The sequence below is a fragment of the Coregonus clupeaformis genome, chromosome 12 (genome assembly GCF_020615455.1).
Source record: "Coregonus clupeaformis isolate EN_2021a chromosome 12, ASM2061545v1, whole genome shotgun sequence".
Lineage (NCBI taxonomy): Eukaryota > Metazoa > Chordata > Actinopteri > Salmoniformes > Salmonidae > Coregonus > Coregonus clupeaformis.
Window position 1 is genome coordinate 13,164,983 of NC_059203.1, and position 72,089 is coordinate 13,237,071.

The following is a 72,089-nucleotide window of genomic DNA, read 5'->3' on the forward strand; positions in this document are numbered from 1 at the left end:
GTACAGTAACCTCAGGATGTTAGAGTAACCTCAGTATGTTACAGTAACCTCAGTATGTTACAGTAACCTCAGTATGTACAGTAACCTCAGTATGTACAGTAACCTCAGTATGTTACAGTAACCTCAGTATGTTACAGTAACCTCAGTATGTACAGTAACCTCAGTATGTACAGTAACCTCAGGATGTTAGAGTAACCTCAGTATGTTACAGTAACCTCAGTATGTACAGTAACCTCAGTATGTACAGTAACCTCAGTATGTACAGTAAACTCAGTATGTACAGTAACCTCAGGATGTACAGTAACCTCAGTATGTACAGTAACCTCAGTATGTACAGTAACCTCAGGATGTTACAGTAATCTCAGTATGTACAGTAACCTCAGTATGTACAGTAACCTCAGTATGTTACAGTAACCTCAGTATGTACAGTAAACTCAGTATGTACAGTAACCTCAGTATGTACAGTAACCTCAGTATGTACAGTAACCTCAGTATGTACAGTAACCTCAGTATGTACAGTAACCTCAGGATGTTAGAGTAACCTCAGTATGTTACAGTAACCTCAGTATGTTACAGTAACCTCAGTATGTACAGTAACCTCAGTATGTACAGTAACCTCAGTATGTTACAGTAACCTCAGTATGTTACAGTAACCTCAGTATGTACAGTAACCTCAGTATGTACAGTAACCTCAGTATGTACAGTAACCTCAGTATGTACAGTAAACTCAGTATGTACAGTAACCTCAGTATGTTACAGTAACCTCAGTATGTACAGTAACCTCAGTATGTACAGTAACCTCAGTATGTTACAGTAACCTCAGTATGTACAGTAACCTCAGTATGTTACAGTAACCTCAGTATGTTACAGTAACCTCAGGATGTACAGTAACCTCAGTATGTACAGTAACCTCAGTATGTTACAGTAACCTCAGTATGTACAGTAACCTCAGTATGTTACAGTAACCTCAGTATGTTACAGTAACCTCAGTATGTTACAGTAACCTCAGTATGTACAGTAACCTCAGGATGTTAGAGTAACCTCAGTATGTTACAGTAACCTCAGTATGTACAGTAACCTCAGTATGTTACAGTAACCTCAGTATGTTACAGTAACCTCAGGATGTACAGTAACCTCAGTATGTACAGTAACCTCAGTATGTTACAGTAACCTCAGTATGTACAGTAACCTCAGTATGTACAGTAACCTCAGTATGTACAGTAACCTCAGTATGTACAGTAACCTCAGTATGTACTGTATAATCTCTTACTTCCTACCTTATCACAGACAGGAAAAGTTCAGAAATGAATTGCTACTCACTTTGTCTTCCCCCTTCTCTTACCTGGAGATAGGCGTCTGAAGATGTTTCTTCCTCACTCTCACCAGCTCAGCCATCCTGCCCTCAGTAAGGCAAAACCTTTACAACCCTGCACAGCCCACAGCTAGACACTGCCTGCACAGCACACAGCTAGGCACTGCCTGCACAGCCCAAAGGTACTGTCCCTTACAGCCCTAAGCACATAACTCAGGCGCGGTGACACAGAGAACCGAGAGAGAGAGTAGACTCTCCAGAAAATACTAGAAAGCAGAAAGTTCTCTCAGATAGCCTACTGTTCAACTGAACCACCCAAAGTTCTCTGTCCTGAGAAAGTCTTCTGGTACACCCCAGCCTGCGTAGCCTGCACCCACTTCTGAGGGGACCTGGCTGAACTGTGATTGGTCCACGCCAAAGTGTGTCAGTTCTGTCAGTTCTGTGAAAGGAAGCAGGGCTGGAGAGAGAGAGAGAGAGAGAGAGAGAGAGAGAGAGAGAGAGAGAGAGAGAGAGAGAGAGAGAGAGAGAGAGAGAGAGAGAGAGAGAGAGAGAGAGATGGGGGCCGAGAATTGCATTGGCAAATCACAGACCACAGCCTTGTTCACTACAGGGCCTGTGTGATAGAATGACCAAAACTAAATAAACCAATCAAAACTGTCCTCGAAAGTCACCCACAACAATTCTCCGCAGGCTAACTACTACTTGACTACCCAGAAAAACAACAACCTTACAGGCCATATCAAATGAAAACATACAACCATAACCTGAGTCAATAACCAAGGGTTATGTTAAAAATGACATCTCAAGGTTACATTCTCCAACACATTACAACAACACAGTATGGCAATTTGTTTGAATTCTGCACATTTCTCAAAACAACAACAACAACATGGCAGATGTGGTCCTCTGTAGCTCAGCTGGTAGAGCACGGCGCTTGTAACGCCAAGGTAGTGGGTTCGATCCCCGGGACCACCCATACACAAAAATGTATGCACGCACGACTGTAAGTCGCTTTGGATAAAAGCGTCTGCTAAATGGCATATTATATTATATTATTATATTATATTATTATATTATTATAGATGTGGAGGCTGAAACTACAGTGCTATCTAGTTTGGTGTAGTCTTCTCTGTCTACCTTCATCTCCTTCTCTTTCATAGCTTTCATGCAAAAATCTAAGAGATTCTAGTCACTTATAAGATCAGAGATGACATTCAATTCATTTTTTACTTGAGCACTGCAGGGGCGTACATATGTCATGTATATCTTCAATTAATTTAATCCTCATTTTATAACTGCGGGGCTGTGAGAGCTGTCTGGCGACGTCATTGGGGAAATGCAGCAGAGTGACTTTCCCGGGTTGCTTGTCTTGCTTGGTGGCTGGGTCACTCCCATGCTCCCAAGCTCTTTGACTTGCCTCTTCAATTCAGAGTGCATGACTGCATTTCATTCAGAGGATTGTCAAAATGTTTCAATAATCCTCAACTCAATCACTTTAAAAAGGGGTGTGGGGGGGGGGGTTCTGCTAATCGAACAAATATAATTGTTTTAAGATGGTCATACCATGGATCATTTAGCTATTTGGTTTTTAATTGTATGACCCCTTTAGGTATAAACAAATATAGATAAAAACATTATTTGATAAAATATTGAATTTGGCCTTCAGAAACACCATTGAATAACACATTCATATATGCCAAAAAAGACAGTCAAAACATTTATCAGAAGGAATAAGGTTTTGAAGTATCTGTCCTTTACCTATGAGATGTAAGAAAGCTCAGGAAATAATTATGTTTTTTGGGACACATATTTAACCCCTTATTTTTGTTGACACAAAACTACCTCCATACTTCCATTCATTTGTATGGGTTACCTTCAGACGAGTCCCGTGACACTTGTGGGGAGCAAAATGGAGAACAACCAACGGAGAACACCAAATGGTACGTTTTCGTGAGAAGACATATTTTCGGTCTGACAAACACCGCTCATGGTCTGACAAACAGCACTGTAGCTCGGCCACCTTCCACTTCAGATGCGGAAGGCCAATATCGCTTAAACTAACAGATTTTGATAGGGATTTTTTATTGTGTTCCTGAGATTGACGCACAACCAACTGAGATAAGTTGTTTTTTATAAATGTTTGACATGTTGCCAAAAATTACGTTTACGCTTTGGCATCAGGGTGGTAGGGGAAAATCTTTACCATCGCAAGGGGAAAAAGTGCTAAAAAATGATAATTAATCTTTACCAGATATAATTACTTAGTTGAAGTATTAGCCCACTGGCCAAAAACGGGTTGAATCAACGTTGTTTCCACGTCATTTCAACAACAACAACAAAATCTATGTGGTGATGACGTTGAATCAACGTGGATTTTCGTATTTTCAACATTTAACCTAAATCCAAAGATATGGTTACATTTTTTGTTGATTTCACGTTAGTTAAAAACTAAACCAAATGTAAATCAAAACTAGAAGTTGAACTGACCTCTGTGCCCAGTGGGAGAATTAAAAACCGAAAACCAATCAAACAGCAGAGTGGAAGGAGTCTTCCAGTGTTCATTAGCCAAGGATTCTCAGTGTCTTTTGATTCCATTTAGAATTATTGATCTGATTTCATAATGACTGCTTGACATCCTCTTCATCTAGTCTGGATTAAACATGCTAGTCTGGCCCTGTCCACTCCTCTCCTCCCCCAGAGTATCTCTCTCCCTCTCTCCTCTCTCTCCCTCTTTCTCTCTCTATCTCTCTCTCCTTATTCACTCCTCTCTCTCTCCCCATTAACTATGTCAACTACCACCTCTGGTCTCTCTCTGCCCAGGAACTGACCTCAGAGCAGACGTAATTCGCTGACTATTTACTTTTATTGCAGAGACTTGAATTCATACAGTATCTCTATAAATCCCAGAGACATGGGAACCTTTAGTCCCAGTTCAAAAACGTTGTGAGGATTCAGCCTTATCAGGAGCAGTTTGAAGATCCAAAAGTAACTCTATGTGCAAACTGCAAACAGAAAATGCATTGTCTCATCTTGCATTTAAAAATGATTCACCAACAGATAATATAATTGTAATTTAACATTCTCTTATCTAACATTATCCATTACGAACCACTACCTACCACTTTGTCTACCATTATGAAACTATAACGTAGTTCTATTATGGCTTTGGTTCTTACTGTTTGAACTGTGTCTTCCATGTCTCCAGGCGGATGTCAGAGTTCAATATTCTAGGCTGCATAGCGTGGTTCCTGGCTGTTGGTTGGTGCTGCAGAGGCTGGAGTGTGTGTGGGATTGTGTGTGTCAGAGTATGTGTGTCAGAGGTCCTGCGCCTTGGAGATCTCCAGCTTTCAGCAGGTGAGCATCTCTACCAACTCTGTCACCAACACTACAAGCTGTGGCCCTTTATATAAAGCCCATTTTTCCACCAGTACCCGTCATCAGTGCCTCTGGACAGAGCAGAGCAGCCACTGTGGAGTACAATGGGAGGAGGAAGTTTCCTGAACAAGGCCTCACGGGGAGCTAGGCACAAGGCCCCACGGGGAGGATACACTGTGATAAGAGGGTTCAAGCAAGGTCATCCACCAAATGATCAAAAGCCTTGTTTACGCCTTGCGCTAATATGTGAGTTCTGTGATATGATCAACATGATCCAAACACTGTGTTAAAATGTGTCTCATATCCATCCACTGTGTCCACATTGTGACCAGATTATTTGGTTCCTCCCTGTATGCAAATTATTTGACAGATTTTCTTTCAAAATAATATGGATTTATGTATTTACCGATGCCATAAATCAATGGTGCCACCTGTCAAGGATTATAGAGGTCGGGTTAACGATGATTAAAATCCTTTGACCATCCAGTTCTGTTTACAGTTGATATCCAGAAACAATGCATGCCTGACTACCTCCGGAGGTGGTCAGAAAAATCACAACCAGATCACAGTGTGTCTTTTAATCGTCTACACCTGTCAAAAAATGTGGGCTTAATCAGAATATGGCAAAGATCAGGACAAAGGATGCATGTTAGCACCAGGTATAAACAGGGCTTTAGATTTGGAATATACACCCTTATATATAACAATAAATGGACCATCAGAGCTAAACCCAAATATCTGCTTTGTAGCATTTTCATTTTTCAAGAGCCACCCTATTCTTATTTTGTCATTATCACCCTAACCCCCATTTACACTCCCTCCCCTTCCACCCCCACCCCCCCATTTACACCCCCTCCCCTTCCACCCCCCAAAATGTACACCCCCCTCCCCATTTACACCCCCCCATGTACACCCCTCCCCTCCACCCCCCTCCCCTTCCACCCCACCCCCCTTCCACCCCCCCCCCTTCTAGGTATAAACAGGTCTAGTACTATGGGGAAGTAAAATAGTGATCAATAGTGATGTTCTGGAACCTGTGGGGTGTTCCTGTCCACTGGGATGTGAGGTGTCTTGGTTTGAGGCTACATTTGGCCCACCAACTCTCCAGCCAGTAGACTGTGTCCTTCCACTGAGTACCGTACATAGAGGCACTACCTAGAATTTCTAATCTAGACCATTGGGAGGCACAGTACAAATACACACACACACACACACACACACACACACACACACACACACACACACACACACACACACACACACACACACACACACACACACACACACACACACACACACACACACACACACACACCAGGATGTGAGCATCCACCTCTCCCCAGCCTAACAACAGAACACAGGGGAAGGTAGATACAGGATAGTGAGGTTCCAGTGGGCTGGAAATACACTCATATTACATTAATTTGCATGTTGTTGTTCTCCTTTACTGTAAACACATAATTTAATAAATGTTAGTCATCTTTATTCATAGAAAATTGAAGTACGAATTATTAGTCTGCATTTGGTCAAATCCTCTCCAAAAACTCTTAATTTCCTTTAATATACCCTTCAAAGACTAAATAAAGCTTAGATCATTTCTGAAAGGTTACAAAGCTAGATATCTTCCGTTAGCTGTGCATAGTATCAAATCAATTACCAATCAAATCAATCAATTCATGTTATTTATAAATCCCTTGTTACATCAGTAGTTGTCACAAAGTGCTTTTACAGGTACAGAAACAGGTACATGGCCTGGACCCCAAAGAGCAGAGACAGGTACATGGCCTGGACCCCAAAGAGCAGAGACAGGTACATGGCCTGGACCCCAAAGAGCAGAGACAGGTACATTGCCTGGACCCCAAAGAGCAGAGACAGGTACATTGCCTGGACCCCAAAGAGCAGAGACAGGTACATTGCCTGGACCCCAAAGAGCAGAGACAGGTACATTGCCTGGACCCCAAAGAGCAGAGACAGGTACATGGCCTGGACCCCAAAGAGCAGAGACAGGTACATTGCCTGGACCCCAAAGAGCAGAGACAGGTACATGGCCTAGACCCCAAAGAGCAGAGACAGGTACATGGCCTGGACCCCAAAGAGCAGAGACAGGTACATGGCCTGGACCCCAAAGAGCAGAGACAGGTACATGGCCTGGACCCCAAAGAGCAGAGACAGGTACATTGCCTGGACCCCAAAGAGCAGAGACAGGTACATTGCCTGGACCCAAAGAGCAGAGACAGGTACATGGCCTGGACCCCAAATAGCAGAGACAGGTACATGGCCTGGACCCCAAAGAGCAGAGACAGGTACATTGCCTGGACCCCAAAGAGCAGAGACAGGTACATTGCCTGGACCCCAAAGAGCAGAGACAGGTACTTTGCCTGGACCCCAAAGAGCAGAGACAGGTACATGGCCTGGACCCCAAAGAGCAGAGACAGGTACATTGCCTGGACCCCAAAGAGCAGAGACAGGTACATGGCCTGGACCCCAAAGAGCAGAGACAGGTACATTGCCTGGACCCCAAAGAGCAGAGACAGGTACATGGCCTGGACCCCAAAGAGCAGGTAGAGATGAGTCGAGAATTATCCAAAAGGTGTCTTGTTACAAAAACAAGACATTTTGAAGACCAATGTATCCTTTCAACTACAACAACATTCCCAGTAACGGTTACAGATACCTTTCACTTGCTGTGACTGTGATATGTGTTTTTTTAATCAACCTTGGACGATTACACTGACTCTAAGTCGCTCTGGACAAGATTGCCCTCAAACTATTTTGTATTTTGATCAAATTTGGCCTTGTTTGGGGGCGGAGCTCATTAGAATAATACCCAGCAGTGTGCTTTGCAAATGTTCATTTTTAACATTGACATTTTGGTCATTTAGCAGACAATCTTGTCCAGAGCGACTTACAGTCAGTACATTCAAGGGTGCCCCGTGGTGCCCTGCAATCAATCAACCAATCAATACATTAATTAATTTAATCAATTAATCAGCTGGTTGACTGCTGTAGCCAGACAGTGGATGTTGTTGTGGTGAACTGCATATTGAAGACACAACCACACAAATATAGAGAAACCAAATGGGAGATCTTTGTTCTATTGACAAAGATCTCCCAGAAGACTACAGGAGACATTGGTGGATAGCATCAGCCACGGGCATCACAAGGAGGACCTTGCAGCTTCCATGAAGAACAAAACGTTATTGGATGCATTCAGTGCCACCTAAAGCAAGTAAGCAAATTAAACACAACACTTTGTGGTGCAGCAGGAAACAGTGCATTTCCTAGAACTCAGGTGTCCTTTAACTCCTTTGAATAGCAGCCATGACAAAAACAACCAGAAAACAAATGCTTTGATGCATATTTTGTTATTTGATACTCTTGGAGTTTTTACTTCCGGCTCTGTGCCAAGTCACTCAGGTCAACAGGCTGTTGGCCAAGACTAACTTTATGAAAGCACGTCAGCGTTTATCTGTCTGTAAACAAAGTCTGCTATTCCCTACACAGTGCACTACCTTTGACCAGAGCCTTATGGGGTGTGCTACCTCAAAGGTACTGCACTATTGGGGATTGGGTGTCATTAGGGACTATGGTAGAGACAATTACAAGATGATGTTTAATACTGTTTCATGCATCGAACGGCTGTTTCATGCATCGAACGGCTGTTTTAGGCATCGAACGGCTGTTTTAGGCATCGAACGGCTGTTTCATGCATCGAACGGCTGTTTTATGCATCGAACGGCTGTTTTATGCATCGAACGGCTGTTTCATGCATCGAACGGCTGTTTTAGGCATCGAACGGCTGTTTCATGCATCGAACGGTTGTTTTATGCAATAGAACAGGGTTCTTAGAACTCATCTTTGTCTGTGTGAACTGAGAGGAGCCTCTGGACCTTGGGCCGGCAACTGATTTAGGAATTGACTAGGTGATAAAACCAACAGCCACATTTCATTTCATGATTAGTGGTGTGTGAAAGGGTGATGTCTCCGGTCTGACTGAGCATGCATTTTCATAGACTGAATTGGTGTCTGCGTGTGTAAGGTACCAGGGACGAGATCTGTTATGAATAGTTGATAAGAACCTCGTCTTAGGGGCCAAACTCTGGGTTTCATACAATAAGAACTGTCTTCACAGCAGATACTGTCTGCTGTGAATTATTCATTTCTTTCATACAAATCCTAACCTTTTGACCCATTCCACACATCTTCTGTTTGTCATGAAGACTAAGTGGGGGGTATCGTGCTATATAAGATCTTTGTATTCTTTGTATGTCAGAGCTCTCGACCAGCCTCACTTACTTCCTTATTAGTACGTTTTGAATAAAGTACTATCCTGATTGGTGATTAACCTTGTCTCTCCTCATTATTGATTAGGAATTTCTACGACAGGACACAGACAGAGTCCCTGGTAAAAACATGTCTCTTTGATGTGCGTCAGTTAAAGTCAGTGGGGAATTAATAGTATTCAAAGATGTCACTGTGCTACTGCGCTGATGTCACTGTGCTACTGCGCTGATGTCACTGTGCTACTGCGCTGATGTCACTGTGCTACTGCGCTGATGTCACTGTGCTACTGCGCTGATGTCACTGTGCTACTGCGCTGATGTCACTGTGCTACTGCGCTGATGTCACTGTGCTACTGCGCTGATGTCACTGTGCTACTGCGCTGATGTCACTGTGCTCATAGATTCCGGTAAACTGGTGTGGAATGTCAACCAGATTGAATCAGTTAGCATGATGGAGTCCAGACACATGGGCAATGCAATATTGGAGCAGATTTTGATATCCCAGAGTTTTTTTTGGAGTGAACAACATGTATCAAGGTAAGGTAAACATATGGCCCTCCAAGAAGAATTTCCCCAGGGGATAGTAAAGCCCTTACCTCACTACTGTCTGCTATAGTAAGAGCAGCAGGTGGTGTAGCGGTTAACAGTGTTGAGCCAGTAACCGAAAGGTCTCTGGTTCGAATCCCCAAGCCAAGTAGGTGAGAAATCTGTTGTTGTGCCCTTGATCAATGCATTTAACCCTAATTGCTCCTGTAAGTCGATTTGGATAACAGCGTCTGCTAAATGACAAAGATGTGAGAGTTGGACTTACCTGTCTACTGTCTACTATAGTAAGAGTTGGACTTACCTGTCTACTATAGTAAGAGTTGGACTTACCTGTCTACTGTAGTAAGAGTTGGACTTACCTGTCTACTATAGTTAGAGTTGGACTTAACTCCCTACTTTCTACTATAGTAAGAGTTGGACTTACCTGTCTACTATAGTAAGAGTTGGACTTACCTGTCTACTATAGTTAGAGTTGGACTTACCTGTCTACTATAGTAAGAGTTGGACTTACCTGTCTACTATAGTTAGAATTGGACTTACCTGTCTACTATAGTAAGAGTTGGACTTACCTGTCTACTGTAGTAAGAGTTGGACTTACCTGTCTACTATAGTTAGAATTGGACTTACCTGTCTACTATAGTAAGAGTTGGACTTACCTGTCTACTATAGTAAGAGTTGGACTTACCTGTCTACTGTAGTAAGAGTTGGACTTACCTGTCTACTATAGTAAGAGTTGGACTTACCTGTCTACTATAGTAAGAGTTGGACTTACCTGTCTACTGTAGTAAGAGTTGGACTTACCTGTCTACTATAGTAAGAGTTGGACTTACCTGTCTACTATAGTAAGAGTTGGACTTACCTGTCTACTATAGTTAGAATTGGACTTACCTGTCTACTATAGTAAGAGTTGGACTTACCTGTCTACTATAGTAAGAGTTGGACTTACCTGTCTACTGTAGTAAGAGTTGGACTTACCTGTCTACTGTAGTAAGAGTTGGACTTACCTGTCTACTATAGTAAGAGTTGGACTTACCTGTCTACTATAGTAAGAGTTGGACTTACCTGTCTACTATAGTTAGAATTGGACTTACCTGTCTACTATAGTAAGAGTTGGACTTACCTGTCTACTATAGTAAGAGTTGGACTTACCTGTCTACTGTAGTAAGAGTTGGACTTACCTGTCTACTATAGTAAGAGTTGGACTTACCTGTCTACTATAGTAAGAGTTGGACTTACCTGTCTACTGTAGTAAGAGTTGGACTTACCTGTCTACTATAGTAAGAGTTGGACTTACCTGTCTACTGTAGTAAGAGTTGGACTTAACTCCCTACTTTCTACTATAGTCAATACAGGTAGCCCGGGTGGCTATTTGAATAACTACACTGAACTAAAATATAAACACAACGTGTTGGTCCAAAGTTTCATGAGCTAAAATGAAAGATCCCAGAAATGATCCATATGCATAAAAAAACGTATTTCTCTGAAATGTTGTGCACAAATTTGTTTACATCAATGTTAGTGAACATTTCTCCTTTGCCAAGATACTCCATCCACCTGACAGGTGTGGCATATCAAGAAGCTGATTAAATGGCATGATCATGACACAGGTGCACCTTGTGCTGGGGACAATAAAAAGCCACTCTAAAATGTGCAGTTTTGTCACACAATGCAACAGATGTCTCAAGTTTTGAGGGAGTGTGCAATTGGCATGCTGACTGCAGGACTGTCCACCAGAGCTGTTACCAGATAATTGAATGTTCATTTCTCTACCATAAGCCGCCTCCAATGTCATTTTAGAGAATTTGGCAGTACGTCCACCTGGCCTCACAACTGCAGACCATGTATAACCATGTCATCCCAGGACCTCCACATCCGGCTTCTTCACCTGTGGGATTGTCTGAGACCAGCCACCAGGACAGCTGATGAAACTGTGGACAACCGAATAATTTCTGCACAGTCAGAAACCATCTCAGGGAAACTCATCTGCGTGCTTGTCATCCTCAACAGGATCTTGACTTGACTGCAGTTCGGCGTCGTAACAGATGTCGATGTCCACTGGCACGCTGCAGAAGTGTGCCCTTCACGGATGAATCCCGGTTTCAACTGTACCGGGCAGATGGCAGACTTGTGAGTGAGCGGTTTGCCGATGTCAACTTTGTGAACAAAGTGCCCCATGGTGGCGATGGGGTTATGGTATGGGTAGGCAAAGCTATGGACAACCAACACAATTGCATTTTACCGATGGCAAGCTGAATGCACAAAAATATCGTGACGAGATCCTGAGGCCCATTGTCGTGCCATTCATCGCCGCCATCACCTCATGTTTCAGCATGATAATGCACAGCCCCATGTCGCAAGGATCTGTACACAATTCCTGGAAGCTGAAAATGTCCCATTTCTTTCATGGCCTGCATACTAACCAGACATGTCACCCATTGAGCATGTTTGGGTATCCAGCAACTTCGCACAGCCATTGAAGAGGAGTGGGACAACATTCCACAGGCCACAATCAACAGCCTGATCAACTCTATGCGAAGGAGATGTGTCACGCTGCATGAGGCAAATGGTGGTCACACCAGATACTGACTGGCTTTCTGATCCACGGCCCTACCATTCTTTTTGTTAGGCCTACTGCTGCTAGGTAGCTCTCTCTCTGCTCTCCCCCTCCCCTCTGTCTGTCCTTGATTGCAGGAGTGAAGTCTGGTGTGCGGGAGTCAGGGTTCCAGCTGCAGCTCATTCACCATAATCACCTCAGCCTTTAAGACCCGGTCAAACTTTCCACTCATCGTCCGATCATAGTCAAGACGACCATGTTAGTCTCGCTGCCGACTCAACCTGTTTGTTTTCGCTCTTTGTGTTTTTGGCCTGTTCTATTTACTTTTCTCCTGTGCCACAGATTATGGGAACCTGACTTCTGCCTCCGCTTCACTCCTGCCACCACCATCCTGCTCCCCACTACCGGACCTCCCTTTTGGACTCACCACGGACACTAGGACATTACGGTACCACACCTGCCCTGACCTGGATCTGTTACCCTCCCTGTAACCTGGACTTGCTCTTCCCCTATTATTGGAAACCTGGATTTTTGGAACATTGTAAATAAACCTGTTAAACCTTCTCTGGCTTGGTGTACTTGTCTGCATTTGGGTTCTAATCCAGTTACATCATGACAGTATGATCTGGCCAACATTATACCCTGTTTAAGACTATTGCTGAGAACAGTCAGGTGCTGTTTTAATCAGGTTCAATTACTCACCAATCAGGTGTCTGTCCTTACTACCCAAGTTAATAATGCAACCCTCGGGCATGGCATACAAACTGCCCCTTCTCCTGCTCCACCTGTTTTTCCTGGCCCTCCAGCTCAGATCAGAGAGCCTTTTGTTCCTGCTCCAGAGCGCTATGATGGGAACATGGGAACCTGTGGTGAATTTTTGACTCAATGCTCGTTAGTGTTTGAACAACAGCCCCTCACCTACGCCTCAGAAAGAGCCCGTATTGCCTACCTTATCAACTCTACTAGCGGTTCCGCTCGTGCCTGGGGATCCGCGGTCTGGGAGAGTCAGTCGGACATTTGCAACGCTTACGTGGCCTTCTCCACTGAGATGAGGAAGGTTTTTGACCACCCCGTACGGGGCAAGGAGGCTGCGAAACGGTTGTTGTCTCTTCGGCAGGGGGTTCGCAGTGTGGCGGAGATGGCAGTGGAGTTTCGGACGTTAGCGGCAGTGAGCGGTTGGAATGACGAGGCATTACAAGGAGTGTTCATCAATGCTTTGTCTGAGACTTTAAAAGATGAGTTGGTGTCATATGATGTATCGCCTACGCTGGATAATCTTATTTCACTCACAATCAGGTTGGATAATCGGATTCGGGAGCGCCGCCGGGAGAGGAGTGTTAGTTCCAAGCAACTGGTCTGTCGTCAACAAACCCCTCCCCGCATCTTCCCTACGGAGAAAGCCGAGTCTTCCCGAGTCGATACGAGGAGCACTGAACCCGAAGCCATGGAGGTGGTTCGTGCACGGTTGTCCTCAGAGGAGCGTGCACGTCGTATTCAGGCTCGGGTCTGCCTGTATTGTGGAGAAGCTGGTCATTTCGTTCCTTCCTGCCCAGTTTGTCCGGGAAAAGGGCCGGCTCATCATTATTGGGAGAAGTTTTGGTGAGCCGAGCAGCGGATTCTTCCTCTTCTCCCCGCATTCTGCTCCAGGCATCCCTCCAGTGGCAGTCCCAGAATTTCTCTGTTAGTGCGCTGGTTGACTCTGGTGCCGATGAAAGCTTTTTGATCGAGAGTTGGCTCAACAAATGGAGTTAGAGACTGTTCCTATGGACTGTCCGCTGCAGGCTAAGGGTCTAAATGGACAATTGTTGACCCGTATTACTCATCAGACTGTTCCTGTTTGTCTCAGAGTGTCGGGTAATCATCAGGAGAACATTCAACTCCATATAATTGACTGCCCACAGACGCCCCTGGTCCTTGGTATCCCCTGGCTCATAAGACACAATCCACACATTGATTGGGTGACCGGTAGAATTGTTTCATGGAGCACATTTTGTCATGTGAATTGTTTGTGTTCTGCTCAGACCCCTGCCAGCACTGTGCCTCAACCTCCACTGGAGTCCATGGATCTTTCTGCTGTCCCTGACGTGTATCATGACCTGGCATCCGTTTTCTGCAAACACAGAGCTACTTCTCTTCCTCCTCACCGGCCTTACGACTGCGCCATTGACCTCCAGCCAGGAGCCCCTCTCCCCAGCAGTCGCCTGTACAATCTCTCCCGCCCGGAGACGGAGGCTATGGAGAACTACATTCGGGACTCCTTGGCGACAGGTATTATTCGTCCTTCCTCGTCACCTGTAGGAGCGGGATTCTTTTTTGCTGCTAAGAAGGATAAGACCCTCAGACCCTGTGTTGATTTCCGTGGACTTAACAACATCACCATTAAGAACAAATATTCTCTGCCTTTAATTAACTCTGCTTTTCCCCTCCTTCATGGTGCAACTATCTTCACTAAACTGGATCTACGAAATGCGTATCACCTGGTGCGCATTCGTAAAGGTGATGAATGGAAGACTGCCTTCAACACACCTTTGGGACATTTTGAGTACCTGGTTATGCCTTTTGGGTTGTCCAATGCCCCTGCCGTTTTTCAGGCACTAGTCAATGATGTCCTTCGGGACATGTTGAATCGGTTTGTTTTTGTCTATCTGGATGATATCCTGATTTTTCAGAGTCCTCCCAGGAACACGAACTGCATGTGCGCCAGGTGTTGCAAAGGTTGTTGGAGAACAAACTGTTTGTGAAGATGGAGAAATGTGAATTTCATGTGTCTGAGACCTCTTTTTTGGGTTACATAATAGCTCAGGGGGAGTTGCGGATGGACCCAGCTAAGATCTCTGCTGTCACGGACTGGCCAGCCCCCTCCACCCGCAAACAACTTCAACGATTCCTGGGGTTTGCGAACTTCTACAGGAGGTTCATCAAGGACTACAGCCGCATTGCGGCGCCAGTCACCGCTCTCACCTCCATCGCACGACCGTTCGCTTGGAATGAAGGGGCCGAAGCAGCGTTTGAAGAACTGAAACATCGCTTCGCCTCGGCTCCCATTCTGATGCAGCCGGATCCCGACCGCCAGTTCGTCGTGGAGGTGGATGCATCCGACACTGGGGTAGGTGCGGTGTTGTCACAACGTTCACCGGAAGATAACAAACTGCATCCCTGTGCTTTCCTTTCACGGAAACTTTCTCAGGCAGAGAGGAATTATGATGTTGGCAATCGTGAACTGCTCGCCGTGAAGCTGGCTCTCGAAGAGTGGCGGCATTGGCTGGAGGGGGCGGAACAACCCTTCATCGTTTGGACGGATCATAAGAATCTGGCATACATCCAGTCAGCGAAGCAGCTCAACCCCGTCAAGCCAGGTGGGCACAATTTTTTGGTAGATTCAATTTTTGTCTGTCTTACCGTCCTGGGTCACGCAACGTCAAGCCTGACGCCCTGTCTCGTGTTTTTTCTGCTGTTGATACTGGTAGTAACCCTGAACCCATCTTGCCTCCTACCTGCAGTATTGCGGCCATTACATGTGACATCGAAGGGATTGTTAGACAGGCTCAACATCATCAAGCTGACCCTGGGAGCGGTCCTCCTAACCGGTTGTTTGTCCCTGAGTCTGTTCGCTCCCAGGTACTTCAGTGGGCTCACTCGTCTCCCCTTACCTGTCACCCTGGAGTTACTCGGACCCTTGACTTTGTGCGACGGAAGTTCTGGTGGCCCAGGATGGAGGCGGACACTCGAGCCTTCATTGCTGCTTGTACGGTATGTGCACGTAGTAAGAACTCCACCCAGGCCAGCGCTGGTCATCTAAGACCTCTGCCTATACCCAGCCGGCCCTGGTCCCACATTGCCTTGGATTTTGTCACTGGACTTCCCCCCCCTCGTCTGGAAAGACGGTCATTCTTACTGTGATTGATCGTTTTTCTAAGTTTGCTCATTTTTTGGCCCTACCTAAACTGCCCACTGCCAGAGAAACGGCTGATATTTTGGTTGAACATGTGTTCCGCTCTCATGGTCTACCCACGGATATTGTCTCTGACAGGGGTCCCCAGTTTGTCTCCCAGGTTTGGAAGGCTTTCTGTAAAGCTTTGGGCATTACATCCAGCCTGTCCTCTGGATATCACCCCCAGACCAACGGGCAAGCCGAGAGAGCGAACCAGGAGATGGAGACTGCTCTCCACTGTGTCACAGGGTCTAACCCTGGGTCATGGAGCTCCATGCTCCCCTGGGTGGAATATGCTCATAACACCTTGACTAACGCTTCCTCTGGGTTGTCTCCCTTTCTGTGTGCTCTGGGTTATCAACCTCCCCTGTTCCCTTCTCAAGAGAGGGAACCGGCGGTACCCTCGGTGCAGTCCCACATGCTCCGCTGCTTCAAGGTCTGGAGGAAGGCCAGGGTAGCTCTGTCCCGAGCTTCGGCGTACATGCAGAGGCAAGCCAACCGTCACCGGTCCCAGGCTCCCGGTTACTCTCCTGGTCAAGAGGTATGGCTTAAATCACGTGACCTTCCATTGAAAGTGGAGTCTAAGAAGATGGCGCCTCGTTTTATAGGACCGTTGAAGATACTGTCTATTGTTAACCCCTGCGCGGTTAAGCTACAGCTTCCTGCCTCCCTACGGGTTCATTCCACCTTTCATGTTTCCCAGATTAAGCCTATGTCGGTTAGCCCTCTGTGCCCGCCCTCTCGTCCCCCTCCTCCGCCCAGGATCGTGGGTGGGGTCCGGTCTACACTGTCCGGCGACTTCTGGATGTTCGCCGCCGGGGTCGTGGTTTCCAGTACCTGGTGGATTGGGAGGGTTATGGTCCTGAGGAACGTTCCTGGGTGCCCAGGAGCTTCATTGTGGATCCTGCTCTGGTCCGTGAGTTTCATAGGTTACATCCTGATAAACCCTGTCGGTCGCCAGGTGGCGTCCGTAGAGGGGGGGGGTACTGTTAGGCCTACTGCTGCTAGGTAGCTCTCTCTCTGCTCTCCCCCTCCCCTCTGTCTGTCCTTGATTGCAGGAGTGAAGTCTGGTGTGCGGGAGTCAGGGTTCCAGCTGCAGCTCATTCACCATAATCACCTCAGCCTTTAAAGACCCGGTCAAACTTTCCACTCATCGTCAGATCATAGTCAAGACGACCATGTTAGTCTCGCTGCCGACTCAACCTGTTTGTTTTCGCTCTTTGTGTTTTTGGCCTGTTCTATTTACTTTTCTCCTGTGCCACAGATTATGGGAACCTGACTTCTGCCTCCGCTTCACTCCTGCCACCACCATCCTGCTCCCCACTACCGGACCTCCCTTTTGGACTCACCACGGACACTAGGACATTACGGTACCACACCTGCCCTGACCTGGATCTGTTACCCTCCCTGTAACCTGGACTTGCTCTTCCCCTATTATTGGAAACCTGGATTTTTGGAACATTGTAAATAAACCTGTTAAACCTTCTCTGGCTTGGTGTACTTGTCTGCATTTGGGTTCTAATCCAGTTACATCATGACACTTTTAAGGTATCTGTGACCAACAGATGCATATCTGTATTCCCAGTCGTGAAATTCATAGATTAGGGCCTAATGAATTTATTTCCATTGACTGATTTCCTTATATGTATTGTAACTCAGCAAAATCTTTGAAATTGTTGCATGTTGCGTTTATATTTTTGTTCAGTGTATTTAACGAACTATTTAGCAGTCTTATGGCTTGGGGGTAGAAGCTGTTCAGGGTCCTTTTGGTTCCAGACTTGGTCCATCGGTGCCGCATGCCGTGCAGTAGCAGAGAGAACAGTCTATGACTTGGGTGGCTGGAGTCTTTCACAATTTTTAGGGCCTTCCTCTGACACCCCCTGTTATAGAGGTCCTGAATTGCAGGGAGCTCGGCCCCAGAGATGTACTCGGCCGTACGCACTACCCTCTGTAGCACCTTGTGGTCTAATGTTGACAAGCAGTTGCCATAGCAAGCGGTGATGCTGCCAGTCAAGATGCTCTCAATGGTGCAGCTATATCACTTTTTGAGGATCTGAGGACCCATGCCAAATCTTTTCAGCCTCATGAGGGGGAAGAGGCATCATAAGACATTATGTCATTTTATCATAAAGCTGTATTGTACAGAGTCCAACTTTAAAGGGGAATAGGTTGCGTAATCCTCCCATCTTGTCATAAAGCTGTATTGGACTGAACGCATACAGTGGTCCTTCGAGCCGGATAGGATCAATTGTCTTGGACCATGACCAGTATGAACATTGACATTCCACCAGAGGCCATTGTATTTACCTATTGACATACTAGCGATGGCTGCCACCAGACCAGGGGCAATGTCACAAGTCAGACCTGCCGCAGCTGCCAACTCAAACACCCTTAAGGGTACCTGTATCATTTAATCAAGATAACCATTAGATGTCTTTAAAAATATACACTGCTCAAAAAAATTAAGCGAACACTTAAACAACACAATGTAACTCCAAGTCAATCACACTTCTGTGAAATCAAACGGTCCACTTAGGAAGCAACACTGATTGACAATACATTTCACATGCTGTTGTGCAAATGGAATAGACAACAGGTGGAAATTATAGGCAATTAGCAAGACACCCCCAATAAAGAAGTGGTTCTGCAGGTGGTGACCACAGACCACTTCTCAGTTTCTATGCTTCCTGGCTGATGTTTTGGTCACTTTTGAATGCTGGCGGTGCTTTCACTCTAGTGGTAGCATGAGACGGAGTCTACAACCCACACAAGTGGCTCAGGTAGTGCAGCTCATCCAGGATGGCACATCAATGCGAGCTGTGGCAAGAAGGTTTGCTGTGTCTGTCAGCGTAGTGTCCAGAGCATGGAGGCGCTACCAGGAGACAGGCCAGTACATCATGAGACGTGGAGGAGGCCGTAGGAGGGCAACAACCTAGCAGCAGGACCGCTACCTCCGCCTTTGTGCAAGGAGGAGCAGGAGGAGCACTGCCAGAGCCCTGCAAAATGACCTCCAGCAGGCCACAAATGTGCATGTGTCTGCTCAAACGGTCAGAAACAGACTCCATGAGGGTGGTATGAGGGCCGACGTCCACAGGTGGGGGTTGTGCTTACAGCCCAACACCGTGCAGGACGTTTGGCATTTGCCAGAGAACACCAAGATTGGCAAATTTGCCACTGGCGCCCTGTGCTCTTCACAGATGAAAGCAGGTTCACACTGAGCACATGTGACAGACGTGACAGAGTCTGGAGACGCCGTGGAGAACGTTCTGCTGCCTGCAACATCCTGCAGCATGACCGGTTTGGCGTTGGGTCAGTCATGGTGTGAGGTGGCATTTCTTGGGGGGGCCGCACAGCGCTCCATGTGCTCGCCAGAGGTAGCCTGACTGCCATTAGGTACCGAGATGAGATCCTCAGACCCCTTGTGAGACCATATGCTGGTGCGGTTGGCCCTGGGTTCCTCCTAATGTAAGACCATGCTAGACCTCATGTGGAGGAAGGCATTGATGCTATGGACTGGCCCGCCCGTTCCCCAGACCTGAATCCAATTGAGCACATCTGGGACATCATGTCTCGCTCCATCCACCAACGCCACGTTGCACCACAGACTGTCCAGGAGTTGGCGGATGCTTTAGTCCAGGTCTGGGAGGAGATCCCTCAGGAGACCATCCGCCACCTCATCAGGAGCATGCCCAGGCGTTGTAGGGAGGTCATACAGGCACGTGGAGGCCACACACACACTACTGAGCCTAATTTTGACTTGTTTTAAGGACATAACATCAAAGTTGGATCAGCCTGTAGTGTGGTTTTCCACTTTAATTTTGAGGGTGACTCCAAATCCAGACCTCCATGGGTTGATAAATTTGATTTCCATTGATCATTTTTGTGTGATTTTGTTGTCAGCACATTCAACTATGTAAAGAAAAAAGTATTTAATAAGATTATTTCATTCATTCAGATCTAGGATGTGTTGTTTAAGTGTTCCCTTTATTTTTTTGAGCAGTGTATATTTTACACTTTAGTAGACGCTCTTATCCAGAGCTACTTACAGTTAGTAAGTGCATACATTTTCCATACTGGCCCCGCGTGGGAATCGAACCCACAACCCTGGCGTTGCAAGCGCCATGCTCTACCAACTGAGCTACATTTACTTACTTGACTTACTCCTTTTAGCCTCTGATGGAGAAAATAGACTCCATTTAAGTTAATATTTTTCCTAAACTGAGACAATAAATCATTGGTTAACTACCATGCCCTCTTTCTGGAGCACTCAGTGGTGGAAGCAGGGGATTTTGAGGGGCAGAATGACTCCGTTAAAGTTGTTATTTTAGCGGAGAGGTTTCAGAGCAGACAGACATGATATGTGTCTCTCTCAGGGAGGTCAGCATGATTCTGCTTGGTGCCTGGTGATGCTGACATCTTAGGGGTTATCCTCGACCAGGCTGTGGCATGTTATGTTTGCGCTGCAGACCTGGGTTGAAATACTATTTGAAATCTGTCAAATACTTTGAGCGTTTGCTTTAGCCTGCCTGGAGTGCCAGGTGGGCGAGGTTTGCACTTTTGGGACTTTTCTAGTGGTTCCATTCTGCCAGACAAGCTCAATCAAGCACAGCTACCATTTTTTTAATGATTTCCAATAGTATTTGAACCCAAGTCTGGCATGTCTGCTCGGTCTGTCCCACACTCAATCTCAGGGGAGTGACGTAAGTGGACCAGGGGGCATTTCAACGTCTGAGACAACTATTAAAATAAGTGTTCTCCTGCTCTGACTGCCTCTCAAATTAGAGAACATGCTGATGCTAAAAATGCTAATGCTGTGGCTATAAATCATACGTAAGTTCCATATACAAGTTAGCAATAATTTTATTCTATGTTCTATTCTGTTCTGTTCTATTATGTTCTATTCTGTTCTATTCTGTTCTATTCTATTCTGTTCTATTCTGTTCTATTCTATTCTGTTCTATTCTGTTATGAAGAACAGCGCCGGGAAGATGGCTGCCGTTTTACAGCCCTCTAACCAATTGTACTATTATGTGTGTTTTTCCGCGTTATTTATAATTTATTTTGTACATAATGTTTCTGCCATCGTCTCTTATAACCAAAAAGAGCTTCTGGATATCAGGACAGCGATTACTCACCTCGCATTGGACGAAGATTTTTTCTTCAACGAGGCGGTCGCGAAGGATATCCTACAGACACCCGACAAGGCCCAGATCCCCGTCATTCGCGTGAGGAAGAGACGGAGATATCGCGGACGCAGATCCGGGTGCCTTGTAGGGATCCGACGGCGGCGAGTAAACTGCCTCTCCCATCGATCCTACTAGCCAACGTTCAATCTTTTGAGAATAAAATGGACGAGTTAAGATTACGGTTATCCTACCAACGGGACATTAAAAACTGTAATATCTTATGTTTCACGGAGTCGTGGCTGAACGACAACAATGATAACATTCAGCTAGCAGGCTATACGCTACATCGGCAGGACAGAACGTCTGACTCTGGTAAGACAAGGGGCGGCGGTCTGTGTATATTTGTAAACAACAGCTGGTGCACAAAATCAAATACTAAGGGAAGTCTCGAGGTTTTGCTCGCCTGAGGTAGAGTATCTTATGATAAGCTGTAGACCACACTATTTACCAAGAGAGTTTTCATCTATATTTTTCATAGCTGTCTATTTACCACCACAAACCAATGCTGGCATTAAGATTGCTCTGAATGAGTTGTACAAGGCCATTAATCAACAGGAAAATGCTCATCCAGATGCAGCGCTCCTAGTGGCCGGGGACTTTAATGCAGGGAAACTTAAATCCGTTCTACCTAATTTCTACCAGCATGTTAAATGTGCAACCAGAGGGAAAAAAACTCTAGACCACCTTTACTCCACACACAGAGACGCATACAAAGCTCTCCCTCGCCCTCCATTTGGCAAATCTGACCATAACTCTATCCTCCTGATTCCTGCTTATAAGCAAAAACTGAAGCAGGAAGCACCAGTGATTCGGTTAATAAAAAGTGGTCAGATGACGCAGATGCTAAGCTACAGGACTGTTTTGCTAGCACAGACTGGAACATGTTCCGGGATTCTTCAGACAGCATTGAGGAGTACACCACATCAGTCACTGGCTTCATCAATAAGTGCATCGATGATGTCGTCCCCACAGTGACCATACGTACATACCCCAACCAGAAGCCATGGATTACAGGAAACATCCGCACTGAGCTAAAGGGGTAGAGCTGCCGCTTTCAAGGAACGGGACTCTAACCCCGGACGCTTATAAGAAATCCCGCTATGACCTCCGACGAACCATCAAACAGGCAAAGAGTCAATACAGGTCTAAGATTGAATCATACTACACTGGCTCTGACGCTCGTCGGATGTGGCAGGGCTTGAAAACTATTACAGACTACAAAGGGAAGCACAGCCGCGAGCTGCCCAGTGACACAAGCCTACCAGACGAGGCTAAACCACTTCTATGCTCGCTTCGAGGCAAGCAACACTGAAGCATGCATGAGAGCACCAGCTGTTCCGGATGACTATGTGATCACGCTCTCCGTAGCCGATGTGAGTAAGACTTTTAAGCAGGTCAACATTCACAAGGCCGCAGGGCCAGACGGATTACCAGGACGTGTACTCCGAGCATGTGCTGACCAACTGGCAAGTGTCTTCACTGACATTTTCAACATGTCCCTGACTGAGTCTGTAATACCAACATGTTTCAAGCAGACCACCATAGTCCCCGTGCCCAAGAACTCTAAGATAACCTGCCTAAATGACTACCGACCCGTAGCACTGACGTCTGTAGCCATGAAGTGCTTTGAAAGACTGGTCATGGCTCACATCAACAGCATAATCCCAGAAACCCTAGACCCACTCCAATTTGCATACCGCCCCCAACAGATCCACAGATAATGCAATCTCTATCGCACTCCACACTGCCCTTTCCCACCTGGACAAGAGGAACACCTACGTGAGAATGCTATTCATTGACTACAGCTCAGCATTCAACACCATAGTGCCCTCTAAGCTCATCACTAAGCTAAGGATCCTGGGACTAAACACCTCCCTCTGCAACTGGATCCTGGACTTCCTGACGGGCCGCCCCCAGGTGGTAAGGGTAGGTAACAACACATCTGCCACACTGATCCTCAACACGGGGGCCCCTCAGGGGTGCGTGCTCAGTCCCCCTCCTGTACTCTCTGTTCACCCATGACTGCATGGCCAGGCACGACTCCAACACCATCATTAAGTTTGCCGACGACACAACAGTGGTAGGCCTGATCACCGACAACGATGAGACAGCCTATAGGGAGGAGGTCAGAGATCTGGCCGTGTGGTGCCAGGACAACAACCTCTCCCCTCAACGTGACCAAGACAAAGGAGATGATTGTGGACTACAGGAAAAAAAAGAGGACTGAGCACGCCCCCATTCTCATCGGCCGGGGCTGTAGTGGAACAGGTTGAGAGCTTCAAGTTCCTTGGTGTCCACATCACCAACGAACTATCATGGTCCAAACACACCAAGACAGTCGTGAAGAGGGCACGACAAAGCCTATTCCCCCTCAGGAGACTAAAAAGATTTGGCATGGGTCCTCAGATCCTCAAAAAATTCTACAGCTGCACCATCGAGAGCATCCTGACTGGTTGCATCACCGCCTGGTATGGCAACTGCTTGGCCTCTGACCGCAAGGCACTACAGAGGGTAGTGCGTACAGCCCAGTACATCACTGGGGCAAAGCTCCCTGCCATTCAGGACCTCTATACCAGGCGGTGTCAGAGGAAGGCCCTCAAAATTGTCAAAGACTCCAGCCACCCTAGTCATAGACTGTTCTCTCTGCTACCGCACGGCAAGCGGTACCGGAGTGCCAAGTCTAGGTCCAAAAGACTTCTCAACAGCTTCTACCCCCAAGCCATAAGACTCCTGAACAGCTAATCATGGCTACCCGGACTATTTGCACTGCCCCCCCCACCCCATCCTTTTTACGCTGCTGCTACTCTGTTAAGTATTTATGCATAGTCACTTTAACTCTACCCACATGTACATATTACCTCAACTACCTCAACTAGCCGGTGCCCCCGCACATTGACTCTGCAACGGTACCCCCCTGTATATATAGCCTCCCTACTGTCACTTTATTTTACTGTATATATAGCCTCCCTACTGTCACTTTATTTTACTTCTGCTCTTTTTTTCTCAACACTTTTTTTGTTGTTGTTTTATTCTTACTTTTTTTGTTTAAAATAAATGCACTGTTGGTTAAGGGCTGTAAGTAAGCATTTCACTGTAATGTCTGCACCTGTTGTATTCGGCGCATGTGACCAATAAAATTTGATTTGATTTGTTCTATTCTATTCTATTCTGTTCTGTTCTATTCTATTCTATTATATTCTATTCTGTTCTATTCTGTTCTATTATGTTCTATTCTGTTCTGTTCTATTCTGTTCTATTCTGTTCTGTTCTGTTCTATTCTGTTCTATTCTGTTCTATTCTGTTCTATTCTATTCTATTCTATTCTATTCTATTCTATTCTATTATGTTCTATTCTATTCTGTTCTATTATGTTCTATTATATTCTATTCTGTTCTGTTCTATTCTATTCTGTTCTATTCTGTTCTATTCTATTCTGTTCTATTCTGTTCTATTCTGTTCGGTTCTATTGTGTTCTATTGTGTTCTGTTCTATTCTGTTCTATTCTGTTCTATTCGGTTCTATTGTGTTCTGTTCTATTCTGTTCTATTCTGTTCTATTCTATTCTGTTCTATTCTATTATTTTATATTCTGTTCTATTCTATTCTGTTCTATTCTGTTCGGTTCTATTCTGTTATATTCTGTTCAATTCTATTCTGTTCAGTTCTGTTCGGTTCTGTTCTATTCTGTTCTATTCTGTTCTATTGTATTCTGTTCTATTCTATCTATTATGTTCTATAGACCAGGTTCTCAGACTCTCAATGGGCCCCATCAGGGAGGGACAATGCTTGTGCATGATCTGAAGACAGAGAACAGAGAGATTAGATTGGTCATACCTTGGGCCAGGAGATTTTCCTGACTAAGAAAAAAAAAAACGGTAGCACATACAAAAAATATGTAATGGCAGCTGGTGTCACCTTATGACAACTGACTTTACACTGTTATAACATGACTCAAACAATACACACAACAACCCTATACCCGAAAGAGGGGACTGAAATTAACAAACAACTACTGGTAAGTAATGGTAATTACCTAATAATAACATGGTTATTACCATGTTATTACCCTGTTATTACCGAGCTGTAATGTAAAGCACTACCAAATTCTCCATTCAGTATATCATAAGTGGTAGTTTGTCTCACGTCTTCCAGTGTGACAGGGTCACTCCGATGATGGTCATCCTCTTCAGGACGTTCTCACCGGCTGGAAGAGGAGACAAGGAAAATCTCCATTACATAACTCTACAGTAAATCATGCAGTGATGTCAATGGGAGATTTCCACCAAAGCTCCAGTTACACATGCAGATCTCAAGCTAGTATTGATTCAATAATGTTTTAAGTTTAGATTCAGGTTATTATAATTTTTTTGATCAGTGTTCTTTAAATCAACTTATAAGGCATTCTGTTTGGAGTGATAGGTACGTCCTAACAGGACATGGATCTCAAGACAGGAATCAACCCTATTGGAGCCTGAGGAGTTTCACGTCATATTTCTCCTTGCAACTGTTAAAGCATTCCGTTTGGAGTGAGTGATACGTTTTGACTGTTTCCTCATCTTCACCCTGTTTCTCCTCCTGAGCTGGCAGTCTCTTTGGGAGGTTAGTGTGTCTCTCTCTCTCTCTCTCTCTCTCTCTCGCTCTCTCTCTCTCTCGCTCTCGCGCTCGCTCTCTTACCAGGCAGTCTCTTCTGGAGGTTAGCCATGGCCTCAGGCTTGTCAAAGTTAGCTCTCATCTGAACCAGCACGTCCATGTTCTCTATCACCAGTTTCTGACAGGAAGAGGAGAGGAGAGGAAGAGGAGAGGAGAGGAATAGGATAGGGGAGGAGAAAGATAATAAGATGAGAGGGAGAGGGAGAGGAGAGGAGAGGAGAGGAAAGAGAGGATAAGAAGAGTTAGATACTGTCAACCAGGTTAAGAGTGCAATCACAGCATTGATGTCAAGTCCAATCTTATTGTCAACTTTCTATCATGTACTGCATGAGTTCTAACACATTGATCAAGAGGTCAGACTGTATGTGGATGGAGGATGTAACACTCTGTCACGATCGTTTACGAAGGAGAAGGACCAAGGCGCAGCGTGATATGCATTCATATTTATTTCACGACTAAAACAACAAACGAAACGTCCAAGGTAGACAAATAACATACCTCACACGGAACAAGATCCCACACCCCACTAGTGCCAACAGGCTACCTAAGTATGGGCCCCAATCAGAGACAACGAGCTACAGCTGCCTCTGATTGGGAACCACCCTGGCCAACATAGATCTAAACGATCTAGAAACTAACATAGACAAACCCAACACAGAAAATACACACCCTGACTCAACAAATACAAGTCCCTGGAGTCAGGGCGTGACACACTCCACTAAAAAGGGGATGTTTGGGTCACAATTACATAATTTTTTTTGACTAGGTGAGGAGAGTAGGACTGACTTCAATTACCTTCTCTTTTGGACTGTGTGAGGAGAGTAGGACTGACTTCAATTACCTTCTCTTTTGGACTGGGTGAGGAGAGTAGGACTGACTTCATTGTTCCACATCATAGATATTTATGAGCCATCTATAATTGTTTGAAACTTAATCCTACCGTGAGTTCTCCAATTTGTGAGGTGATATGCCACATCAGGTTCTCACTGAGGAATTAGAGACCGACTGTACGGACCAATCAGCTCGGCCAGGGCCTGCATCTCTGGGCAGATTAGGGATGAAGAGGAGAATATGGATGTTTAGTTTTAGACTGTAATTTATTCTGTAGTTTAGACTGTAGTTTAGACTGTGGCTTAATTCAATCCAACCTACATTTAGCTATTTATTTACCAAGTAAAGCTCTTGACTTACTGAACCACAGCTATTATAAAGGACTACCACCAGGGAGGCTATACTTAGGGTGACTACATGTGCCGGATTGTGCCGGAAAGTCCCACCTTTTGACCCTTTGTACCGCAACGAAACAATAATGTCCCGCATTTTACCAACAAATTCAATCACCACTTAAAAAAAAAAAGGTTAAAAACCTTTTTTCTGTTGTTTATTTTTTGACTTTATGGTTTTTTACCCCATATGTAACTCTTGTGTTGTTGTTTTTATCGCACTGCTTTGCTTTATCTTGGCCAGGTCGCAGTTGTAAATGAGAACTTGTTCTCAACTGGCTTACCTGGTTAAATAAAGGTGAAATAAAAAAATAAATAAAAAAATTCAACATACAGTATTTGCTCCTACTTCGCTCAATCCCGTTTTATAAGTCTCCCTTCCTGTTTTACATTCCCTGAGACTAACCAGAAATATTTCCTTGGCCCAACATTCCCACATTTTCATAAAACGGCCACACACGTGGTCTCAATCGTTTCTGTATCACCAAATTTTGCGCGAAGCAAAAAAACGCAGGCTAGGTGCGCTTCAATTGATTATTCGGTGCTGCGGACAGCACGGGTCCGTAGCACACAGAACATCGCTCCTTCACTTCTCACAATGGTGCTTGTTTAGTTAAGTAAGATCAAAGCTGAAGCAATGTCTTGGAAGATCACATAATGATTAATTAGTATTCTACATAACATAATCAAATGTAATAGCATAGTATAACGTTACTGTCACACCCCCCCCCCCAAACTTCTTTTATTTATTATGAGATTTTATGATTTTTTTTTTTTTTAAAGCTAGTGGGGCTAAAACTCAACAGCGAGCACCACTAGGTCATTTGGGTATTTTAAATGTGGTCACCTTAGGTATACTCCCCTGGATATTTAGAAGTAATGTGTGTACATGGACAGCAGCTTGTAAACAAAGACACTGATTGAACAAATACTACTATGACAGTTCAATAGAACTCCAACCTTGGGGCGGCAGGTAGCTTAGTGGGTAAGAGCGTTGTGCCAGTAACCGAAAGGTCGCTGGTTCTAATCCCCGAGCCGACTAGGTGAAAAATCTGTCGATGTGCCCTTGAGCAAGGCACTTAACCCTAATTGCTCCTGTAAGTCGCTCTGGATAAGAGCGTCTGCTAAATGACTAAAAAATATATATATATATATATATATTACAGTGAGCAGATAAATGACTTGCAAAATGTCAAAGAGTCCCACACAGAGAAGGAACACCGTACAGTACAGTATGGTGCATCCTAAATGGCACTGTTCCCTATAGTGTCCTATTTATGATGCATCCAGTATATCTCATCATCAGTGAGGTACATATGCATTGTGATGATGAGTCTGTAGGTGTCTCGGTAGGAGAGAGGATCTCCAAGTTCTCTCTGTGTCTGGTGAATGGAGAGAGGATATCCTAGGCCTCTCTGTGTCTGGTGAATGGAGAGAGGATCTCCTAGGCCTCTCTGTGTCTGGTGAATGGAGAGAGGATCTCCTAGGCCTCTCTGTGTCTGGTGAATGGAGAGAGGATCTCCTAGGCCTCTCTGTGTCTGGTGAATGGAGAGAGGATCTCCTAGGCCTCTCTGTGTCTGGTGAATGGAGAGAGGATCTCCTAGGCCTCTCTGTGTCTGGTGAATGGAGAGAGGATCTCCTAGTTCTCTCTGTGTCTGGTGAATGGAGAGAGGATCTCCTATGCCTCTCTGTGTCTGGTGTATCGAGAGAGGATCTCCTAGGCCTCTCTGTGTCAGGTGAATGGAGAGAGGATCTCCTAGGTTACCTTGCCTTTCTTGCCAACTCATAACCCAACAATGCAATAATCAATAACAATGTAATACTAGATGGAAGTGATGGAAGTAGATATGTATAGGGGTAAGGTGACTATATACAGGGTCTGTTCAATACCATATTTACAATGTGCAGGGATTCTGGAGTGATAGATGTAGATATGTATATAGGGGTAAGGTGAATATATATACAGGGTAAGTTCCAATACCATATTAACAATGTGCAGGGATACTGGAGTGATGGAGGTAGACATGTATAGGGGTAAGGTGACTAGGCATCAGGATATAAGATAAACAGAGTAGTAGCAGCTTGTATGTGAGTTGGTGTGTGGGTGATGGAGTGACAGTGTGTGTGAGTGTTGGAGTGAGTGTGTGTGTGTGAGTGTTGGAGTGAGTGAGTGTGAGTGTATAGGGCCCTGTGAGTGTGCATAGAAACAGTGCAAAACTCAAAATAAAAGGTCAATAAAGATAGAAGGTAAACTCAAATAGTCTGTGTAGCCATTTTCAGTCTTATTGCTTGGGGATAGAAGCTGATAAAAAGCCTGTTGGTGCCAGACTTACTGCTCCGGTACCTCTTGCCATGCGGAAGCAGAGAGAACAGTCTATGGCTTGGGTGGCTGGAGTCTAACAATTTTCTAGGCGTTCCTACCACCCCACCTGATATAGAGGTTCTGGATGGCAGGGAGCTCGGCCCCAGTGATGAACTGGGCTGTCCGCACCACCCTCTGTAGTGCCATGTGATCGAGGGCGGTGCTAGTAGCAGTAGCAGTGATGCAGCAAGTCAAAAATGCTCTCAATGGTACATCTGTAGGACTTTTTGAGGATCTGAGGGCCCATACCAAACTTCTTCAACCTCCTGAGGGGGAAGAATCCTTCTTCACGACCGTGTGTGTGTGTTTAGATCATTTTAAGTCTTTAGTGATTTGGACACCGAGGAACTTGACCTGCTCCACTGCAACCCCGTCGATGTGGATGGGGGTGTGCTCGCCCCCCACCCTGTTTCTTGTAGTCCACGATCAGCTCCTTGGTCTTGCTGACGTTGAGGGAGAGGTTGTTGTTCTGGCACCACACTGCCAGGTCACTGACCTCCTCCTCCTTGTAGGCTGTCTCATCGTTGTGTGTGTGTGTGTGTGTGTATGTGTGTGTGTGTGTCTGTGTCTGTGCATCCATTTGCGCAAGAATGTATACAACACACATGCCACAGAGAGTCAGCCTGTATGAGTCAGCCTGTATGAGTCAGACTGTATGAGTCAGACTGTATGAGTCAGTGTAGAATGTTGTGATGGACTGTCCCCTGTACGAGTCCAGTGGCTGTGTCTGCTGCAGCAGGACATTCTTGACCAGCCTAGTAACATCCAGACTGAGGTAGCGTGACAGTGAGTGCAGGCTGGCAGTGTAGGCCCCAATCCCGGCCAGATGGTCAGACGGATGCCCTATCTCCTGGGTGGTCTGGTTGGGATGGGTCATGATCCTGCGACAAGGACAAACCAACGACATGAGCATCAAACAGGACTGGCATGGCAGTCTGAATGTACAACAGTCAGGCTAAATGGACCATTTGGTGATTATGATACTCTGGACCGGCACGTTGGCTTGGTTGAAAGGTAACTCCGGTTCTGTCTGTTTTGTGTATAAACCGGCACAACCCCTCCTCTTTCATGTTCTCTTGTTCTCGTTCTCTCTCTTTCTCTCTCTCTCTCTCTCTCTCTCTTTCTCTCTCTACACTCTCTCTCTCTTTCTCTCTCTACACTCTCTTTTTCTCTCTCTATACTCTCTCTCTCTCTCTCTCTCTCTCTCTCTCTCTTTCTCTCTCTACACTCTCTCTTTCTCTCTCTACACTCTCTCTTTCTCTCTCTATACTCTATCTTTCTCTCTCTACACACTCTTTCTCTCTCTATACTCTCTCTCTCTCTCTCTCTCTCTTTCTCTCTCTCTCTCTACACTCTCTCTCTCTCTTTCTCTCTCTACACTCTCTTTTTCTCTCTCTATACTCTCTCTCTCTCTTTTTCTTTCTATACTCTCTCTTTCTCTCTCTCTCTCTCTCTCTCTCTCTCTCTCTCTCTCTCTCTCTCTCTCTCTCTCTCTCTCTCTCTCTCTCTCTCTCTCTCTCTCTCTCTCTTTCTATCTTGCTCTCTCTTTCTATCTTTCTCTCTCTTTCTATCTTTCTCTGTCTCTCTCTATCTGTCTCTCTCTGCTGCCTGTATTTACGTTACAGAAGCAATTCTACTGCTGAGCTTCCACTCTGGAAACCTAATTTTAGGGGCAGCATGACGGAGAGATAATCATCTGGTAGGGACTTGGAGACGAAGCAGAACATGTACTCAGACCATTAGAGTCTCCTGCGTTGGTATGAATGTCAATTTTGAAATAGAGAAAATAGTAACCTAGCTATGATTGTCTGACTTCCTGAACTCTGTAATATACAGTGCCTTCAGAAAGTATTCACACCCCTTGACTTTTTCCACATTTTGTTGTGTTACAGCCTGAGTAAAAAAGTATTACATTTTTATTTTGTGTCACTGGCCTACACACAATACCCCATAATGTCATAGTGGAATTATGTTTTTAGAAATGTTTACAAATTATTTAAAAATGAAAAGCTGAAATGTCTTGAGTCAATAAGTATTCAACCCCTTTGTTATGGCAAGCCTAAATAAGTTCAGGAGTAAAAATGTGCTTAACAAGTCACATAAGTTACATGGACTCACTCTGGGTGCAATAATAGTCTTTAGCATCATTTTTGAATGACTACCTTATCTTTGTACCCCACATATACAATTATCTGTAAGGTCCCTCAGTTGAGCAGTGAATTTCAAACACAGATTCAACCACAAAGACCAGGGAGGTTTTCCAATGCCTCGCAAAGAAGGTAGATGGGTAAAAAAAAAAAAAGCTGACGTTAAATATCCCTTTGATCATGGTGAAGTTATTAATTACACTTTGGATGGTGTATCAATACACCCAGTCACTACAAAGATACAGGCTTCCTTCCTAACGTAGTTGCTGGAGAGTAAGGAGACCGCTCAGGGATTTCACCATGAGGCCAATGGTGACTTTAAAACAGTTACAGAGTTTAATGCAATAATACTAACCTAAATGACAGAGTGAAAAGAAGGAAGCCTTACAGAATACAAATATTCCAAAACATGCATTCCATTTGCATTAAGGCACTAAAGTAATACTGCAATAAATGTGGCTAAGAAATTCACTTTTTGTCCTAAATACAAAGTTGTTATGTTTGGGGCAAATCCAACACGACACATCACTGAGTGCCACTCTTCATATTTTCAAGCATGGTGGTGGCTGCATCATGTTATGGGTATGCTTGTCATCAGCAAGGACTAGGGAGTTTTTTAGGATAAAAAGAAAGGAATGGAGCTGAGCACAGGCAAAATCAGTCTGCTTTCCAACAGACACTGGGAGACAAGTTCACCTTTCAGCAGGACAATAACCTAAAACACAAGGCCAAATATACACTGGAGTTGCTTACCAAGACGACATTGAATGTTCCTGAGTGGCCTAGTTACAGTTTTGACTTATATCGGCTTGAAGATCTATGGCAAGACGTGAAAATGTCTGTCTTGCAATGATCAACAAACAACTTGACAGAGCTGACAGAGAATAATTTGAAAATATTGCATAATCCAGGTGTGCAAAGCTTTTAGAGACTTACCCAGAACGACACACAGCTGTAATCGCTGCCAAAGGTGATTCTAACATGTAATGACGCAGGGGTGTGATTACTTACGTAAATAGAGAGGGATGGAGGAGTATAGAGATGGATGGGGGGATGGAGGGGTATATACAGTGGCTTGCGAAAGTATTCACCCCCCTTGGCATTTTTCCTAATTTGTTGCCTTACAACCTGGAATTAAACATGATTTTTTGGGGGTTTGTATCATTTGATTTACACAACATGCCTACCACTTTGAAGATGCAAATTATTTTTGGGGGTGAAACAAACAACAAATAAGACCAAAAAACAGAAAACTTGAGCGTGCATAACTATTCGCCCCCCAAAGTCAATACTCTGTAGAGCCACCTTTTGCAGCAATTACAGCTGCAAGTCTCTTGGGGTATGTCTCTATAAGCTTGGCACATCTAGCCACTGGGATTTTTGCCCATTCTTCAAGGCAAAACTGCTCCAGCTCCTTCAAGTTGGATGGGTTCTGCTGGTGTCCAGCAATCTTTAACTCATACCACAGATTCTCAATTGGATTGAGGTCTGGGCTTTGACTAGGCCATTCCAAGACATTTAAATGTTTCCACTTAAACCACTTGAGTGTTGCTTTAGCAGTATGCTTAGGGTCATTGTCCTGCTGGAAGGTGAACCTCCGTCCCAGTCTCAAATCTCTGGAAGAGAGAAACAGGTTTCCCTCAAGAATTTCCCTGTATTTAGCGCCATACATCATTCCTTCAATTCTGACCAGTTTCCCTGCCGATGAAAAACATCCCCACAGCATGATGCTGCCACCACCATGCTTCACTGTGGGGATGGTGTTCTCGGGGTGATGAGAGGTGTTGGGTTTGCGCCAGACATAGCGTTTTCCTTGATGGCCAAAAAGCTCAATTTTAGTCTCATCTGACCAGAGTACCTTCTTCCATATGTTTGGGGAGTCTCTCACATGCCTTTTGGCGAAGACCAAATGTGTTTGCTTATTTTTTTCTTTAAGCAATGGCTTTACTCTTACATAAAGCCCAGCTCTGAGGAGTGTACGGCTTAAAGTGGTCCTATGGACAGATACTCCAATCTCCGCTGTGGAGCTTTGCAGCTCCTTCAGGGTTATCTTTGGTCTCTTTGTTGCCTCTCTGATGAATGCCCTCCTTGCCTGGTCCATGAGTTTTGGTGGGTGGCCCTCTCTTGGCAGGTTTGTTGTGGTGCCATGTTCTTTCAATGTTTTAATAATGGATTTAATGGTGCTCCGTGGGATAATCAAAGTTTCTGATATTTTTTTATAACCCAACCCTGAACTGTACTTCTCCACAACTTTGTCCCTGACCTGTTTGGAGAGCTCCTTGGTCTTCATGGTGCCGCTTGCTTGGTAGTGCCCCTTGCTTAGTGGTGTTGCAGGCTCTGGGGCCTTTCAGAACAAGTGATAGACCATGTGACAACAAAATAGGAAAAATGCCAAGGGGGATGAATACATTTGTAGATGGATGGAGGGATATAGACAGGGATGGAGGGGTACAGAGAGGGATAGAGAGGGATGGAGGGGTACATAGATGGATAGAGAGGGATGGAGGGGTACATAGATGGATAGAGAGGGATGGAGGGGTACATAGATGGATAGAGGGGTATAGACAGGGATAGAGGGGTATAGAGAGGGATAGAGGGGTATAGAGGGGGATAGAGAGGGATGGAGGGTTACATAGATGGATAGAGAGGGTATAGAGAGGGATAGAGGGGTATAGAGAGGGATAGAGGGGTATAGACAGGGATAGAGAGGGGATGGAGGGGGATAGAGGGGTATAGAGGGGGTATAGACAGGGATAGAGGGGTATAGAGAGGGATAGAGAGGGATGGAGGGGGATAGAGGGGGTATCGAGGGGGATAGAGAGGGATGGAGGGGGATAGAGAGGGATGGAGGGTTACATAGATGGATAGAGAGGGTATAGAGAGGGATAGAGGGGTATAGAGAGGGATAGAGGGGTATAGAGGGGGATAGAGAGGGATGGAGGGTTACATAGATGGATAGAGAGGGTATAGAGAGGGATAGAGGGGTATAGAGAGGGATAGAGGGGTATAGACAGGGATAGAGAGGGATGGAGGGGGATAGAGGGGTATAGAGGGGGTATAGACAGGGATAGAGGGGTATAGAGAGGGATAGAGAGGGATGGAGGGGGATAGAGGGGTATCGAGGGGGATAGAGAGGGATGGAGGGGTACATAGATGGATAGAGAGGGTATAGAGAGGGATAGAGGGGTATAGAGAGGGATAGAGGGGTATAGACAGGGATAGAGGGGTATAGAGAGGGATAGAGAGGGATGGAGGGGGATAGAGGGGTATAGAGGGGTATAGACAGGGATGGAGGGATATAGAGAGGGATAGAGAGGGATGGAGGGGGATGGAGGGTTATAGAGAGGGATAGAGAGGGATAGAGAGGGATAGAGGGGTATAGAGAGGGATAGAGAGGGATAGAGAGGGATAGAGGGGTATAGAGGGGTATAGACAGGGATGGAGGGTTATAGAGAGGGATAGAGAGGGTATAGAGAGGGATAGAGGGGTATAGACAGGGATAGAGGGGTATAGAGAGGGATAGAGAGGGATGGAGGGATATTAGAGGGATGGAGGGATGTTAGATGGATAGAGGTATATAGAGAGGGATAGAGGGATGGAGAGAGGGATAGAGAGATATAGGGGGTTAAAGAGGGGTAAAAGCACTGACTTGGTGGCGATGGCGCGGTCTGTCCTCTGTCTGTCCTCGGTCTGTCCTCTGTCTGTCCGCGGTCTGTCCTCTGTCTGTCTGTGCCAGGTTTCTCTCTTTACCCCTCTCCTTTTCTCGGCGTCTGCTTCTTCTGATTCTTATTGCGAGCTGCGCTTACGGTCTGGCCACAGTGTTTGGGCAACAGCTAATAGGGAACATGATTAAGAGGACCACATAGAAGAAATAGTATTAGAATATACGTTTTCCATTTAAGTCTGTTATACATTGCTTGCGGTGTTTACAGAAAAATAAATTAGTGATTTTACTTTTTCCTGCTACGCTGCAACCTCTCAGGAGCCTAAACTAAAGTAAACACCCTCACAATGTTTTCCAGCATAGAGAAAAACAACCTTCTCTCGTTACACCATCTCCTCTTCACCTTCTCACTGTCTTTCCACTAGCACACTCCTACATTAAAGCTACAATCTGGGATTTGCTTCATTAACGGGTAAATATGTAGAATTCAAATGACCATTGAAAAGATTCCCAGATGCCAAATTGTACCTTTAAATCGAGCGCAGTGACCACGAGGGTGTTGCAATATAATTGGAAATACTGTCAATTGGCTGCATCAATCTTATAGTTAATTAGTTGTGTGACCTGTACCCTTCCCCCAGAATCCTGGTCATCGAGGTTGGATATCTCGAACACACAAACACACACACACACACACACACACACACACACACACACGCAGACACACACACACACACACCTGGTCATTGAGGCTGCACTGTTCAGCACATATCTCAAAGACGACAGAGCTGTTCTGTCTGGCGATGTCCTCCAGGAAAGTCACACAGACTCCTCTTCTCAACTGCCTCCGTCTAGACAACAACAAGAAACACAAAGAGATGTCTCTCAGACTTTACCATATTTATCGCTAAAATTAGTTTTTTCTGTTTTTTTCCCCCACAATTTACTGAGATGCTCCACACTAAAGTGATAATTGTTTTCACCATTCAGTACTTGATGTGATGTGACCTGACCTGAAAAAACTACCCAGCCGAAAATACAACCAACAATTTTCGTAGCCATGTAACGTGGTCAGGAAAAGTGCATTGGCTAACTTTAAATTTAACATGACCAGTTTAAATATGTTATTACAGCAGGATACCCAGCTTGAGGCCAGATGGTGTCTCTGTAGCCCAATACCAACCTCTTCTGGATACTGCTGGTGGACACTATGGCTGGAGAGGGAGCAAACCAGAGGGAAAGACATGAGGTAGCGCCGTACAGAAACCTCCTCACTGCTCTGGGAGAACATCTTCTCCAACACCCGTGGGTACAAACTAGAGAAAAACACAACCATATCTCAGTCTTTAGCAGTGAAATATATAGGAGTCATATCTCAGTCTTTAGCAGTGAAATATATAGGAGCCACATCTCAGTCTTTAGCAGTGAAATATATAGGAGTCATATCTCAGTCTTTAGCAGTGAAATATATAGGAGCCACATCTCAGTCTTTAGCAGTGAAATATATAGGAGCCACATCTCAGTCTTTAGGAGTTAACACACACTGTATTGTCTGCGTCCCAAATGGCACCCTGTTGCCTATATTGTGCACTACCTTTGACAAGGGCCCATAGATAATAGGGTGCCATTTGGAACGCAACCATGGTGTTACATACAGTACCAGTCAAAAGTTTGGACACACCTACTCAGTCAAGGGTTTTTCTTAATTTTTTTTACAATTTTCTACATTGTAGAATAATAGTGAAGACATCAAAAGTATTAAATAATACATATGTAATCATGTAGTAACCAAAGAAGTGTTAAACAAATCAAAATGTATTTTATATTTGAGATTTTTCAAATAGCCACCCTTTGCCTTGATGACAGCTTTGCACACACTTTTCCTGAATACATGTGTGGGCCCTAGTTCCTAGATCCTAGACCCTAGATCCTAGACACTAGTCCCTAGACCCTAGACCCAAATCCTAGACCCTAGTCCCTAGTCCCTAGACCCTAGTCTCTAGATCCTAGACCCTAGACCCTAGACCCTAGACCCTAGTCTCTAGATCCTAGACCCTAGACCCTAGTCCCTAGAGCCGAGACCCTAGTCCCTAGACCCTAGATCCTAGATCCTAGTCCCTAGACCCTAGTCCCTAGACCCTAGTCCCTAGATCCTAGTCCCTAGACCCTAGTCCGTAGATCCGAGACCCTAGACCCTAGTCCCTAGATCCTAGTCCCTAGACCCTAGTCCGTAGATCCGAGACCCTAGTCCCTAGACCCTAGTCCCTAGATCCTAGTCCCTAGATCCTAGTCCCTAGACCCTAGTCCCTAGATCCTAGTCCCTAGACCCTAGTCCGTAGATCCGAGACCCTAGTCCCTAGAGCCTAGACCCTAGACCCTAGTCCCTAAACCCTAGTCCCTAGTCCCTATATATTTTAGTCCCTATATCCTAGTCCCTAGTCCCTAGATCCTAGTCCCTAGATCCTAGTCCCTAGACCCTAGTCCCTAGACCCTAGACCCTAGACCCTAGACCCTAGACCCTAGACCCTAGTCCCTAGACCCTAGTCCCTAGATCCGAGACCCTAGACCCTAGACCCTAGACCCTAGACCAGGGGTGTAAAACGTCCGGCCCACGGGCCGGATCAGGCCCGCAAACGGGTTTAATCCGGCCCGCGAGATGATTTTGTAAAGTATAAAAATGGGCTGCAATTTTTAAATAAAATAAACTGCTGTTCCAATTGCGTCCACTGGATGGCGCAATAGCAATTGTGTTAAGCAAGCAAACTGTTTATACCGGGGCAGAGCAAGTAGGTCAAGCAACTGCAGCCAGTCCAGATGTTTTGCCCGCAATATTTATTACGGCTTCTACTTTTAACATTATGTGCTTTGGCACCCTCATTGCCCCAATATGTCTCTGTCAAAAAGAGAAAAGTGGACGCAGAGTGCAGAGTGTTCCAAGAAAAATGGTCATCTTCCTATTCATTCACGGAATTGAATGGGAAAGCTGTCTGTTTGGTGTGTTCACAGCATATTGCAGTGCTGAAAGAATATAACCTTCGTCGCCACTATGTGAGTCTTCATGCCAACAAATATGACAACTTTCAAGGACAGCGGAGAAGAGAGAAGGTGAATGAACTGTTGGCGGGTCTGAAGAAACAGCAGTCTGTGTTTACTCACAGCCGAGACATCAGTGACGCTGCAGTGAAAGCTAGCTACCTCATTGCTAATGAAATCGCAGTGGCTTCAAAACCATTTAGTGAGGGTGAATTTGTAAAAACATGCATGATGAAGGCAGCGGAGATTGTGTGCCCTGAAAAGCGCCAGGCTTTTGCAAATATCAGCCTGACAAGAAACACAGTTGCAGACAGGATTTCCGATCTTTCAGTGGATTTGGACAGCCAGTTGAAGCAAAACGTAAAGTCATTTATTGCATTTTCGGTTGCAATTGATGAAAGCACGGACATTACAGATGTTGCACAACTGGCCATTTTCATCCGCGGAGTTGATGACACATTGACCGTCACCGAGGAGTTTGTGGAGTTGGTGCCCGATGACAGATACAACGACAGCAGCTGATATTTTCACCTCACTCGTCGGCGCGCTGGACAGGGTCGGAGTGGACTGGTCCCGCGCTGTCAGCCTGGCTACAGATGGTGCGCCCTCAATGATCGGGAAAAAAGCAGGCGTTGTGACAAAGTTCAGAGAGAAAGTGCAATCTGCAAATGGAGGACGTGATTTTTGGACTTTTCAATGTATTTTGCACCAGGAGGCTTTGTGTTGCAAGTCATTAAAGATGGATAACGTCATGAAGGTGGTCATCCAAACTGTTAATTTCATCCGATCCAGAAGCCTGAATCACCGTCAGTTTGACAGCCTTCTCAGAGAGAAAGACCACATCTATGGCCTGCCATACCACACTGAGGTAAGATGGTTAAGCCGAGGTGCTGTGCTGAGGCATTTCTTTGATTTACGAGAAGAAATTGAACAGTTCATGGAAGAAAAGGGCAAACCAGTGTTAGAATTTCATTCCGCAGAATGGATGCAGGACCTTGCATTTATGGTGGATGTTACAGAGCACCTGAATAACTTGAACAAACAGCTGCAAGGGTGCAACAAAGTTGTCACACAGTATTATGACAGCATACGTTCTTTCAAGTTGAAGCTGTCATTGTGGGAGACACAACTCGCCGGTGGTGATGCAGCTCACTTCCCCTGTCTGAAAAATGTGTGCGCAACCCAACATGTGGCAGACATGAAGCGGTTCAAAGATAAAATAACGGGTCTGTTACGGGAGTTTGAGCAACACTTTCAGATTTTTGGTGAGCTGGAGAAGGACTTCAACGTTTTTTGGTCGCCATTCACCATGAATCCCTCTGATCTGCCCGTCAGCATCCAACTTTAAATAATAGACTTGCAGTGTGACTCGGATTTGAAGGGCAAATTTGCCGCAGCTGGCTTGGACACATTTTATCAGAATCTCTTGCCAGGTTACCCCAACTTGACAGCCCTCGCTGCAAAACTGTTGTGCATGGTTGGAACCACATATCTTTGTGAGCAAGTTTTCTCTGTAATGAGCATAAATAAAACAAAGCTGCACTCAAGGCTCACGCACAAGCACTTGAATCACATCCTGAAGTTGGCTGCCACTCAGGATGTGACGCCTGATATTGATGCGCTGGTGAAAGCTAAAAGATGCCAGGTATCAGGAGTCAAATAAACTATGCAACCCCACTTAAAGTGCTGCATGAGACACCCTGATATAGTTCTGTGATCTGTTATATACTTCTGTGAATCACTGAGGCATTGTGTGTTTGTGTGTTCTTTTTCTTTAGAATTTTCAAATAAACTTGAGGTGTTTTATGATTAATAGTGATGTTGTGCTTGTACTATTTTGGACACACTGTCCTCAGGCTCCAGCTTTATGTTTTATGTTGATCATATTAAAACACAAAAAAAATCTGAAGTTGTTGTTTTTAAGTTATATATATACCATGATTTTACCGGTCTGGCCCACTTGGGAATAGATTTTCCTCCATGTGGCCCCTGAGCTAAAATGAGTTTGACACCCCTGCCCTAGACCCTAGATCCTAGTCCCTATATCCTAGTCCCTAGATCCTAGACCCTAGACCCTAGTCCCCAGTCCCTAGATCCTAGACCCTAGTCCCTAGATCCTAGACCCTAGTCCCTAGACCCTAGTCCCTAGTCCCTAGTCCCTAGCTCCTAGTCCTTAGACCCTAGTCCCTAGTCCCTAGTCCCTAGATCCGAGATCCGAGACCCTAGACCCTAGATCCTAGTCCCTAGATCCTAGACCCTAGTCCCTAGACCCTAGTCCCTAGATCCTAGACCCTAGTCCCTAGACCCTAGTCCCTAGTCCCTAGACCCTAGTCCCTAGATCCGAGACCCTAGTCCCTAGTCCCTAGATCCAAGACCCTAGTCCCTAGTCCCTAGTCCCGAGATCCGAGACCCTAGACCCTAGATCCTAGACCCTAGTCCCTAGACCCTAGATCCTAGACCCTAGTCCCTAGACCCTAGATCCTAGCACCTAGATCCTAGACCCTATTGGGGACCCCTGCCCTAGTCCCAAGACCCTAGATCCTAGTCCCTAGATCCTAGACCCTAGTCCCTAGATCCTATGCACATCATGTGGATCTGAAATGGTTTTGATATCGGCAATATCGTAGACTAAGTGATAGGCTAGGTGGACGTTTTTTCCATATTGCTTTTATCCAATCCCTACTGATCTACAGATGTACCTAGGGATTGGTTCTGATCTACAGATATACCTAGAGGTTGGTTCTGATCTACAGACGTACCTAGAGGTTGGTTCTGATCTACAGATGTACCTAGGGGTTGGTTCTGATCTACAGACGTACCTAGAGGTTGGTTCTGATCTACAGACGTACCTAGAGGTTGGTTCTGATCCAAATATATACCTAGAGGTTGGTTCTGATCTACAGACGTACCTAGGGGCTAGAGGTTGGTTCTGGATGCGGCCCATGGTGGAGTAGACTAGCACCACTGACCAGAGGATGGAGAGATCTGAGGTTTTGTGAAGCATCTCCTGCACGTTGTCCAACATCTTGGTGTGGAACTGGGTCATGTTCATCACCTTGGCCAGGTCTGGGTAGCCCTTCAGTAACCGAAGGGCTTTGGGCACACTAGTGTAGGCCTGTAACATGAAACATCACAGAAACCATGATACACTGGTGTAGGCCTGTAACATGAAACATCACAGAAACCATGATACACTGGTGTAGGCCTGTAACATGAAACATCACAGAAACCATGAGACACTGGTGTAGGCCTGTAACATGAAACATCACAGAAACCATGATACACTGGTGTAGGCCTGTAACATGAAACATCACAGAAACCATGAGACACTGGTGTAGGCCTGTAACATGAAACATCACAGAAACCATGATACACTGGTGTAGGCCTGTAACATGAAACATCACAGAAACCATGATACACTGGTGTAGGCCTGTAACATGAAACATCACAGAAACCATGAGACACTGGTGTAGGCCTGTAACATGAAACATCACAGAAACTAGTGTATTTAATACATTGTGTTTACAGTGTAGGCTTATGGAACAACATGTCCAATGTGATAAATGGAAAGTATTTATATGGACACTTAAGTGAAGTACCTGTAATCTTAAACAGTCCAGTCTCAGAGCCCTGAAATCAAACTCTTCTCAATGTTCCACTGTTGAGTTCCACACAGTACGGTGGTATGGTGGTAGAACACATAAAGTAAACGTAGTATCACACATCACTGTAATCGACAATGACATATTATACGTCTTGTTTACCTTGATTGATGTTCAGTGTAGACAGGGTTGAGACAAATGATGTCATCAGGACTGATTCCTCTTCTGGACAGACGTACATATTCTACATGGAGGAATAGTCAGAATGTTTTGCCTCATATTTGTCATAGTTCTTCGAGCCGGATACACCGTTCATATTCACCCTGGTAACTGTAACTCACTCACACACACACTCAAGCAAGCAAGCACGCACGCACACACACACACACACACATAAACACATGAACTTGTAACTACTGTATCAACAGTATGACTATACGTAAACACAGAAACTAGTGACTACTGTATCAACAGCACAGTAGGACTATACATCCAGATCACTGTTGTATAAGCATTTGCTACATTGTTTAGTTTTGTGACTAGAAAGCTGAAGTGGTAATATGGTAGTGTATATATTTGGTTGATATGGGAGATTGGTAGCGTGCAAAGTGGCATGGCAGGAAGGTACGTTTTATGTGGCAGGAAGGTCTGCTTTGTGTCTACCACTTCAAACTTACGAGTCTATGTAGTCCTCTGGGGTCTTGATCCTGGGGATATTGTCAGAATGTCTGACGAGCGACAGAACCTCGTCACGGGAAAACGACAGAGCCATGAAGACAAACAATGCCTTGGGGACGGATTGACAGAGAGAGAGGGAAGGATGGAGGGAGAGAGAGAGTGAGTGTATATATACATAATATGACATTTGAAATGTCTTTATTCTTTTGGAACTTCTGAGTGTAATGTTTACTGTTAATATTTATTGTTTCTTTCACTTTTGTTTACTATCTACTTCACTTGCTTTGGCAATGTTAACATACGTTTCCCATGCCAATAAAGCCCTTGAGAGAGAGAGAGAGAGAGAGAGAGAGAGAGAGAGAGAGAGAGAGAGAGAGAGAGAGAGAGAGAGAGAGAGAGAGAGAGAGAGAGAGAGAGAGAGAGAGAGAGAGAGAGAGAGAGAGAGAGAGAGAGAGAGAGAGAGAGAGAGAGAGAGAGAGAGAGAGAGAAACTGGCCTGTGTTTCTTTCAGAGCTCTCTGTCTGTGTCTATTATAGTACAGAATAAGAGGTTGATGCTAAAAGTGTAAATACATAATTAAAGAATAGAATATGATCATATTCAAATGTACAGGGAAGCTGAACATGCAATAGATTGGCATTATTAGCCAGATTAAGTGAATGTGTGAGTGAGTGTTGTTTACCTTGAGTCCCAGGAGTCCAGGTTCATCCTCCAGGACTTTGACCAGTTCCTTCAAGGCATTCCTCAGGAAACCTCTTCTCTCTCCGTGCATCGCACCACTTACATAGACATGGCAAAAAACACACACACACAGCTCTAGTCAACGTTCTCATTAGAAAGTGGACACACTTGTTTTTAACAGTTAAGCACATGGTTGCGCTGGCTGCTGATCCAAATCTGGCTCGAAGGACCATGAAAAAGACTTCCACCTTGTGTCAAATGCACAGCCCATCCCTGTTTCGTTCCCTGCTATGTGAAAGCTGGGCTTTACGGTCAGGCTCAGTTTGAGGGGCTGTGCGACATGCTCTTAGAGGGTTTTATACAGATGCTAAAGAACTCACCTGTTGACTAGGGCATGCTCCATGCATTCTTTGATGTTGGCAACACGCTTACTACACCTGACAGGAAACTGAATATATTGTCAGCAGTAAGATGTAAGATGTATTTAATACAACACAGTACAATACAAGACAGGGCCTTGTGTCCCAATAACATTTTGGTGCATTAAAACCTTCGTAGGAACATGGTTAAAACTGTTCACCAAAACCTTTGCCATCACTAATGGGAAACCATGCCCAGAATAAAATCACCTTGAGTCCCAATCACATCACTCAGAGGACCTAGTATACTGTATATGGCATACTAATGTCATACCCTGTCAGACCTTGTGGATGTTAAGTGTCTCATCCCTGATGATGTTGAGATACAGGCCGCTGCAGAGGGCCGTCTTCCACAGCTCCTGAGACGACTGGTTTGTGTTCAGACTGCTGTGATGCAGCAGGAAACCCACTAGAGAGGAGAGGAGAGATTAGATTAGATTAGATTAGATTAGATTAGATTAGATTAGATTAGAGGAGAGGAGAGGAGAGGAGAGGAGAGGAGAGGAGAGGAGAGGAGAGGAGAGGAGAGGAGAGGAGAGGAGAGGAGAGGAGAGGAGAGGAGAGGAGAGGAGAGGAGAGGAGAGGAGGAGAAAATTGACAAACAAACAAACCAAAACAAAGGCAAAGTCTTCTCATGCTTTGTTGATTTCAAAAAAGCTTTTGACTCAATTTGGCCTCACCCTACTAGAATCTGAAGTCAAATGTCTACTGTTTGCTGATGATCTGGTGTTTCTGTCACCAACCAAGGAGGGCCTACAGCAGCACCTAGATCTTCTGCACAGATTCTGTCAGACCTGGGCCCTGACAGTAAATCTCAGTAAGACAAAAATAATGGTGTTCCAAAAAAGGTCCAGTTGCCAGGACCACAAATACAAATTCCATCTAGACACCGTTGCCCTAGAGCACACAAAAAACTATACATACCTCGGCCTAAACATCAGCGCCACAGATAACTTCCACAAAGCTGTGAACGATCTGAGAGACAAGGCAAGAAGGGCCTTCAATGCCATCAAAAGGAACATAAAATTTGACATACCAATTAGGATCTGGCTAAAAATACTTGAATCAGTTATAGAACCCATTGCCCTTTATGGTTGTGAGGTCTGGGGTCCGCTCACCAACCAAGAATTCACAAAATGGGACAAACACCAAATTGAGACTCTGCATGCAGAATTCTGCAAAAATATCCTCCATGTACAATGAAAAACACCAAATAATGCATACAGAGCAGAATTAGGCCAATACCCGCTAATTATCAAAATCCAGAAAAGAGCCGTTAAATTCTATAACCACTTAATAGGAAGCGATTCCCAAACCTTCCATAACAAAGCCATCACCTACAGAGAGATTAACTTGGAGAAGAGTCCCCTAAGTAAGCTGGTCCTGGGGCTCTGTTCACAAACACAAACTGACCCCACAGAGCCCCAGGACAACAACAACAACAACACAATTAGACCCAACCAAATCATGAGAAAACAAAAAGATAATTACTTGAAACATTGGAAAGAACAAATAAAAAAACAGAGCAAACTAGAATGCTATTTGGCCCTAAACAGAGAATACACAGTGGCAGAATACCTGACCACTGTGACTGACCCAAACTTAAGGAAAGCTTTGACTATGTAAAGACTCAGTGAGCATAGGTATGACCATATTAGAGACACATATTTCCCTCAGATTACAGCGATCCACAAAGAATTTTGAAAACAAACCCAATTTTGATAAACTCCCCTATCTACTGGGTGAAAAACCACAGTGTGCCATCACAGCTGCAAGATTTGTGACCTGTTGCCACAAGAAAAGGGCAACCAGTGAAGAACAAACACCATTGTAAATACAACCCATATTTATGTTTATTTATTTGCCCATTTGTACTTTAACTATTTGCACATTGTTACAACACTGTATTTGTACATAATATACATAATATGACATTTGAAATGTATTTTATTATTTTGGAACTTCTGAGTGTAATGTTTACTGTTAATATTTATTGTTTATTTCACTTTTGTTTATTATCTATTTCATTTGCTTTGGCAATGTTAACATACGTTTCCCATGCCAATAAACCCTTAAATTGAATTGAATTGAATTGATAGGAGAGGAGAGGAGAGGAGAGGAGAGGAGAGGAGAGGAGAGGAGAGGAGAGGAGAGGAGAGGAGAGGAGAGGAGAGGAGAGGAGAGGACATAGTGACTAACATGTAGAGAGCCACAGGGCCCAGAGACTAACATGTAGAGAGCCACAGGGCCCAGAGACTAACATGTAGAGAGCCACAGGGTCCATAGAATAACATGTAGAGAGCCACAGGGCCCAGAGACTAACATGTAGAGAGGCCACAGGGCCCAGGGACTAACATGTAGAGAGCCACAGGGCCCAGAGACTAACATGTAGAGAGCCACAGGGCCCAGAGACTAACATGTAGAGAGCCACAGGGCCCAGAGACTAACATGTAGAGAGCCACAGGGCCCAGAGACTAACATGTAGAGAGCCACAGGGCCCAGAGACTAACATGTAGAGAGCCACAGGGCCCAGAGACTAACATGTAGAGAGCCACAGGGCCCAGAGACAAACATGTAGAGAGCCACAGGGCCCAGAGACTAACATGTAGAGAGCCACAGGGCCCAGAGACTAACATATAGAGAGCCACAGGACCCAGAGACTAACATTTAGAGGCCACAGGGCCCAGAGACTAACATGTAGAGAGGCCACAGGGCCCAGAGACTAACATGTAGAGGCCACAGGGCCCAGGGATTAACATGTAGAGAGCCACAGGGCCCATAGACTAACATGTAGAGAGCCACAGGGCCCAGAGACTAACATGTAGAGGCCACAGGGCCCAGAGACTAACATGTAGAGAGGCCACGGGGCCCAGAGACGAACATGTAGAGAGCCACAGGGCCCAGAGACTAACATGTAGAGAGCCACAGGGCCCAGAGATGAACATGTAGAGAGCCACAGGGCCCAGAGACTAACATGTAGAGGCCACAGGGCCCAGAGACTAACATGTAGAGGCCACAGGGCCCAGAGACTAACATGTAGAGAGGCCACAGGGCCCAGAGACTAACATGTAGAGAGCCACAGGGCCCAGAGATTAACATGTAGAGAGCCACAGGGCCCAGAGACTAACATGTAGAGAGACACAGGGCCCAGAGACTAACATGTAGAGGCCACAGGGCCCAGAGACAAACATGTAGAGAGCCACAGGGCCCAGAGACTAACACGTAGAGAGCCACAGGGCCCAGAGACTAACACGTAGAGAGGCCACAGGGCCCAGAGACTAACATGTAGAGAGGCCACAGGGCCCAGATACTAACATGTAGAGAGACACAGGGCCCAGAGACTAAGATTTGAGTCCACAGGGCCCAGAGACTAACATGTAGAGGCCACAGGACCCAGAGACTACCATGTAGAGAGCCACAGGGCCCAGAGACTAACATGTAGAGAGCCACAGGGCCCATAGACTAACATGTAGAGAGCCACAGGGCCCAGAGACTAACATGTAGAGAGACACAGGGCCCAGAGACTAACATGTAGAGAGCCACAGGGCCCAGAGACTAACATGTAGAGAGGCCACAGGGCCCAGAGACTAACATGTAGAGAGCCACAGGTCCCAGAGACTAACATGTAGAGAGGCCACAGGGCCCAGAGACTAACATGTAGAGAGCCACAGGGCCCAGAGACTAACAGTGAACATAGAGCGCAATGGTGCTTCAAAGACTCCAGTCGCTGCCTTTGAAAATCAGCAGGCAGGACATGGTAGGGCAGGTAAGAGAGGAGGAGAGGAGATAAGAGGAGAGGAAAATAAAATAGGAAAAGAGAAGAGAAGAGAAGAGAAGAGAAGAGAAGAGAAGAGAAGAGAAGAGAGCAGAACAGAACAGAACAGAGCAGAGCAGAACAGAGCAGAGCAGAGCAGAGCAGAACAGAACTGAGCAGAACTGAGCATAACAGAACAGAGCAGAACAGAGCAGAAGAGAGTAGAACAGAGCAGAGCAGAACAGAGTAGAGCAGAGCAGAACAGAGCAGAACAGAGCAGAACAGAGCAGAACAGAGCAGAGCAGAAGATACGAAGAGAAAATGGGGGGAGAGGGTTGGAGAGGGTTGGAGAGGGGGAGAGTGGGGAGAGGGGGAGAGGGTTGGAGAGGGGAGAGGGGGGAGAGGGTTGGAGAGGGGGAGAGGGGGAGAGGGGGGAAGAGGGTTGGAGAGGGGGAGAGGGGTGAGAGGGGGGAGAGGGGGGAGAGGGTTGGAGAAGGAGGGATAGGGTGGGAGGGAGAGGGTGGGAGAGGGGGGAGAGGGTTGGAGAAGGAGGGATTGGGTGGGAGGGAAAGGGTGGGAGCGAGAGAGAGGGAGAGATGGGTAGAGTTCAATTTTTTACTGTATTACATTTCCATAACAGTGTTGTTAGGCCGAACAGCAGTAAAAATCATGAACTCCATTGATTTTCAGGAATAATGACCCACTCTAATATTTACAGCCATTTTCAATATACAGTTGACATTACCCTAGTGAATATACAATAGTTAATATACCTTAGTGAATATACAATAGTGAATATATCCTAGTAAATATACCTTAGTGAATATACAATAGTGAATATATCCTAGTAAATATACCTTAGTGAATATACCCTAGTAAATATACCCTAGTGAATATACCCTAGTGAATATACCCTAGTGAATATACCTTAGTGAATATACCCTAGTGAATATACCCTAGTGAATATACCTTAGTGAATATGCCCTAGTGAATGTACCTTAATGAATATGCCCTAGTGAATATGCCCCAGTGAAAATGCCCTAGTGAATATACCCTAGTGAATTTACCCTAATGAATATACCCTAGTGAATATACCCTAGTGAATGTACAGTTGACATTACCCTAGTGAATATACCTTAGTGAATATACTCTAGTGAATATACCTTAATGAATATGCCCTAGTGAATATACCCTAGTGAATTTACCTTAGTGAATATAGGCTAGTGAATATACCCTAGTGAATTTACCCTAATGAATATACCCTAGTGAATATACCCTAGTGAATGTAAAGTTGACATTACCTTAGTGAATATAACTTAGTGAATATACCCTAGTGAATATACCCTCGTGAATATACCCTAGTGAAAATACCCTAGTGAATATACCTTAGTGAATATACCTTAGTGAATATACCATAGTGAATGTGCCCTAGTGAATATACCCTAGTGAATATACCCTAGTGAATATACCTTAGTGAATAGACCTTAGTGAATATACCTTAGGTAATATACACTAGTGAATATACCTTAGTGAATATACCCTAGTGGATATACTTTAGTCAATATACCCTAGTGAATATACAGTTGACATTACCTTAGTGTGAGCGCCAAACTCCTCAGTGAGTTTCTTCATGGGCTGATCATACTCCAGAAACATCTGAGCCAGGCAGGGATACGCAGGGTCACTTGAGGATCAATCAATTAATCACGCATGACTTAGTCAATCAACCACACATTCATGCATGTATACTCATACCACTGTCATGTACCATACTAACTCATACAAACAGCAGTATCATGTGGTGGCATCACCCACACAAAAAAAGTCAATCAGATTCCCCCCATTCTTTCAAGTGTCATTACTTATCACTTTTTGAATAGGAGATGAAGAAGAGGCATCATCAAGCACTCTCTCTCCTTCTAAACTCCATCAGCTTGATCAAAAGTAGCGCACTATCTCCAAGCCACTGATGCGTATTATGTAGGGACTGGTGGAAAATTGCTGTGACATTCCATTTCTTTGTTCCTTATTGTATTTCCTCCTCCACAGCGTCTTCGATCAAGATAAACTTCCTCCTGCCATTTTGGCGATATAAATGAATATGGCGTGAAATGGGAGGACTCAAAATGTCAGTGTATTGCTTTTCACTCTGGGAAAGGCTGGACAGGAAGGGAAAGATGTGTTGTTACTTGTTAATTAACCAGTTATTAGTTGAGGAGACAACTGTGTGCAATTAATGGGTAATCATCTTTTGAGATGCGTGGCTACATTAATGGCTAAGAGGAGTCAAGTTATCGTGACTGGGCAGTTGCTTAGCCTACGCTAATGACATCCTCCACTGAATGATGAGAACATCAGATTTGTTTAAATCATGAATTGATATTTAAATGTCATCCTCCATTGAATGAGTGGAAAAAGCCCATGTCCGATTATTCCTGGCATGAATTGAATTGAGAGTGAAATGAGCTTGCAGTGTGAGCATGTGATCTGGTTATGTATTTGCATATGAAAATACATTAATTCATTGTCTGTTCAGAAATGTCAATGAAAGATGTATTGAATAGAAGCTCGGTAATTTTCAATGAGGATTGTTTCCATTCTATTCTTGAATTTGTATTCCTAATCCCTTCCTGAATCGACTGTATTTGAATAGTTGATAGATGTGACCGGTCTTACCTGTTTCCGTTGGGCATCTCGTGAGCACAGTTGTACATGGCCACCAGGACCTTCATGTCATCAATACGTAACAACATGACGATGATGGACGTGTAGGTGACGATGAGCTCCAGGTAGGTGTTGGTGAAGTCAAAGTTCATCGCCTGATGAATGAATGAATGAATGAATTACTGAATTAATGAGTGAGTGAATTAATGAATTACTGAAGGAATGGATGAATGAGTGAGTGAATTAATTAATTACTGAATTAACGAATGATGCAGGTTAAAAAGTAGGTTAACATGACAACTTGTAAATTAGTTATCATGTGCTGTGTGACACCTACGGTGGCCCTAAGGGGCAAAACCACTGTTGTGGAATGCTGTACTCACAATACAGACGTCAACTAATGCAGTGGGTTGATGCATTCATGTTGCTCTGTAACAATACAGATGTCAAATAATTCAGTGGGTTGATGCGTTCATGTTGCTCTGTAACAGTACAGACGTCAAATAATTCAGTGGGTTGATGCGTTCATGTTGCTCTGTAACAGTACAGATGTCAAATAATTCAGTGGGTTGATGCGTTCATGTTGCTCTGTAACAGTACAGATGTCAAATAATGCAGTGGGTTGATGAATTCATGTTGCTATGTAACAATACAGACGTCAGATAATGCAGTTGGTTGATGCGTTCATGTTGCTCTGTAACAATGCGGACGTCAAATAATGCAGTGGAACAGTACAGAGGGCCATAGGGAATAAACACCTGCTAGCCATGGCTATCCTCATAGAGTTTTGGATTATACAGGCCTTATAGAAATGCCACAGCCTATCCAAAGAAATTGGGTTAAACGTCGGAGTGTATTATTTTGTTGTATCATCATTCATATATTTTTTATATTTTCCATTCTGAAATTGGGTGACAAATTGATGTGTAGTATTTTATTGTATTTATCACGTTTCAGGAGAAGACCCAGATGCAAACAATGTTGAAGTAACAAATGTTTATTACAAAAACAGGGGGCAGGCAAACGACAGGTAAAGGGCAGGCAGAGGTCAGTAATCCAGATCAGAGTCCAATAGGTACAGAGCGGCAGGCAGTCTCAGTGTCAGGGGAGGCAGAGGTCAATAATCCAGGGTGGTGTGTCTAGGTACAGAACGGCAGGCAGGCTCAGGGTCAGGGCAGGCAGAATGGTCAACACCGGGAAAACTAGAAAACAGGAACTTGAGAAAGACAGGAGCAAGGGGAAAACCACTGGTAGGCTTGACGAAACAAAACGAACTGGCAACAGACAAACAGAGAACACAGGTATAAATACACTGAGGATAATGGGGAAGATGGGAGACACCTGGAGGGGGGTGGAGACAATCACAAAGACATGTGAAACAGATCAGGGTGTGACAGTATTATCATCATAATAAACTCTTTATTATTGCATGACCTCCCTACAATGTATATCCCATACTGTGACCTTCATCACACATAATGAATACGCCTGAGGCACAGGACACAATTTCCTCTGTACAATAAAATAAATCAATTTGACTCCCCTTGAAAAGCATATTATTTAAGTTGGGGGAGGAAAAAATATCACTTTATATGTTAATCCAGTTTGGATAATTTTTGTTTTGTGCTTTGAATACCAATGCAGTAATATCTGAATGAAACACTTCCTCATATTTTATTTATTCCAGAACTTGCACTGCTGATTCAACTAATGAAGTGCTTGATGATTAGTTGACATGCAATACATAAAATAAGTGGACCTGGCTGGGGTTACTGGAAGAGAGTTTGGGAAACACTGGAGAAAGACTCTTAGAGGAAAGCTTTGCATTTATTAAACAAGTGGACCTGGCTGGGGCTATTGGCATGGAGGTTTGGGAAACACTGGTATAGAAAGACTCACCCTGAACTCCATGACGTCTATGAATGAGTCATAGTAACTGGACATGGTGGTCATCACCTGATGTATTTGACAGACGCTTCCATGGTCTTGTCCATCAGGTATTGTGGCCGAAGCTTGGAACAGAACTGAGCACGTCTGGAACAGAACTCGGTGGGGTTGGGGTCAATGACATTTTGATTCACTCAATTCAGGAAATGAACTAACACTTGTGTGAATTTAGTATAAACTTATTTGCTTATTTGCCTCCTGTTCCGGACGATGATAGCCGATGTGAGTAAGACAGGTTTAAATAGGTAAAAATTCACAAGGGCGCAGGGCCAGACGGATTAGCAGGACGCGTACTCAGAGTATGCGCTGACCAACTGGCAAGTGTCTTCACTGACATTTTCAACCTGTCACACCCTGAGTCTGTAATACCTACATATTTCAAGCAGACCACCGTAGTCCCTGTGCCCAAGAACGCCAAGGTACCCTATCTAAATGACTAATGCCCCATAGCACTCACATCTGTAGCCATTACATTTTTGGAAAGGCTAATAACAAAAGTTTCTCAATACTTTGTTTTATACCCTTTGTTGGCAATGACACAGGTCAAACGTTTTCTGGAAGTCTTCACAAGGTTTTCACACAGTGTTGCTGGTATTTTGGCCCATTCCTCCATGCAGATATCCTCTAGAGAAGTGATGTTTTGGGGCTGTCACTGGGCAACACGGACTTTCAACTCCCTCCAAAGATTTTCTATGGGGTTGAGATCTGGAGACTGGCTAGGCCACTCCAGGACCTTGAAATGGTTCTTACGAAGCCACTCCTTCGTTGCCTGGGTGGTGTGTTTGGGATCATTGTCATGCTGAAAGACCCAGCCACGTTTCATCTTCAATGCCCTTGCTGATGGAAGGAGGTTTTCACTCAAAATCTCACGATACATGGCCCCATTCATTCTTTCCTTTACACGGATCAGTCGTCCTGATCCCTTTGCAGAAAAACAGCCCCAAAGCATGATGTTTCCACCCCCCATGCTTCACAGTAGGTATGGTGTTCTTTGGATGCAACTCAGCATTCTTTGTCCTCCAAACACGACAAGTTGAGTTTTTACCAAAAAGTTATATTTTGGTTTCATCTGACCATATGACATTCTCCCAATCCTCTTCTGGATCATCCAAATGCACTCTAGCAAACTTCAGACTGGCCTGGACATGTACTGGCTTAAGCAGGGGGATACGTCTTGCACTGCAGGATTTGAGTCCCTGGCGGCGTAGTGTGTTACTGATGGTAGGCTTTGTTATTTTGGTCCCAGCTCTCTGCAGGTCATTCACTAGGTCCCCCCGTGTGTTTCTGGGATTTTTTCTCACCGTTCTTGTGATCATTTTGACCCCACGGGGTGAGATCTTGTGTGGAGCCCCAGATCGAGGGAGATTATCAGTGGTCTTGTATGTCTTCCATTTCCTAATAATTGCTCCCACAGTCGATTTCTTCAAACCAAGCTGCTTACCTATTGCAGATTCAGTCTTCCCAGCCTGGTGCAGGTCTACAATTTTGTTTCTGGTGTCCTTTGACAGCTCTTTGGTCTTGGTCATAGTGGAGTTTGGAGTGTGACTGTTTGAGGTTGTGGACAGGTGTATTTTATACTGATAACAAGTTCAAACAGGTGCCATTAATACAGGTAACGAGTGGAGGACAGAGGAGCCTCTTAAATAAGAAGTTACAGGTCTGTGAGAGCCAGAAATCTTGCTTGTTTGTAGGTGACCAAATACTTATTTTCCACCATAATTTGCAAATAAATTCATAACAAATCCTACAATGTGATTTTCTGGATTTTTTTTTCTCATTTTGTCTGTCATAGTTGACGTGTACCTATGATGAAAATTACAGGCCTCTCTCATCTTTTTAAGTGGTAGAACTTGCACAATTGGTGGCTGACTAAATACTTTTTTCCCCCACTGTAGTTGAAGTAATATGTACATGTGGGTAGAGTTAAAGTGACTATGCATAAATAATTAACAGAGTAGCAGCAGCGTAAAAAGGATGGGGTGGGGGGGGCAGTGCAAATAGTCCAGGTAGCCATGATTAGCTGTTCAGGAGTCTTATGGCTTGGGGGTAGAAGCTGTTGAGAAGTCTTTTGGACCTAGACTTGGCACTCCGGTACCGCTTGCCGTGCGGTAGCAGGGAGAACAGTCTATGACTAGGGTGGCTGGAGTCTTTGACAATTTTGAGGGCCTTCCTCTGACACCGCCTGGTATAGAGGTCCTGGATGGCAGGAAGCTTGGCCCCAGTGATGTACTGGGCCGTACGCACTACCCTCTGTAGTGCCTTGCGGTCGGAGGCCAAGCAGTTGCCATACCAATAATAATAATAATAATAATATGCCATTTAGCAGACGCTTTTATCCAATACCAGGCGGTGATGCAACCAGTCAGGATGCTCTCGATGGTGCAGCTGTATAATTTTTTGAGGATCTGAGGACCCATGCCAAATCTTTTCAGTCTCCTGAGGGGAATAGGCTTTGTCGTGAACACCTTCTACGCCCAAGCCATAAGACTGCTAAATAGTTAGTTAAATACACTGAACAAAAATATAAACTCAACATGCAACAATTTTAAAGATTTTACTGAGTTACAGTTCATATAAGGGAATCAGTCAATGGAAATGAATTAATTAGGCCCTAATCTATGGTCTGGAACCAACAGGACCCTGAACAACTTCTACCCCCAAGCCATAAGACTGCTAAATAGTTAGTCAAGGTAGCTATTTGGTTAACTATTTAACTATCTGCATTGACCCTTTTTGCGCTAACTTTTCTGACTCATCACATATGCTGCTGCTACTGTTTATTATCTGTCACTTTATTCGTAGTTATATGTACATATCTACCTCCATTACCTCGTACCCCTGCAATCGACTAGGTACTGGTAGCCCCGTGTATATAGCCAAGTTATTGTTACTCATTGTGAATCTAGTTTTACTTTCATTACTACGTGTTTTACTTTTCTATTATTTCTCTATAATCTTTCTCTCTGCATTTTTGGGAATGGCCCGTAAGTACGCATTTCACTGTTAGTCCACACTGTAGCATGTGACAAATAAAATGTTATTAGATTTTCCTGATATGTATTGTACAGGCCTAGGAAAGGATTTATGGAGCCTTACAAGCAAGGCTTTATTTAGTATAAAGTGGGATCAGCATGTACAACAGCAGCAGAGGTCTCTGAGTGGCTGCCAGATCACTCTGGTTTCTTCTTCAAGACAAGCCGACACTCAGAAAATATATATTCTTACCCCAGCAGCCACCAAGCTAACTGTATTTAAAGAGATCATTACATTTTTGAATGTTAAACATTGATCATTTCCTATCCCAGTGTTTCCATCCACACAGATCTCCATCAAAAAAGTGGCCAATAGTTTTGAATGTAATCAGGAAGAAAAAACTCTGACTTTCCTTCAAGTTCCTTTTTTCATTTTGCTGCTTCTAAAGTCTTGCCATTCTCCTCAACAGACCGACTCGAATGTAGTTCATTCGTAGAAGCACCCCTCTCCCCCTGTCGTTAAAAATGGTGAGCTTCTCAGTTAGCTTCTGTTGGTAAGCCATGGACATGATGCTCCTCTCCTCTCCCCCCTACTGTTATAGCCCTGGTCTGTCTCCTCCAGATCAGGAAACAGCCTCAAAGACAAGTGCATCCAGCACTCAGATAGACCAGGCTCCACCCTGTCACGTGATTGGTGGAGTTGGAGCTTGGGTTTTGGGTTTCTTTTCAGTGTCAGTTAACCCAACCACTCAACTCTCTCTTCCTTGTTGTGTGTGTTTTACAACATGTCAAAAGTCATTGCTATGCCATAGTGCTTCCACACAGATCTGGGCCTGCATCTCTAGCAGCAGGGTTGGGGAGTAGTTTATTACATGTCATCTCATTACATAAAAATGCAACTGTTATCAGTTACATTACCAAATTACAAGATACTTTTGAAAAACTAGATGATTACTTCTTGGATTACTTTTAAATTCAGAAAGGTTGTTTGTGCAAAAAAAAAATACATTATGCCACCTTTCTGTTTTCTCAATGACATTCAATTCAGAATTGAAAAAAAGGTGCAAGTTTAATGTGTTCGATGGATCATTTTAGTCTTCTTCTAATGCCTCTTAAGGGGAAAGTAATCCTAAAGTAACTGAAAGTAATCAGATTACGTTACTGAGTTTGGGTAATCCAAAAGTTACTTTACTGATTACAATTTTGGACGGGTAACTAGTAACTGTAACAGATTACATTTAGAAAGTAACTTATCCAACCCTGTATAGCAGTGATGTAGATTGCTGATATAGTGCTGATGTAGAATCAGGTACCCCCTGTCCATGTAATCATATTCATTGTGATCTAAAAGGCTAAACTGATCCTATATATCAGCACTCCTACTATGAGATGCTTGAAATGGCCCCAGGACTAGGGAACAACTGTGTGCATACTGCTGATTCAATTGTGGGCCCTATAACTAGGATTTAATCACCTTTTTAGAACAGGCACTACAACAGGTTTGCCAGTGACAGGTGACAATAGCGTATACTGTTTTTGAAAATAGATACTGTTTCAGCTATTACCTCTTTTGAGCTGTAGAGAGCACTGTTCCATCAGTCGCCACTAGATGTCATCCCATACCTGCTTGTGGTTGAGGTGATCGTCGTGCTACAGTCCAGTATGGGCCGGTTGGTTTCACAGACCCAGATGAAGCCTAGTCTACTCCTGGACTGAAAAGCATGCTCAAAGGAGAATCTCCATTTTAACTACCTTTACAGTCCAGGAATATATAGACTTAACCTAGCCTGGTAACAGATGTGTCCGTGTTGTCTTGCCAACTCCTATGATCATTGTCACATGGACTTGGCAAGACAGCACAAACAGATCTGGGACTAGGCTAGGCTTAATCTGCGTCTGGGACACTGTCCCTAGGAGCTAAGAATTCCATTGTCTCAGCTCTTAGTGGCAGGCTTCCACCCTCGTCTGCCTGTCTGCTCTTTCCCAGGTACAGTAGGCTTTATAAACTCACACAAAATGGCCCTAATTCCTCAGTCCCGAGAGCTGGGGATTCATTTGGTGTTTTCATTCTTAAACATTAAATACAGATAGCTCAATAGTTATTTTCATTGTCTATTTATATATTTGTTCATTTGGTAACACTATAATGACTTCATAACACATTCATAAACTATACATAACACATTAAAAAAAAGTCATATTTTCAATTTATGTATGAAAACAATTATTTCAAGACTTAAGTGATTTGAAAGCGCAATTCAAATAATTTCCAATATTTTGACATCATGCCACATAAGTACAGTAACGGTACAAACAATAATAGAAATGTGTTTCCAGATTTGTGGCTGCGTACAGACTCTTTCCCTCCTGGCTCCAACCATACGGGCTCCATTAACATGGCAAACAGCTCTGAGATACATGACAAACACAGCTATTTACAGATGAGACACAATGGCTTACCAAGAGATAGCCAAGCACACTAGAGAAAGTCCCAGCTATTTACAGATGAGACACCAATGGCTTACCAAGAGATAGCCAAGCACACTAGAGAAAGTCCCAGCTATTTGGCAACCATGTGTCATTTTCTGCCTTTCTGAACCAGAGCCAATAAACTCTCTCAACAGAGAACTTCTCAGCAGACCTGGGTTCAAATAGTATTTGAAATCATTAAAATACTTTGAGTGTTTGTTTTAGCCTACCTGGAGTGCCAGATGGTCGGAGTATGCACTTTTCAGTCTATGCTCCTGGTTTCATTGCACCAGGCAAAATCAATCAAGCAAATTATTTCAAATAGTATTTGAACCCAGATCTTCACTCTCAGAAAGACAGCAGTAAGGAGGGATAAGACGATAAGGGATTTTTTTGTGTGCGTTTATGTAATAAATCAACATCAACCACACTGAGCAGCAAACCAAAGATTGACGTCAATTAGAATCAGCCTGAATAGACTTAGATGTTTATTATTTTCACACTGGCTCTGAGTCTGAGGGAGCTAGACACCTTAACAAGGCTGTCTGGGTGAGTTCGGTGGAGGAAAACAGGGGAGGTGGTGGGAGGTGATGTGGGAAGAGCAGGGAGCTGGGTGTTGGGGGGGGGGGGTTAAGGGTTGTGCTTGGTGGGTGGGGCTGGGAATGGGGTTGTGGTTGAGGCTGGGAGTAGGGTTGGGGGTGGGACTGGGGTAAAGGTGGCTGCATGTTTCCCAACCGAAACAGTTCGGTACAGTTCATGCATATATTATGACGCCATTTTTGTGACGTTTTTGTTCGATTTCGAGTTCGGTTAGGGTTTTGTCGGCTGTTTGGGCACACCATTTTTTTTCTCAAGGTCCCTTCGTCCGTGATTGGTCAACTGTAGGGGTGACGCAAGTTTCTGCTTCTCGTCGATTCAGCCAAAAGTCAGTATAGATTCATTATGGCGAATCACAACTTTGACAGAGGAGGTACAGAAGTACCTCCACCAGTACGATTCTAGCCATATATAGACCAGCATGTAAATGCCAGTTCATGGAGGGAGATTGCGGAAACGCAGTTCGAAAAACTGGCACTGGCTGTTCACCGGCCCCAAGCACTACCTCTGCCCCCAGTATTGACTGGTGATCGGCCCCCAGCCCATCTCCCGTACCGAGTTGCAGTGCAGAACTAGAAACAATCTCCATGCAGGACCTGGGAAGCTCTATCCTGTGCCCACCTCTAAGACCTACTCCACTGGCTTGTTCCTCAGCGATGCCACAGAGCAGCAGCAGTAGTAACAGGGGTGTGAGGAGAAGGGAGAAAAGAGCTGCAGACTCAGTCCTTGACACATCACTCACAAAGGCATTGCAAATGATTGAAGCCATATCTCAAGATCTGGGGAACGTCATGCACCGAGCCACCAGCTTGTCCCGGACGTAAATAAATACAAATAATTTCAGACTCTACTCTGATCCCCTTTCCTCTCTTCTGTTGTCCTTTTTCCTCTTCACCCTGCACACTGCTCTCCAGACTCTCCTAATGTCCCCCTCCCTCTCAACCTCTCCACAGGGTCCTGGCACCTATAGCTGATTTCATGGATGAACTCTCGCCAAAACTCTGGGAGGAATTCGATCACCAGCTGCATGAGTTCGTGCATGACTTCAAGAAGAGGACATGGACCGAACGACTGGGACCACAGTGAAATGACCTTGTTCTGTTGTTGTTCAGACATCTCAGGAGTCAGACACTAGACACTTTCATTTTAGTCCATAGACACTTTTGTCATCTACATGTCTGTTCATAAGACACGGTTCTACTATTGATCAGTAATATTTATATTGCTCATAAATATTTGTATCTACACTCTTGACATTTTATTTTTGAACCTTTTGTTTACATGTCTGTTCATAGCAGACGCTGTTGTACTATTGTTCAGAAATATTTGTAACTACACTCTGACACTTACATGTTATTCCATAGACACTTGTTTACATGTCAGTTCTCAGCAGACACTTTTGTATTGTGGTTTACTTTCAGAAGCAAAAATAAAAGGTTTATTTGTGTGCTGAAAAAGCTCTCTTGGCATTTATTCATGTCAATACAAGGTGTTTCAATGGATTCTATTTGAACATCAGGTGCTGACAACGTAGAGAAGGGCTGTGTGCCACAGACTTTACAGGCTTTCTTCTACTGGTGGTGTACGTAGTTCAGTCTAATCTAAATTACTGCACACTGAGACGTCACAGAATCAGGTTTAATTGTATTAACAAGATTAAAACTCTACTGGCTCTACTGGTCCATCAATAATCCTCATCCTTGCAGCCATGATGCTGAATGCATTCTATGACTCTACGACAATGAGAGTGGTAGTAGTTCCAAGTACGCCCAGGTTTATTGAGATGGACCCCTGTGAATAAGAGGTAACATGAGAATATCAGATATACAGTATAACTACAGGGGTTAGGAAGCCCAACAAACCTCCACCGTCCACCTCTATATGTCATCATTACAGTAGAGGGCAGGCCATAATAATTCATATTTGTTTTGAATCTTAGATATGTAAGAAACCCAATAGCATGTAACCCAATAGCACTTGTGAAAGATCAGCTTGTTCAGAGCTGTGGCAGCATTAAGTGTTTGATGGTTGAGTTCCTTTGAACCAAAATACACAGGTAGTGAGAAGATAGAGTACATGGTCTGAGCTGTCTCCTCTCCTCTCCTCTCCTCTCCTCTCCTCTCTTATCCTCTCCTCTTATCCTCTCCTCTTATCCTCTCCTCTCCTCTCTTGTCCTCTCCTCTTGTCCTCTCCTCTCCTCTCTTGTCCTCTCCTCTCCTCTCCTCTCCTCTCCTCTCCTCTCCTCTCCTCTCCTCTCCTCTCCTCTCCTCTCCTCTCCTCTCCTCTCCTCTCCTCTCCTCTCCTCTCCTCTCCTCTCCTCTCTTGTACTCTACTCTTGTCCTCTCCTCTCCTCTGTCTCTTTAACATCTTATTTTGCCGTGACTCTGCATAATAGCAGTACTGTATCTGGGATCCCCCTTCCTCAGCTCTCAGTGAGCTTAGCCCCCTGGCCATGACATCTTGTTGCTTGTCGGAGTGTGTAATTATTATGGATATAACTGTGTCTACATATGGATAAGGAGTTGAAAGAGAACACATTCCCTTTGGCATGTTGGAACTTAGTTCTGAGCCCAATAGTAGTCACAGCAAAAGACAAATGACTACTTGAAGCTGGAGGGAAAGCGAGTTGAGAATTCATTCACACACATAAAACAAAGAAAAACAAGGGGGTTGATTTCAAAGCATTTGTTTAACATATGCTGTGTCTTCAGTCAGAAAGACAGGAGCAGAAGACTGAGACGGTAGCAGGTCTCTGCTTAGAGTAAGACACTGAGATTGTATTTACTAAGAAAATCAGTCAGTTTCCCTCAGGGATCACAGTTAAACTCACAGTGGAATGTAGTAACTAGAGAGAGAGTTTCCCATGGCATTAAAGCTCCTTTGAAATTGAAATTGAGTGAGAAAGAGAGACCCCAGGCCTGTGGGGTGAGACAAGGATGCAGCTTGAGCCCCACCCTCTTCAACATATATATCAACAAATTGGCGATGGGCACTAGAACGGTCTGCAGCACCCGGCCTCACCCTACTAGAATCTGAAGTCAAATGTCTACTGTTTGCTGATGATCTGGTGCTTCTCTCCCCAATCAAGGAGGGCCTACAGCAGCACCTAGATCTTCTGCACAGATTCTGTCAGACCTGGGCCCTGACAGTAGATCTCAGTAAGACCAAAAATAATGGTGTTCCAAAAAAGGTCCAGTTGCCAGGACCACAAATACAAATTCCATCTAGACACCATTGTCCTAGAACACATGACAAACTATACACACCTCGGCCTAAACATCAGCGCCACAGGTAACTTCCAAAAGCTGTGAACGATCTGAGAGACAAGGCAAGAAGGGCCTTCTACGCCATCAAAAGGAACATAAAATTTGACATACCAATTAGGATCTGGCTAAAAATACTTGAATCAGTTATAGAACCCATTTCCCTTTATGGTTGTGAGGTCTGGGGTCCACTCACCAATCCACAAAATGGGACAAACCCCAAATTGAGACTCGGCATGCAGAATTCTGCAAAAACATCCTACGTGTACAACGTAAAACACCAAATAATGCATGCCGAGCAGAATTAGGACGATACCCACTAATTATCAAAATCCAGAAAAGTTAAATTCTACAACCACCTAAAAGGAAGCAATTTCCAAACCATCCCCTACAGAGAGATTAACCTAGAGAAGAGTCCCCTAAGCAAGCTGGTCCTGGGGCTCTGTTCACAAACACAGACAGACCCCACAGAGCCCCAGGACAGCAACACAATTAGACCCAACAAAATCATGATAAAATAAAATATAATTACTTGACACATTGGAAAGAATTAACCAAAAAACAGAGTGAACTGTAATGGCATTTGGCCCTAAACAGAGAGCACACAGTGGCAGAATACCTGACCACTGTGACTGACCAAAATTAAGGAAATCTTTGACTATGTACAGACTCAGTGAGCATAGCCTTGTTATTGAGAGAGGTAGAGAAGAGAAGGCTAGGCGCCGACTGCCCACAAAATGAGGTGGAAACTGAGCTGCACTTCCTAACCACAGACCCTGTCACGCCCTGGCTCGGGGGACTCTCGTATGTTGAGCCAGGGTGTTAGTTTCTATGTTTTTTTTGTGGGTCTAGGTTACTTATTTCTATGTTGGTCTGAGTGACTCCCAATCAGAGGCAACGAGTGTCAGCTGGTTGTCTCTGATTGGGAGCCATATTTAAACAGTCGGGTTTTCATTCGTGTTTGTGGGTTTTTGTTTCGAGTCTGTTTTTGGTAACCGTGAACTGTCACGTATCGTTCGTTGTTTTGTTCGTGTTGCCTTCAGTGAGAATAAATATGTTTGCATTCAACGCTGCGCATTGGTCCACTCTGTTAGACGATCTTGACAGAAAAACCCACCTCAACTGGACCAAGCAGCGAGTCGAGGAGCCATCGCCAGGGAAATCGCTGGCAGATCTCCGTGGCAGCTTCGACTGGGTCAAGCCCATTGAGGAGCTGAGTGACGAGGGTTGGAGACAGAGGAGCGAGAGGTGGGCGAGAACGATGGAGGCCTGGCCCACGGGGAGGAGAGACCCCCAGAATATTTTTAGGGGGGGGGGCTCACGACGTCGGGGCAGCAGGAGGCCGCTATGGAGCGGTCCAGCGGGGTTGCAGAGGAGGCCGCCAGGTTACGGGGGCCACTGGTAGAAGAGGGGATGGAAGGTGTAGAGGCACGGGGTGTGTTACCAGTCCGGTCCGGCCCGTTCCAGATCCCGGTGTAGGGCCAGTGGTGTGTGTCCCTAGTACGGTCCGGTCTGTTCCTGCTCCCCGCACCAAGTCTGTGGTGCGTCTCGTCAGCCCGGCTCTGCCCGTTCCTGCTCTCCGCACCAGGTCTGTGGTGCGCGTCGCCAGCCCAGTCCGGCCCATTTCTGCTCCCCGCATCAAGTCTGTGGTGCGTCTCGTCAGCCCGGCTCTGCCCGTTCCTGCTCCCCGCACCAGGTCTGTGGTGCGCGTCGCCAGCCCAGTCCGGCCCATTCCTGCTCACCGCATCAAGTCTGTGGTGCGTCTCGTCAGCCCGGCTCTGCCCGTTCCTGCTCCCCGCACCAGGTCTGTGGTGCGCGTCGCCAGCCCAGTCCGGCCCATTCCTGCTCCCCGCATCAAGTCTGTGGTGCGTCTCGTCAGCCCTGTCCGGCCCGCTCCTGCTCCCCACACCAAGCCAGTGGTGTGCGTCGTCAGTTCAGCACGGCCCGTGCCTGTTCCCCACACCAAGCCAGTGGTGTGCGTCGTCGGTCCGGCACGGCACGTGTCTGTTCCACTGGTGCCTGGTCCGGCGCCGGTCAGATGCGTTACGCCGGAGCTAGAGCAATCCGCTCCACCAGTGTGCAGTCCAGCTCCGGTCAGCAGGACCAGACCGGACCAGGGGTACTTTGGGGGGGTTAGAGAGCGAGTGGGGATCATGCCCGGAGCCGGATCCGCCGCCTAGGCGGAGTGCCCACCCGGTCCCTCCCCTGTTGTGTTTCGTTGGCGCGGTCGGAGTCCGCGCCTTTAGGGGGGGGGGTACTGTCACGCCCTGGCTCGGGGGACTCTCGTATGTTGAGCCAGGGTGTTAGTTTCTATGTTTTTTTTGTGGGTCTAGGTTACTTATTTCTATGTTGGTCTGAGTGACTCCCAATCAGAGGCAACGAGTGTCAGCTGGTTGTCTCTGATTGGGAGCCATATTTAAACAGTCGGGTTTTCATTCGTGTTTGTGGGTTTTTGTTTCGAGTCTGTTTTTGGTAACCGTGAACTGTCACGTATCGTTCGTTGTTTTGTTCGTGTTGCCTTCAGTGAGAATAAATATGTTTGCATTCAACGCTGCGCATTGGTCCACTCTGTTAGACGATCTTGACAGACCCACAAAGAATTAGAAAACAAATCCAATTTTGATCAACTCCCATGTCTGTTAGGTGAAATACCACAGTGTGCCATCACAGCAGCAATATTTGTGACCTGTTTCCACAAGAAAAGGGCAACCAGTGAAGAATAAACACCATTGTAAATACAACCCATATTTCTGTTGATTTATTTTCCCTTTTGTACTTGAACAATTTGCAAATCGTTACATACATTACCATGATAATAATATGACATATTTATAAATAATAATAAACCATGATATGACATTTGACATGTCTCTATTCCCTTGGAACTTGTGTGAGTTTAATGTTTACTGTTCATTTTTTTATTGTTTATTTAACTCTGGTTTACTATCTATATCACTTGCTTTGGCAATGTTACAGTTTTTCTCAATTGCTAAAACACTAAAACCCATTGGCTGAACAAAGTTCTCAGTTGCCTGGACTCATTTAGCTAATTATGCAGTCTGTTGTCAATACCTTAAACCATTTCACATGGTAAAACACAATTAGCAGATCTCACTTTTCAGCAAAACTCTAAACACATTCTCATTCTCAAAACACATTCTGCACTCTAATGCACATGTCATCCATACTGGTAAACACAAGTGGCAACAATCAAATACAAATAGAGAACACATGCCATTGATTGAACACAACCACTCAAAATGGATTTAACCTGTTTCAAATGATGCGACACAACCAATATAAGCCAGTTCAGAGAGCAAACATTTTGTTGAAGGTGGGAAGGAGAAAGTCTGAGAATGGATAGAAGAAACAATGTGAGAGGACGAGGACGAGTGCGTATGCGAGGTGGGCGATGAGGAGGAAGAGGAGGAGGAGGGCAAGAAAGAGGAAGAGGAGGACGAAGAGGAAGAGGAAGAGGAAGACAAAGAGTGGAAATATCTGATGAAATTCGAGCAACAGTCATAGACCATGTTCTTGTCCATGGACTGACAATGAGGGAAGCAGGATTTAGAGTGCAACCCAATTTGAGCCGATTTTCTGTGTCCACCATAGTAAGGGCATTCAGAGAAGAGAACAGGTACAGTATACTACTGTATTTTTGTAATTGCACATTTACTGTACTACACTATATGCAGCTGTTTCAATAGACATTTGTAAAGTTAATCACTGTATGTATTGTACTGCATGAATATGTTTTGTAACTGCACAACTACTTTTTGTAGAATTGCAAGGCTGCCACATGCAGGTGGATGGACAGCTATATTCACTCGGGAGCAAGAGGCCGTTATAGTTGGCATGGTCCTTCAAGATAATGCAATACGACTCAGAGAAATCCAGGAACGAGTGATACAAGACAACACACACTTCCAGGGAATCGACAGTGTGAGCATTTCCACAATTGACCATGTCCTCCATCGTAACAGGATGCGAATGAAACAAGTATACAGAGTACCTTTTGAACGCAACTCACCAAGGGTGAATGAACTGCGAGCTCAGTATGTGCCAGTAAGTGTACATTCAGAAACATTTACTGTAATCCAGATTGTCTACAGTACTAACACATACTATGTGAATGACATTACTCTTCAGTACATACAGTGTATGTGAATACACACATGCTGGTGCTACGGTTGTCGGGAGAGGTCGTGTTTTTCTCTAGCTGGAGGTAAGCAGGAGGTAAGCTTCTCATATGGTGTTGAGTAAAGCTTAACCATGTTTTAGATCGTAGGTAGGTAGTTAGCTGTAGTTAGGTATTGTATTTATTATAGGTTAGTATTGTTGTTATTGTAGGTTTCCGTAGGTAATTGTAGGTTAGTATCGAAGCACGAGGCTAGCTAGCTAGCGGGTTGCTACTGGTATCGATTAGCAACGCTGGAGAGCTGTTTCCAAATGTTAATGTAGTCCTAGCCAACGTAGGTAGGTAGTTAGCTGTAGTTAGGTATTGTATTTATTATAGGTTAGTATTGTTGTTATTGTAGGTTTCCGTAGGTAATTGTAGGTTAGTATCAAAGCACGAGGCTAGCTAGCTAGCGGGTAGCTACTGGTATCGATTAGCAACGCTGGAGAGCTGTTTCCAAATGTTAATGTAGTCCTAGCCAACGTTTAATTTTTGCTGCGTTATGCGTTATGAAAGGAACTAGACACGGACTTGAATTATCTGTTTAGTGTGCTAACACACTCTTGGCAGTTTGTCGTAACCAAGTATTGATGCTAAATTGTGTGTTAATGGATGCTAGCTTGCAGGTTAGCTACGGCGTCATAGCTAAGCATCGTGGGTTGTTGTGGGTAGTTACTGTGTCCTGGCAGTGCCGGCTGTAGCACGTAGCGAGCTACCTAGCCGTTTTTTTCGAACTGAGTTAGAGTCAACACAATAGCCATTGTGTGCCGGGTGTAGCACGAAGCTAGCCAGCTAGCCGTTCTTCAAACAAAGTCAACACAGTGGCCATTGCTAGCTGGATTAGCTACTACCAGCTTAACTGTACGGTAGTAGCTAAATACAATATACTTGTCCTAGCTAGCCAATGTCTAATCATTGCTGTGTCATGAAAGGAACTTGACACAGACACGAATGATCTGTTTAGTGTGTTATCACACTATTGGTGGTTTGTTGTGACCAAGTGTTGGTGCTATACGGTGTGTTATTGTTATTGGATGCTAGCTTGCTAGTTAGCTATGGTGTCATAGTTGAATAAAGTGGGTTGAGTCTATTCCTTTAAACATTGAACCGCTGTGGTTCACAACAATTCTGATTTCTAAAGGTGGAAGTTGGGAGAGTTTTTGTTCGGGTGGTTCAGTGAAACAATTTTAGTTTCTGAGGTAGAAGTTTTGGTGAGGGGAGGTCCTGCTCTCTCCGCTCCCAGATGCTCAGCTCATTTCATTCCGATCTCCTCTGCATTTTTGTAGCCATTTGCTACAGCCTGTCAACTATGCCTCTGCCTATCTCTGTTCTCTCCTCTCTGCACAGGCTACACAAACGCACCACACCGCGTGGCTGCTGCCTCTCTAACCTGGTGGTCCCTGCACGCACCACCCACGTGGAGTTCCAGGTCGCAGGCAGCCTCTGGAACTGCCGTTCTGCTGCCAACAAAGCTGACTTCATCCCAGCCTATGCCAACCTCCAGTCCCTCGACTTCCTGGCGCTGACGGAAACATGGATCACCACTGAAAACACTGCTACTCCTACTGCTCTCTCCTCGTCTGACCATGTGTTCTCACATACCCCGAGAGCATCTGGTCAGAGGGGTGGTGGTACAGGAATCCTCATCTCTCCCAAGTGGACATTCTCAATTTTTCCCCTAACCCATCTGTCTATCTCCTCATTTGAATTCCATGCTGTCACAGTCACTAGCCCATTTAAGCTTAATATCCTTGTCATCTATCGCCCTCCAGGTTCCCTTGGAGAGTTCATCAATGAGCTTGACGCCTTGATAAGTTCCTTCCCTGAGGATGGCTCACCCCTCACAGTTTTGGGGGATTTCAACCTCCCTATGTCCACATTTGACTCATTTCTCTCTGCCTCCTTCTTTCCACTCCTCTCCTCTTTTGACCTCACCCTCTCACCGTCCCCCCTACTCACAAGGCAGGCAATACGCTTGACCTCATCTTCACTAGATGCTGCTCCTCTACTAATCTCACTGCAACTCCCCTCCAAGTCTCTGACCACTACTTTGTTTCCTTTTCTCTCTCGCTCTCCTCCCACACTACTCACTCTGCCCCCTACACAGATGGTAATGCGCCGCCGCAACCTTCGCTCTCTCTCTCCCACTACTCTCTCCTCTTCCATCCTATCATCTCTTCCCTCTGCTCAATCCTTCTCCCTCCAATCTCCTGATTCTGCCTCCTCAACCCTCCTCTCCTCCCTTTCTGCATCCTTTGACTCTCTGTGTCCCCCTATCCTCCCGGCCGGCTCGGCCCTCCCCTCCAGCTCCGTGGCTTGATGACTCATTGCGAGCTCACAGAACAGAGCTCCGGGCAGCGGAGCGGAAATGGAAGAAAACTAAACTCCCTGCCGACCTGGCTTCTTTTCACTCCCTCCTCTCTACATTTTCTTCATCTGTTTCTGCTGCTAAGGCCACCTTCTACCACTCTAAATTCCAAGCATCTGCCTCTAACCCTAGGAAGCTCTTTGCCACATTTTCCTCCCCTCCTGAATCCTCCTCCCCCCTCCTCTCTCTCTGTGGATGACTTCGTCAACCACTTTGAAAAGAAGGTTGACGACATCCGATCCTCGTTTGTTAAGTCTAATGACACTGTTGGTCCTGCTCACACTGCCCTACCCTATGCTCTGACTTCTTTCTCCCCTCTCTCTCCAGATAAAATCCTGCGACTTGTGACTGCAGGCCGCCCAACAACCTGCCCGGCTTGACCCCATCCCCTCCTCTCTTCTCCAGACCATCTCCGGTGACCTTCTCCCCTACCTCACCTCGCTGATCAACTCATCCTTGACCGCTGGTCATGTCCCTTCCGTCTTCAAGAGAGCGAGAGTTGCTCCCCTTCTCAAAAAAACCAACACTCGACCCCCACTGATGTCAACAACTACAGACCAGTATCCCTTCTTTCTTTTTTCCAAAACTATTGAGCGTGCCGTCTTTAGCCAACTCTCTTGCTATCTCTCTCAGAATGACCTTCTTGATCCAAACCAATCAGGTTTCAGGACTGGTCATTCAACTGAGACTGCTCTTCTCTGTGTCACGGAGACTCTCCGCACTGCTAAAGCTAACTCTCTCTCCTCTGCTCTTGTCCTTCTAGACCTGTCTGCTGCCTTTGATACTGTGAACCATCAGATCCTCCTCTCCACCCTCTCCGAGCTGGGCATCTCCGGCGCGGCTCACTCCTGGATTGCGTCCTACCTGACCGGTCGCTCCTACCAAGTGGCGTGGCGAGAAGCTGTCTCCGCACCACGCGCTCTCACCACTGGTGTCCCCCAGGGCTCAGTTCTAGGCCCTCTCCTTTTCTCCCTATACACCAAGTCACTTGGCTCTGTCATATCCTCACATGGCCTTTCATATCATTGCTACGCTGACGATACACAACTAATCTTCTCCTTTCCCCCTTCTGATAACCAGGTGGCGAATCGCATCTCTGCATGTCTGGCAGACATATCAGTATGGATGACGGATCACCACCTCAAGCTGAACCCTGGCAAGACGGAGCTGCTCTTCCTCCCGGGGAAGGACTGCCCGTTCCATGATCTCGCCATCACGGTTGACAACTCCGCTGTGTCCTCCTCCCAGAGTGCGAAGAGCCTAGGCGTGACCCTGGACAACACCCTGTCGTTCTCCGCCAACATCAAGGCGGTGACCCGCTCCCTGCAGGTTCATGCTCTACAACATTCGGAGAGTACGACCCTGCCTTACACAAGAAGCGGCACAGGTCCTAATCCAGGCACTTGTCATCTCCCGTCTGGACTACTGCAACTCGCTGTTGGCTGGCCTCCCTGCCTGTGCCATTAAACCCCTACAACTCATCCAGAATGCCGCAGCCCGTCTGGTGTTCAACCTTCCCAAGTTCTCTCACGTCACCCCCCTCCTCCGCACACTCCACTGGCTTCCAGTTGAAGCTCGCATCCGCTACAAGACCATGGTGCTTGCCTATGGAGCAGTGAGGGGAACGGCACCTCTGTACCTTCAGGCTCTGATCAGTCCCTACACCCAAACGAGGGCATTGCGTTCATCCACCTCTGGCCTGCTGGCTCCCTTCCTCTGCGGAAGCATTAGCTCCCCCCTCAGCCCAGTCAAAACTGTTCGCTGCTCTGGCACCCCAATGGTGGAACAAGCTCCCTCACGACGCCAGGACAGCGGAGTCACTCACCACCTTCCGGAGACATTTGAAACCCCACCTCTTTAAGGAATACCTGGGATAGGATAAAGTAATCCTTCTAACCCCCCCAAATTGTAAAGTGGTTATCCCACTGGCTATAGGGTGAACGTACCAATTTGTGAGTCGCTCTGGCTAAGAGCGTCTGCTAAATGACGTTAATGTGCCCTTGAGCAAGGCACTTGACCCTAATTGCTCCTGTAAGTCGCTCTGGTTAAGAGCGTCTGCTAAATGACTAAAATGTAAATGTAAAATGTAAATGTAAGTGCATGCAGTAGGCCTAATTGTACTCTACAGTATAGCACTGTCTCTGTACGACATACAAAATCCTACATACAGTATATTATATTTCTACACAGACAATATTTGACTTGGAATCCTTGCACAGACCCCAAAGGGTTAATCTTAATCTTTGTCGATGAAGCAGGCTTCAATCTAACAAAGAGGAGAAGGAGAGGCCGAAACATGATTGGACAGCGGGCCATTGTTGAAGTCCCTGGTCAACGAGGTGGCAATGTCACAATCTGTGCTGCTATCGGCAACCATGGTGTTCTACATCACCATGTTACACTCGGGCCATATAACACCCAGCACCTTCTAAGATTTATTGCCAATCTAATAGATATTTTATTTGAGCAGCAGGTTCAAGAGCAGCAGGGTCAAGAGCTAAATGAGAATCCCATTCCCACCTATGTGATAGTGTGGGACAATGTCAGTTTCCACCGAGTTGCTCAGGTAAGGGAATTGTTTAACATCAATGGGCAGTTTATGAACTTGTACCTCCCTTCTTGCTCGCCTTTCCTGAATCCAATTGAGGAGTTTTTCTCCTCTTGGAGATGGAAAGTGTATGATAGACAACCCTACACCAGAGTAAATCTGCTGCAAGCCATGGATTTAGCCTGTGGTGATCTAGGTGAGGAATCATGTCAGGGCTGGATACGGCACACAAGAGGCTTCTTCCCCCGTTGCCTCAGGAAGGACAATATTGCTTGTGATGTCGACGAAGTGCTCTGGCCTGACCCAGCCCAAAGACAAGAAGAAGTACATTGATCACGTGTTTACTCCTTTGGTTTTTGTCCCTTTTAGTATTGTATACTGTAGTACAGTGCATTGTAGGCTGTATACTGTACAATAGACAAATTGTATGGCCCTGAACATTGTGCTTTCCATTTGTTAACAGTACTGACTGCTCAATAGATTTTGACTGGTTGCAGGTTCATATCAACAAAGAACTAGAATTACAGTATCACAGAGACAAAGGACAAGTTTGTGAGATGCAGGGTACAGTACTGTAAAAATAGGGGTACAAGGAGGAGGAAGAACAAAAAACTAAATTGCAAAGAGCAAAGCAGAGTAGTAATTTCTGATACATTTTGAGCTACTATGATAGAACATGTTTTCGTTCATCAAAAGACAATGACGGAAAAATATGAAATTTGTTTTGAGATTAAAAATTTACTTCTCCCTGAGAACTGTATGTTTTGAACAATGTGTTTTCTATTTTTCGGTGTATTGTTTACTGACTGCTTGAGAGTGTTTATCATTTTGATCACTTTGTTTATGATTTGAGAGCAGTGTTGGATTTTGAACACAGGTAAAACTGTTTTTTTGTGAGAGGAGTCAGAGGTTTTGTAAATAGTGCTTGAAGATGAGGTTTTGTGTTTAATGTTTTCAGGAAATGGAGCAAGGTTTCAGAAATTGTGTTTAGCAATTGAGAAAAACTGTAACACATGTTTCCCATTCCAATAAAGCCCTTTGAATTAGAGAGAGAGAGAGAGAGAGAGAGGAGAGAGAGAGAGAGAGAGAGAGAGAGAGAGAGAGAGAGAGAGAGAGAGAGAGAGAGAGAGAGAGAGAGAGAGAGAGAGAGAGAGAGAGAGAGAGAGAGAGAGAGAGAGAGAGAGAGAGAGAGAGAGAGAGAGAGAGAGAGAGAGAGAGAGAGAAAAAAAAAGAGACTATTTAACCCTAACCCCCTTCCTTCTTACAACTCTCAGTGTTCAGTATTCAGGCTGTTGCTCCACTGTGAGGTGATAATTACAGACTCTGGGGGAGGCAGATGTTATGGAGACGTGGCAGGGAGAAGCAGCACCCAGCTCATTTAGCCAGCAGGATGTCCAATCGCTGTGCCAACCTCCCAGCTGACAGGGCAGGGTGGCAGGGAACAGTAAATATGCCAGTCTGGCAGAGCATCATAGGGCTAGGGGAGAAGGGAGGGCGTGGGAGAGAAACAGGGGGTGATTCGGGCATGTAGAGGAGACCGTTTCATCCTTTGACCGAGGACTCAACTCATGTCTGGGAACAGGTTGGCCTGCTACTGTAGTTATAGGTCAGCCCAGTCCACACTATGAGAGAGATTCAATCAAATCAAATCAAATTATATTTGCCACGTGCGCCGAATACAACAGG

General features: G+C 45.1%; 1 protein-coding gene and 1 pseudogene across 1 annotated transcript in view; both read right to left on the minus strand.

Annotated features, from left to right (window-relative positions):
- LOC121578601 (calcium/calmodulin-dependent 3',5'-cyclic nucleotide phosphodiesterase 1B-like) overlaps positions 1-1,497 on the minus strand; it is a 34,774-nt gene extending 33,277 nt beyond the window's left edge. Inside the window, exon 1 of the mRNA XM_041892967.1 lies at positions 1,343-1,497. Coding sequence (XP_041748901.1) covers positions 1,343-1,395 — 53 coding nt within the window. The 5' untranslated portion in view covers positions 1,396-1,497. The remainder of the gene's footprint in view (positions 1-1,342) is intronic.
- A 23,828-nt stretch (positions 1,498-25,325) lies between these two features.
- LOC121578815 lies at positions 25,326-55,544 on the minus strand (annotated as a pseudogene).
- Positions 55,545-72,089: the final 16,545 nt, after the last annotated feature.